We start from the raw sequence: 72,089 nt of genomic DNA on the forward strand, positions 1-72,089 counted from the left end.
TGCTCCAATTCCCATTAAATTATCAAGTCGCAGATCAAATCGTTTTAGTGTCTTCTTGATAGCAGAGAAAATACCTATAGCATCTAATCGTGTCGATCTGGATTCGATAGATTCATTTGATAAACGCTCGTGAATCAAACTGAGTCGTTGAGCATGACTTTTTGGACTTTCATTAAGCCTTGATAGGTTTGAGTATGCCAAAGTCTATACGCCCGCTGCTCATCACTCTCATTTGCAATTTTATTGCAAATCTTTCCCTACTCTTCTTTAGACGATCTTCCCTCTCGTCCCTACTTTCTTCCAAACGACGCTTTCTTATTCGAGAAGCGCGTTTAGTAGGCCTACCCATATTATACACAAACAAAATACACCACTTAAAATTTAAAAATAATGTTAATTTTTAGAAAAAAAAAACAAAAACCGACTTCGAGACTATACCTATATGTACAAATTTAAACTGAAAAGTAGTAAGTAAATAATATTAAATAATAATAATGATATTAATTTTTTATTTTAACACGTTGCCTGTCCGTGCATTATATATAATGCATTTTTGGCTGCTGCTGTGACGTCTGTGCTTTATCGATAATGCACGAGTCTATTCTTTTTGAATGGGGTTTTGTAGACTGGACGTGATAGCTACGTCTTTAATATTTTGCAGACGTATGAGCAGTGAATTGGGAAGAATAAAACACCAATGTCCCGCGAATTTTTTTTTTATTTGTTGGTAACATGAATTGGGTTATTGAAAAGCATTATTATTTGAATAAAGTCCACTGGCAATTAATGAGATTCGTTATAACATTGTAAGCAAAATGGTTTTTTACATGGAATGCACTCGGTTGTAACTTGTGAAGTCTTCTTCCTTGCATCAGTGGCTGTGAATCCGGATTCTTTCAGCTTTTTGTAGCAACTGGCACAACGTTTTTTATTGTTTGATTGTAAATCGTCTTCATCGTGTGAGTCCAAATCTTTTAGTTGGTGCGAGAATTCATCTTCGCCATCACTATCTTCCAAAATACGTCGCATTTGTTCATCAGATAGATGTTTTAGAGGCATTTTCACTTCAAAACAATAACAAGAACCAACGAAAAATTCGAATGATGTTTACCAACGAAAATATTCGTTTTAGCGGTAAAAATGACACATGACAATGAAAATTTTGAATGACAATGACAATGAAATGAACGAAAAGCAATAATAAGTTCATAAAAATGTATTTATTTGTCTATGGACATAACAAAAATTTACATTAAACGTCCGTGCATTTTATGTAATCCATAATATTCTAGCTACTACGTCTGTGCATTATTTGTAATGCACGGTATTCTAGTTGCCACGTCCGTGCATTAAAAATAATGCAATGCTGAAATTCAGTAAAATCAAAAGTTTTATTGAAAATCATTTGTAAATTCTTTGTAAGTACATAAAATGAAACAGTTTGGCCGAAAAAAAAAAATTGGACGTCACGACAACCTTATCCAAAGTACTCTGGACAGGCAACTTTAAACATTCAACGAAAAGGTTGCCTAAGTTATTTTTGAAGTCGGTGCCAAACAAAACAAAAATATCCTTAATAAAAAAATAACTTAATAATTAATTACACTATTTATTATATTAATTACCTTAACTTTTACTAGAGAACAGAAAATCGCACGTAAGCTTAGTTATAAATTGCAAAGAAGTGCATCAAAATTTTTATGATACTGCAGCTACTAATTTAAATATTAGTACATATGGAACTTATGTATCCTACGAAAGTACAGCAGATAAACCTATGATTCCGTCTAAAGTGACGGTTCCTAATATGGAGAATGCAATTAAAACGTAATAGACTATAAGTCTGTAGAGTACCGATGTCCTTCCATGTTACAGTTGATAAAGATATTGACATAATTTAAACAGAGAATAAAGTAAAAAAATATATATTATATAATGGTAAAGTTGTGTCTGTTTGTGTGTGCATGATTGGAGGAGTGTGGGTTCATGTACTGGTAGAAGAGTATGAGTAGAATGTGTTTACGTTTGTATAACTTATATAAACTCTCACGTTAACAGAGGGTTTTAGAGATAATTACATTTTCTGTGTAGTAGTAATCCTTTGAGAGCAGCCATTTAGTTATAGTTTTTTTTTACATTTATATCGAGATAAATTAAAAATTTTCAACTCCTTATTTATTACATTATATAAGTGTGGTCCCAAATATAGAAATTGCCTACGGAAAAAGGTCGTATTGAATGTTTGATATCTTACTACATCTCAGTTGAACGCTGCGTTAAGTTTATGATGGAAAAACTTACATTAATGTTTAAGATTATGGAATTTAAGGACAGTGCATATCTATTTAAAGTTATATGTAAAATAATATACATATTATAACTTTAAATAGATAATACATATTATTATTACACATGCCTATATTTGTATACATTCATTATTCCATGTAAAAGTATGTAATGATAATGCAGATCATAACTAGATTGCTTATAATTTTTTAAGATATAAAATAAAACTGTTTATTTTCGTAAGTATTAACAGATACACACATTATAAAATTGACTTGGACGGCTTGGACTTGACGAATAGCCGTAACTCCTGTAGGTACTAAGTTTTCATAAAATTATATTGTAAACAACCTGTGGTAAACAACAAAAAATATTATAGTTAAGTACCTACATATAATATTTTTAATTTAAAGTATCAAAACGGGTAAGTCCAGTTTACCAATAAAATATTCAAAATTGAAAATTGTGATGTGTTTGACCCTTCTTCATTCGAATGTTTTTCTATACACATTATAAACAACACCCCTTGCTTGTGATCGCAGCGGCTTTTTCGACATTTTCGAAGATTTTTTAGACAAAATCCTAAAAATTATTCATCATAATATATTATTTTATAAATGGCAGTGCTAGACCGGGAGATACTGACACAAAATTTCGAGTCATTTTTAACTGGATGGCGGTTCTACAGGGGTCTTAGTACGCAATGACAAAAAGAAAAACGATGGTGTGAACGCTGGTACCGGCGGCTTAGTCGCGTGGGCGTTAGTCGAACTCGTCGGAAAAATAGCGAAAGTTAGAAATAATAAATTTAGAGATAACATAAACAAATCGAGTACTAATTAATGAGAGGAGGGATTTCATGTTAGTAGGACGAGGAACGAGGAGGAAGGTTATCATATAGGGAAGAATTCTTTGTACAGTTAAAAAAGATATGGTCCAGGTCAGCTTCATCAATACCACATTCACAAATTGAGTTGTCCCTCAACCTGATTTTTGATAGATGCACTGGAGTACTTGCGTGGCCTAGTCGAATACGGCAGATCGTAGAGGTAACACATTTGGGGATGTCATTATATTTAAAAAACCATGGTTTTGGAGGAATATCATTTTGCATGGAGCGGTAGAATTTGCCCTTACTTCTACTTGACGTAGACCTAAACCCCTTCCATGTTTCAAAAAGTCTAGGGCGCGCAAGAGCAACAATGTCATGTGAGTATGTAAGTTCATGAGTCTCAGATTATATATTAATGGCTGCTTTAGCACACAAGTCGGCGGACTCATTACCTGTGATACCACTGTGTCCAGGAATCCAAGCCAAGGTAACATCTATATCATTTACTTTGCACTCTAACAGGGCTTCTTTTAATTTAATAATTACCGGATATTTCACCTTTGAACGAAATTGATTAGAAGTCAATGCCTGTAAACAACTTTTGGAGTCTGTGAAAATAATCGATTTAGTCAGCTTATGAGATAGGTTGTAGAGTACCGCTTCTAACAGAGCTAAAGCCTCGCCCACAAAGGTAGAAGTTACTGGAGGGCATTTACGACACAACATAATGGCAAATTTTGGCATCCAGACAGCTATACCCACGTTTTCATTATCAGAGGTTTTTGAAACATCAGTGAAAATTGGAGTCCATCCATTCCAATTCTCAGCTAAAATGCTGTTGAATTTATGATTAGCGTCGGGGGATTGTTTTGAAATTTTAAAAAATTCAATATTTGGGCGAAAATGCAAAGAAGACAAATAATTTGACAACCAATTTGATAGTTGTCAAATATTTTTTAAATATAAATATGCCATCAGATTCTGGTAGAACTATAGTCATGTTTATTCATATTCCAATATGCCTTCATTATTATAATAACGACAAAAATTATCTCTTATAATTTTTGCATTTCGACTTCCATTTTGATTTGTAGATCGCTGTAATTCTGGCAATGGTGTATTCTGCTGACCGTCAATATTTGGCGTGTCCACAGAACAGTAAGAACATAATAGAAGTGCTATAATGTCATAATTAGTATGAAAACCAGTGTCGCCAAACCCACACATTTAAACCGATAGTTATACAGTACACTACAAGTAAACTATGCCTTTGATTGGACAGCTTAATTTGAGTAAAAACTGACTTAGGTTATAAATTCAGCATTTCAATATGTACCCTAACGAACCAAGTTACGGTTTATTTTAGTATAACATCCCTAGGTATATTAGCTGTTTTGTTTCTCTTTGCTCAGAAATTCCAAATTCGAAAACATTCAGCAATTCCACAACAGAGGGCGTTGGTTTTCAATACATATAACTTTGAACCTCAACACATAAAGATAAGGTTGAAATTTGTGTCACTCTAAATTAATGACATTAACTTGACATTAACCTGATGCTATGCTCTAAGGGATGTCAGCCTTGTTATCGATAATTCACAAATAAATATATTTTTGTGCATTTTTTTTCTTTCTATTATATGAGTATAGGATAATGTGTCACATTTTGGAGTATGTTTATTACTACTAAGTACGTCTTTTCATATTATTATATTTAAATAAAAAACGGAATAGAATAGTATAAATCTATATTTACAAAACAAACAGAAAATATGCATTATTTTAAATCTTGGAACTGCCGTAGGTTTGATGTATCGGTGGCCTTTGTTAGACTGCTCATTGCTGTTCGGCATCCAGTTAACTCGTCACGTTGCATTTATTATCCATTTCTCTTTTAAATTAGGCTCTTTCGAAAATCTATAAATAAATAGGACAAATGAAAGCTAAGGAAAAATAGAATAAAATTTAATATTTAAAATGTTTGTCTTTTCTAAAGTATCGATACTGTCGATATGCGCCACATGCATCACTAATCCGACATTCGTTTGTTTATTGCAATAATATTCCAGAAAGTCTTGTTTGCTGTTCAATCTATATAAGTACTTATTTCTTATGGATTAAGGTTCATTTTGACTTAATATTTTTATAAATTTTTGACAAATTACGACAAGCGAAGTTGTTACATAAAATATATTTAAAATAAATTAAAATAAGACTTACCGATGGTATGAAATGCCTCGATTGCTGATATTATTTCGTCTGCTATCATTTTTCCACTCTAATACCGAACAACACGCTCTAAATAATGAATAAATATGGAAATAAGGTTTGACAGTTGACAACCGACTCGAATATTTTTCTGCGCACAACTGAGAGCGAGTTAGGTGATCTTACCTTACTAGTGACACGTGGGCCACGCCCACATCGCACTTCTATTATGTTCTTACTGTTCTGTGGGCGTGTCATAGACGTGTGGCACCTTTTTCATCAAATAATTGTGCAAATAACAGCATGCTGCTGTAATCTTTGCCTTCTCGGGACAGACACTCATAGGTTTTTGAAAAACTCCAAATTTTCTTGATAATATGCCGAAAGCACATTCAACCGTACCTCGGGCCCTGGACAATCGTTTGTTAAATATTTGTTGTTCTGCGGTGGCCGACTTTTGTGGATATGGTTTCATCAAATTAGGCTTTAGTGCAAAAGCTTCATCACCTACTATTATATATGGAAATGACTGAATGATGAATGATTGCTTCTGTATCAAAAATTGTGTGAAGGAGGCGCGCACCCGCGAGGACGTAAAAAAATGAAACGCAATAAGTATAATTTTCTGTATTTTTCTTATTTATCGTGTAATTTTAAAATAAAGGATAAAGGATGTTGCAGGCAAAGGGTCGCACGCCGCTGTGCACCTTCATGTGTTCCGAAAGGTAGTCGCTGCGGTGGAAGGACTTGCCACACTCGGGCACCTTGCACACGTACTTCTTACCCGTCTCGTGCTGGCGCTCGACGTTGTTGCAACATTTCTACAGATAATCTATTTCGAAGCTTATTGATAGTGGCATTGACAATACAGCCAAAGCAAATTTTGATATGGCAGCAAACCTCTTATTTCCTCCTGCATCTAAATCGGTATTAACCTCGGCCAAAATGAAACGCTGGACGACGTGTTCCTCCATTCTTTGTGATGCAAATTGTACCATTCAGATTCGGCTTCGGTCTTACTGCCATAAACCTCCTCTCTTTCGAACATTTGCAGAAAATTTGTCAGATCAGGTTTCACTTGCGAGGTGGCAATTTGTGGGTCAGCAGTGATACAGACTTCAATATATGAATGTGCTCAGGAGTTCTACTTTGCACCTCTGACCCTCTGAGCACAAAGTGACCATAAAGTTTCTGCATCGGTCACGTAGTTCGCACGCTTTGTTTTGATTTACTTCCCGCAATAGGACCTCAGTGTCATGTCCTAGGTTAATAGCACTTGTGTGCATCATATATTATTTGAAGTCAAATGTTATTAAATCTTTGTCACTCACTTTCTCAAGCTGTGCGGGTACAGCCAGTTTTTGTAGCAAACCTCTTAATAACAAATAAACGTCCTCCAGTAATTTCACAGATTCTACATTTTCACTCTGAAATAACATGTTCAGATTGGTAACGGGTTTCAGTCGTTCTTTCAAAAACATCAGGTAGCCTTTAAACACAGGACATTTCATTATGTCATGCAACTTTTCTGCCATGTAACATCTGTCTTCTCTCTTTGAGAGTAAAAACAACAGTTTCAACTCTTCCCATTGATCCAGGATTGTAGTAATGGCATTGTATCGTGCTAACCATCGAGTTCCGCAGAAACCTGTAATTTTCTTTGGATTCCTACTATTATTCATTACTTCGAATAGATCCCTGTATGCATCCAGACGTTTAGCACTGTAGGAAAACCAGTTGTGTGTTTCACGTAGTAAAAACTCAATTTGACGTGGTAGAGTTTCCGCCGCCTTTTCTGCACACAAATGCAAGGAGTGACTTGAACATTTTATTACTATCAGATCAGGTATTTTTTGCTTCAAAAGAGCAGCAAGGGAATGATTTCTTCCTATCATTTACATTAGTTCCATCTAAACCTATCCCAACCAGGGGCCACAATCATAGTACTAATCTACGGGTAAGGATGACAATGCTATACTACAAAATTAAGTGGTGCGTCAAAGTCTTTTTCCATGCAGATTGTCGGTGGGATTTTGAAATTGGTAGCATATAAATATGTAGTTCCAACCTTCATATTCAGAGGGCATACAGGTCAATAGTTTTTTTTAGTTCTCAATAGATGGCACTGCAAACGCGAAATCTATTATAACCAGCTCAAAAAATTATCCTATACAGTAGTTTTATTTACAGTAAAATTATTTTAATAAAAGTTTTGAATAAAACAAAAAAATAAAATTAGTCGAACTATAACAAGTGGCAAGCAAAATATTGGTAAGATTTAAAAAAAAGACAAGCAGGCTTGTATTTCTATCTTATTTCATTTAATAGCATTTGCTCATAAAGTAAGCTTTGGTAGATACAGATACTTTAAACTGGCAACACTCACAACACTAAATAAAAAGTAAAAACAACATGGCGTGGGCATTTTGTTTTTTTGCGTTTGCGCAAGAAAAGTGATTTTGTGCTTTGTGGTGTTTTATTATTCCGTCGAGTTGAGCTACTGTTCCTCCGGATGAGTTACTTTTATGTTTATTGAGATAGGACTCCTAAGTACCTTTTTATTTACCGACTCTGGTGTATTTTACTAGTGTCTAGCATATATAAGTACTTGCTAATTTTATTGTTTCGTTTTTATGTGTTTTTGTTTTATTTGAGAGTTTTAAGTTGTTTTTACACAATGGCATCGGATAAACACTGTTGCGTCACCGGCTGCGACGGAAGTAGACGTAAGTCCAGTTAATATATAACCTCATCTAAACAAACCACTTCTCAGAAACCACCCTCGCCCCGAAGATTAGCCTAATCTTAATATATGATTAGTAGTAGTAGTAGTCTGGGGGTTTCTTTAGTTAACTGCCGCACGTATTATAGGTTTTTTGTGGGAGGGGAGGGGGGAGGAGGAGGGGGGACCCTCCCCCCAAAAGGGGAAAGTTAGGAAACCAATAGTTTTGGAGAAAAATCAATTTTCCTATTCTAACCTCAAAATGTATGGAATTGGTGTTAAATCATTTTAACTAAGCATTAGACGATAATAACAAAAAATTTACGATACATAAATAAAATACAAACAAGTTGTGTAAGCCTACGCAGTTTTTTTATTTGAGTGGGAATCGCCCTAAAGTCGCTTCTGGCACTCGCCGGCCGCTGCCGCGGCACGCTCGCTTCGCTCGCTCGGCTCGTGCGGCAGTTCAAGGGTTAACCTAACACGCTCGTCGCTTCGCTCCTCGCTACCTATTTGGATATTAAAAATAAAAGTTTAATAGTTTTTTAACCTACTTACGTAGATTTTTTTTTTGTTTGAGTGGGAATCGCCCTAAAGTCGCTTTTGGCACTCGCCGGCCGCTGAGTAAAGTCACAGTACAGTGAAATGGAACGTCTTGGTCCGCTTTTTTTGCACAACAAAACGGATAAATGCGCTTTTTTCGCACAAAAAATTATTAACTTTAAAAATTAATAACTAAAAAACTACAAGTTTCCTAACGATAATATTTTGGAATTACAATCTTACATTACCTAGCTAACTAACAATATAAATATTTCCAACAAATTCGTGCGGCAGTTAACTAAAGCCAACCCGTAGTCTGAATCGCTTCTTCAGTTTTTGGTTTCTTTGTGACAAACACAAAAATACAAATATTTTCTTATTATACTATCACTAGATATCCGCCTTGGCTTCGCCGGCCGAATTTTCTACGCTTTGGGCTAAGGCTTTGGGTTACATTTTTTACATTTTTTTGTAACTTTTTTTTGAAAGTATAATATGGCCATACTTAATGCCATTACATAACCAACAAATATTACCTCTATATAATAATAGAGATCATCATCAGGATTACTAAATGGCTTCACGCCTACCGTAATAGACTTTTTACTACAGAAATAACTTCTAATATTTTTTTTGAGGTATAACTGACAAGTTCTCTATTATTTAAGGCACAAGTCAAGTCCTGCACCGATTTCCAAACCCAGAAAAAGAAAGACAGCGTTTCAACACTTGCCTGTATGCAGTTGGAGGTGATATCTTAGGCCTTGAAAATGATCATATATTCAAGTATCGTCGAGTGTGTTGCAAACATTTTGAACCAATATATCTTTGTCGAAATAATAAATTAAGCAATGTAGCAGTGCCAACACTGAATTTACCAGGTATGTATTATCATTGTAAAGTCACACTACACGGTACACAGTCAACCTCTTTGATTAATTTACATGTCATGTTAATAATCAACCTCTTGTTATAAAATGTATCCTATGACACTCCCGTGATCAAGATGAATCAAACGATACCTCATACATCAAAATCCATCAAGCCGATTATACTTTACCTGCTATTATAATCTTCTGTTTTCCAGATCCATTATCCTTACAAAAACATACACTTGGTGTGAGGACAGCAATGCGTAATATTGAGAATGTTAGCAGGAAACCAACAGGTAATTAGGCCATAAATTCTTTTGGTTTGTGATTTTAAAAATTCATCACCTAGCAAGTAGTGATGTTTCTTTCATTGAAAGTGAAAACTTTTGAGGAAGTGTATTGATAAAATCATCACCTACTGCAGCAAAGATCAAATCCAAAAATCAAAATCAAAATTCTATTTATTTCTTACATGTGTAACATACGATGATGTTTGTTTTTTAGGTCAGCAAGCTGAGCAATTTGCGTCTACTTCTTCAGCCCTGGACTTTGAAAAAGAAAATATTGATTGGTATCATTTAAACATAATGTAACCCTAAAAAATTGATTTTGTAAGTTATGATTTATACTAGCGGTTCGCCCCGGCTTCGCCCGTGGTACCTACATGTTTAAACTATCCTATCTCTCAAGTTGGATCGAACTGCACATGGTGTACGAATTTTATTATAATCGGTTAAGTGGTTTAGGAGTCCATTGAGGACAAACATTGTGACACGAGATTTATATATATTAAGATATAAGTAATTATGCTTCTTGTCATTTCCAGATTTAGTTGCTGCTCCACGTATAATCAACACGGCTCTTATAAATGAAAAAAACACTCTGTACAGATCCACACAAAATTCGTTTAGATGACTTTAATCTTGGTAAGTTGCCTTAGTCATTACTATTAGGGTATCATTTAAGCTATCACCAATTTAATTAGTTTTGTGTTTCTTAAATAATAGGGTTTGTCCTCAAAATAGTAGATCTGTCACCAAAATGTAGTCACCAAACAATGCAAAATCAGTTCCACAATAAATCACCTAAAATCCTGAGATATAAGGTCTAGTACCAAATAAATGTTTTTGTATGTATTATAATAGGTGTATCCTAATAAGTATTTAAGCAAACTAATTTAAAGAGATCACCAATAAATCATATTATGTTACTAGAAAATTGCATTAAGTTCAAATAAAAAATTTTGAGAAATTAACTAAAACAACAAATTATCCACAACGATAATAAAATGCACCTACAACAATGAACGTGAAATCGCGAATAAAGTAAACTTGCATCTCTCTCAATCAATCTTTAAAGTCAATTTTTAAAGCGCGCCAATTTGTCTCCGCCCCTTTGATCATTTTTTCATTAAAATTATAAATTGATGTATTAAATTGGTAACGAATACTATTAATTTAATATCTGAACGAAATAAAATGTTACTACTATATTGGTGACAAAATATCAAATAATCCATACTAATATTATAAATGCGAAAGTAACTCTGTCTGTCTGTCTGTCTGTTACTCAATCACGCCTAAACTACTGAACCAATTTTCATGAAATTTGGTATGGAGATAATTTGATACCCGAGAAAGGACATAGGCTACTTTTTATCCCGGGAAAATGACGCATTCCCGGAAATCCTACGGGAACGGGAACTGCGGAAACCTAGTATCAAATAAAAAGGAGTCGCAGTCAGGGATCGATAATCGATTTATTTGGTGACAGATCTACCATTCTGAGCACAGAGCTATTATTTAAGTAACAAAACTGTTATCATAAGAACAAAGTTTATATTCATGTAATGCAATATAATTTTATTGGTTATCGATCTCTTATTTTACACATAATATATTAACATTAATTTGATAATTCATACCTGGGAACAATTTTTGTTTAACTGAGAACGAAAATATTTCGTGGTGATAGATCTATTTATTAGGTGATACAACTTGATGACAAATATAAATTTTGGTGATAGAAAATATAGTTCCCTTACTATTATTGACAGCAGCGCTAGTAGCTAGGGAGGAGTATGGGGCAGCAAGATATATGTATAATATTTATTATATATCTTGCTGCCCATCTATGTATACCTACTGTAACAAGCAATAAAAAAATATATATATTATACCTACACAAACAAATTTTGTATATAGGTATTATTATATTTGCTATAACATTATGTAATGTACAAATCCTTTTGTCAAATAAAGTTATTATTATTGATTTAACAATGATTTTGAAAGTAAAAAATCACTAAAAATGATCAAAACACCTGTCAAATATAAAAAAAGTTACAAATATTAAAATAGCATGCTCCAAAAAGATAAATAAATAAATAAAAAGAGGTCTGTGTCGCCAACAACTACATTCATTGCGGTTGCATAATTGATTCATTTACAAACGATTCGACCAAGTGAATTTCGTGTTCTGATCTCAGATCAATTTAGTAATCTTAGATCTCAATTTAGTAGCTAATTGATCTGACGTTGTGATCGAAATAAAATCGTTATGTGTGTCATACATAAGTCATATTAGATTCATATTCATTGCAAGAGTTACATAAGGCACAAATTTTGAATGTAGGGCTTTAAAAAAAAACAGCAATTTTGTGTTAATAATTGAAATTTTCGATAGGTATGTTAAACATACCTATCGAAAGCTTCTCTATACACTATAGAAGCTATAAACATACTATGTTTATAGCTTCTAAGTATGTGATTGAAACCAAGGATCTCTAGAGAAAAAGCCGATGATTAAGGCCGCTCAATCACAGAAAGTCTTAGCTTAGTCTTATGTAAATAATACTTACACTTATTATACATATAATTTACTAATTTCCAGATCCAGTGGTTAAGGAGAGTGATTTAAATCAAAAGTCAGAGACATCCAAAAATGTATTGCCTTCGGATCTAACTCTACTCGCTGATAACAATAAACAAAGTCAAAGTAAGATTTTTATATGTTATTGTTAAAAGAGAATTTAATAAAATAAAACAGCTTTATAAAACTACTAGGTGATTCTATGTAGGTTGTCTTACCAAGAGTTTGCTTTTCTTTTGTACAGAGTTTAATAAAGAACCACTTCCTAATAATAATAAAAAAGTACAAGTGAATTATTTATACACGCCTAGGCTTTTAACCCCCGACGCAAAAACGACAAGGTGTTATAAGTTTGACATGTCTGTGTCTGTCTGTTCCACTCTAGTTTGATGGATGAACCGATTTTGATTTTGTTTTTTTTGTTTGATATTTAGTCGAGAGTATTGTTTTGTCAGTTTAATGAAAATCTATCCAAGATGGCCGCCGCCACAGAATGACAGATTGCATATTTTTACACAACTCCATCAATATGGGTTGGCTATCAAATGAAAGGGCTAGACTTTAACATCACTGTATAACAAATTTTAAAATCCAAGGTGGCCGGCGGTACAAAATGGCGAATGTCGGGGGTTTTTAAATTTTCAATTTGGTCAATTATTTAGACCTAGTTCTTAAATTGAATTTATAAAAAGGATCAGCTTTTTCATAAATTTCCATCGTAAGATTTTTATTTATTCGATTTTAAGTTTTCTTTTTTAAACAATACCTTTTCACGTTTTGGTTCTTTTGCGCTACCTGTGAAATATGACAAATATTATGCATAAGGCCGTCGCATTTACAATACATACTCATATGTAATATTATGATATAAAAATCTGTTTTCTTTTTACAGAAACAACGGCGAAGACGAAAATAATGACAGCAAAAAAATATACAAAAAGTCTCTTTATGACCTATGCAGAGAAAGAACTGCATAAGAAAATTATTTCTTTAAAAGTAAAGTTGTTCAAAATGAAAAATAAGGTTGTAAAACAAACAGAAGAAATAAAAGCTGCAAAAAAATTAGCAATGGATCCATTGGTTTTGAGAATGTTGGAAAATTTTTCCTATGCAGCAAGATTATTAATTGCTATGCAATTCCGGGAAAATAAAAAAAAAGAAAAAGGACGTCGTTTTCATGTACAAGAAAAAATTCTTGCTTTGTCTATTTTAAAACAAAGTGCTAAAGCGTACCGCTTTCTTAGAAAAATATTTGTTTTGCCATCCCCTCAAACTCTTATCAAACTAGTACAGAATTCGGATGTGCGACCTGGTATTAATAAAAAAATATTTACACAGCTCCAAAAGCAAACTGAAAACATGTCCAATGAAAATAAACTGTGCAGTGTGCGTTACCCAGGCAAAATGTTTTGCTTTAGAGAGATGAGACTTAAACAAATAATTAGTGTATCATGAGGAGCAATTTGTTTACTAATAGCAAAATTTGTTTGAATTGTAGTTTTTAAGTTATTTAAGAAAAACAAATTTTGCTGGAGTAACGTTTGAAACGTTACCCAGGCAAAATCGTCTTTCAAAAATTAGTTTCAGCACGGAACCAAATACATGAATAGATAGCTTTTGTTGCGTAGTAAATGTTTATAAATAGCAAAATTTGTGTGTGGTTAGTTCTTTAGTTATTTAAGATTTTGCTGCGGTAACGTTTTGGGATTTCCCAGATCTCGAAAACGGCTCAACGCAGAAGTTTGAAAAAAATACCAATAAAAGACCTCAATTTGTTTAAATTTGTTTAATCATTAGTTTTTGATTTGGTTGACGTAAACCAATGTAATTAAATGGTTTCAAAAATCAGAAGAAGCGGGTTTACATGTAAACCAATACACTTATAACCAAATAAACAGCTGTAAAAAATACCCGTGGTTCGACGCTTGTTTACATCAGAAATATTAGATTTCATACTTTACACATTAAGAAGATAAAAACAAATTTGATTTATTTTAGACTGGTCGTACTTTAGCGATCAAATACGCAGTTCCCATAACATTAAGAAACATGGCATACTTTAAACAAATTAAAATGATTCCTGAAAATTCCTTCCTGTTAATTGCAGCTTTGAATTACGGCTCTAATGAAAGTTATCTCAAAAACAAGATTATGTCAGCAATTCTCTAATGAGCCGACCAAATTGAAAAGGTCACATAAAAGCGACCGCACCATACATAAGCGCAACCATCTGAAATGAACAGGATAATATAGATGTTTTGTTAGTACAGTTGAATACAAAAGTTTTCTGGTCAGGTTAGTTAAAATAATAAAATGGTTAAGATTCATTATTTTTATTTAAAAAATCAGTCTCATACAAATTATATGTATTGCTTTGCCTTAGCATCAACATTTTTGAGTTTTGTTACGTGTTACTTAGAGTGAATATTTTAACATTACATGTGACTGCCACAGGTGGATAACCCGTGAACCAATCATTGTCAAAGCGTCGTAACCTTCTTTTAACTTAATGTTGAAATATCCACTCTAAGTAACACGACATAAAGCTCATATTTCAATACCACAGTGTGACTTGAGTTGGAATTGAGTCGGCGTTGTGTGTGTAATGTGCAAAGCACATTTAATGTTTTTTTTTACAAAATATGTATTATCGGCTTGCCTATATTTCTTGCCCTTATGAGGGACGGTTTCGAGCATATTCTATAAAAAATGTATATAATCACAAAACTTTTAAATGAGAAAACAACAATATAATAAAAATCTTCCAACAATTATATAAAAAATAAACAACTTTTACACTTATGTACCTATTTAAAAATATAGGAAACAGTACAGTTTTTATCATTAATAACTACTAATATCACTCATAATCACAGATTCGTACCTAATTCAATAAAATTTGTGTGGTCATTGGGACCGTATAAAATTATGTGTTTTATGCTTCCAGTCTCTAACGTTTTAATTACCTACACTAATGAATATATAATCAAATGTGGCATTATGGAGTTTTTGCATTTCTGTAGTTTACAGTACAGATCATCGTAACATTCATATTGTTGAGTTTTCATTCTGTAACAGTATGCTCTGTAATGTCCAATCAATGTGGAACTTGATGGTGGGTCAAAATCAATTACTGCCAAAATCATATACTGTTGGCCATTTAACTCTATATTAATGGGTATATCATTCAGGTTAACAGACATGTCATGTAGTTCGAAGAAAAGTAATGGTTTTAATTCATATGTAAAATATACATTTCCTGTCTCGCATACAGGACACAGTGAAACATTATCATTATTAATACACGATGTGGCAGATTCTTCCAAGAAGTCAATACCCTTTTGTGTTATAATATTTATATTTAAAGATATATATTTATAATCAATTTTCTTTGGTTGTAATGCATTTGAGCATGTGTCATTTGAGCAACACCTCTGTCTGGTGGCAGAAAAGTATATGTTGCTCATGAATACCTGTTCTAAAATCATTATTATATTACATTCACAACTGATAATATTTTGCTGTGACTTTGTTTTATCAAAAAGGTCAATCAATAGTTTGTCACGAAGTTCATATAATCTTTTGCAAGTTTTTCTCGTAGTAGATAATACTTTTATGAATGTTGTTAAATCATCGCTAGCACTATTTAACTTTTCTCTGAAAGCAGGCCTGTCTTGATAAGCTACACCGAATGCTTGCGCGAGGGAATCAAAAGCACAAGTGTTTATTATAAGTACCCTGTTTTGGTGTACATAAGAATATGCGACGTTACCATTCTGTAATATGTATATGGAGGTAGCTTTTTTTGATTTAGGAGTGGGTATGGTAAGTCCCCGCCAGTTTTCAACTTCTATAGGTTTATTTTGAAAAATTGATTGAATATCAAAATCTGACGTATCAGTTAGGTTCTCTTCTTCTTCTTCTTTTTCAACTGACTTCGGTGCAGAATCAGATATAATTAACTCTGCTGAGAATGAATCTCGTTTTTGTTCGTGTTTGTCTCTAATTTTTACTATTTTTCGTGAGAAATACTCATAATTTGTTTTGCGTTTTTCCTTTTTGTTTCTTAGTTTTAAGGCCTGTTCTTCTTTGTTCTTAGTATTCTCGTGTAAAATTTGACTAGAGCTTAATTTTATGGTTCCGTTAATAAAACTATAATGTTGTATAAGAAATTCGTCTAACCGGACGCGTTCAACTTTGGTCTCAAACTATATAGTTTTGATGTCCTTACAATGATTTTCTACATTTGAGCTGCTGGCATAGTCTTTGGCTCCAGGAAAATAATCAGTCATAATATTGCCCCACAAAGGTAATTTTTTCAAAAGTCTTTTAAGAGTGTTGTTAATTTCCGGCAAAAAAAAAACATTTTTCATTGGTGTAGATTCAATTAACTGTAAATATAATAGTTCTGTATTCATAATGTCATCATAATATTTTATCAAAGGCATAGGGCCACCGTGTTGCTCACTCTCTTCATCTTCTGTTACAAAATATATTTCTTCGGAACTGTCCTCTCTTTCATTCTTTTCAATTTCGTCTGTGTGTCTTAGATATGTTTTTATTTGGTCGCTCAATCGTTTCAATGCTTGTTCACATTTCGATGCCGTATAATCAAGATCGGTACTTATATATTCATGAAGAGAAAGTGTGATTACATCTTTAATAATTAGTTTTACTTCGTCATAGCTTCGTGATTGTAGTATCAATTTGATGCAATTGATATAAAAATATTTGCATGTTTCAGAAGTCTTGTCAAAACAACTTTGTGTATACAGTTTTTTTAAAAAATGAGACTTATCAAGTCTGATGTAACAAGCAGGTATCTTGCCTTTTTTTTCCTCAACTATTGCAAAACATTGTCTTAAATAGTTATTCAAGTCCGTTTTCAAAAAAGTTTTCGTTATGGCCGCTATTAAAGCAGAAGAATCATCACAAATTATTTCATTTGGAAGGACTCTTCTGTTTAACCATGTGCTTAGCCATGTGGCTATTGTTTCTGTTGTGTGTGAGTCAGAGCACATATAACAAATTGGAACACTAGCACCCAAGGTATATGCTACGATGGCATATAAGAAAACATGTTTGGGATTTTTATATTTTAAAAAATCGTTTGCTTCGGGTGGCTTTATTGGTTTAAATAAAGATCCAGTGGCATCAATAGACAGGATTTTATATTTGTCTTCCAAGATGTCATCGTAATATATACTTTGCTCAGTAGTCCAAAAATACAATATAAATGGAACAAGAGACATTTTTTTATGAAACTGTCATACGGTGGGCTACAGGTCATGGCATACAGTGATAAAATAATATTTTTATCAAACTGAAGAGCGCTTCTAGCTTCATGCCGGTATTTCCTCAAATTTAATAATTTAGGCAAAGTTGGCGGTTCTTTTGGATTATCCATGCTCATAACTTCATCGGCCGTTGAATTTCGTACCCTTAAAGCCTTAATGTTTTTAAGTTTTTCTTTGTGCAGATTAACCCGGTGTGAAGTTAATTTATTTTTAATTCGAGGGTCATGCCGAAAGCCTTTTTTCAAATTTGTAAGAATAAGCGTTACTTTATAAGAATTATCAGCTGTTTCGGGGGATATTGTCAAGAACAGACTAGCTTTGCATTGCGTACAACTTCCTGTACATGTGATGTCGTTATTTTTGAGATCAGTAGGCACGTAATTGTTTTTAAACGAGAATGTGCATTCTAAATCGGTTTTAAAAAATATATGATCTTGCATTTCGTTGGTCCACTTATTTTGTGCGAGATGGTGGGATTCAATAGGCGCAATTTTATAGTAGTCATATTTACTCATTTCAAAAGAAACTGTTAAATCAGAAGGAGCTTCTACAACTGCATGCAATTGTGTTCGATTATCTTCACAATCTCCGCGAGAATTAAAAAATAAAACTTTATTTCTCTTCGCAGATATTTGCAGGGCTGCTTTGCTGACTTCGTGATTAAACTGAATACGCAGTTCTTGTTGTATGTGGTCATAAACTTCATTTGAGATTGGGGGAATAGAAACATTAAATATATCTTTATATTTGGAGAACACAACTCTTAGGTCGTCAAGGGGCACTTTTACTTTTCGGCCTGCCATTTTATTGTACCTGCTGGTACTTCACTGGTATGTGTGATTTTCCGAATATAAAATGAACTAACATGAACAACGGTGTGAGTTGAGGCTTGCACATTCTGCTCCCGAAGCCATGAAGTGCAACTACCTGAAAAAAAAGCAAGGCACACATCACATTTACATTAATATTTTCATTACCTATCATTTTAAAAATCTAGTACACTTGTCTCGCCATTTGCGCAGAAAGACATTCGCACGAATGGATACTTGCGCATAAAGACATTTGCGAATGCACACTTCAGTAAAAACACTGTAGGTGTACAGTACCTTCAGTCTTCTCAAGATATTGCGCGAAAGGACATTTTAGCAGATTAAAAAGGGTGTCGTTTTTAAGGTTGGGATCGCCAATTACCAATATGCGATAAATGCCGTAAAAAATCCAAGATGGCTAAAGATAAACCGCTTAAGCGCTTGCGCAGTGATGAGCTGGGTTTTGTTAGGCGTGGCGCCATTCCTACGCTTTGTTGTACGTATACTGAATTTCGTGTGATCTGATTGCAATTAATGTGTATTTAACCGCTTAACTGTCACTGGTATAGAATCCATACCAAAAAAAAATGTGCTCTAACTGTCACTGGTATGGAATCTATACCAAGGAATATTTTTTATTTATGCTTCCAATTTTATCCCTAAAAGACTTAGTATCAAGTCGTACTTTATAGTTCCATGCATTTAGTCGAGTACGTTTTTAAATTCCCCGCATTTTGATATACGACAACATTATAAGCGGCTCGTGTCAAATTTACTATGAATGTTCTGAGGTCAGAGTTCTGTGGTCGTGCGCTCGCGAGTGACTAAAGTGCGTTTCACCGAATAGTACCTATGGCGTTACGTTGGTAGCAATGGTTTCCAGTGTTGCCACATTAACTATAATAACCTACCTCAAAGTAAGGGTGTTTTTTAAGTATGTTTTTAGTTAGATTCTTATATATTTTCAAATTCTTTAATTGTTATCATTTTAAAAATCAAGACAGTAATAAAAAGCATAAATAATTTATTATTTTTTATTATAATTATGATCAGACAAAAATGCACATTCAATTTGTGTCTGGAGTAGTTATGCTCATCCAACGGACTTAAACCCGAGAGATCGTCGTCATCTTCATCTTCCATTTCATGCTCGTCATCAGAAGTGTCGCTATCGTCTCCCACTTCAATAATGAACTTGTGTTCTCACTATCAATAACTGGGCCATCGGCGTAATATTTTTATTATTTATTTTAGACACGGTTTGTTCGGATACACCTAAAATAAATATTTGAGTTTATTTGTCTATTGTCACAGTCATACATAAAACAATAATAGTCAGTAAAAATGGCAGTTTATGTGACGAAATTATTATCTGCTACTGGTAACCCTATTTGACTAAACTGTAATGGCGGCGACACGAGCCTGAACACATCTTAACGGAATTAATGGGGCATCATTACGTTTTTCTAGTTCACAAAAGTTTTTCACCTTTAACACCATCATTCTTTCACCACTTTTCAAAGTTTTGGGCATGATTTCAGTCAAAAATCAAATGAAAATAAACAAAATCTGCAGGAACGTCTTCTCGTGCAAATGACTTTGACAGACAGGGAAGCCAACATAACGCCATAGGTACTATTCGGTGAAACGCACTATACGTCATGGCGTCGGAAGTGAATCAAAATTATCTTTGTTTGTGTGTATTGTGATGCTAAAACCATGTCAAAACTGTTTGTGTGTATTAAATATAATACCATTAATGAGGATGTATGTAAAGATTCAAGTCGGTAAGTGAAAATATTACGTAATTTCTGTATTTTTTCTCTAGCGGCACGGTTCAAACATGTAAACAAAGCGTGTTGAAAATATTTTTTGTTATTCTGGTATAAATAAGTTTATTAACTCAATGGTTCCTGCACAATAATCGAGCAAATATTATCTTAATGATTATTATGCCCATTGGATATGAAAAGAATAAAGATTCACTTCAAAAACAATAACAATATTATAGTGATCGACACAAAATGGCCGCCATTTGTTTACTTGTTTACGACTTGCTTGAAAAAATATTTATTTTTTCCGATTATCTCGTATTATTAAGTGTAATACTTAATAGAAAAGGGTAAGGGTAAAAGGTCTAATTGGAATATAACGTTTCCTATGGTCTAACTTGAATATTTTAATTTATTTTAATTTTGAAAATAAATCGTTTATTTTTTAATGATTTTTAATTATTTTTACTTCATACTGAAACACAACTGTACTGTAAAATAAAAACATTTAATACTCACATCGTTCAAAGACGTCGTCGTACACACACACATAAACCACAAGCACTTCTCTCCAAAACACTTGGTTCACGACTGATTGTTTCATTGGTTCGGTCGGAGCTAGCGTACCCATAGATAGAGCGTACTCAACTACTCACAGCTACTACCCGGTTACATTATCTCTGGACCTCGCTGGAATGTGAAGCCCCTCCCCGTTCCCCTTTCACCACCTCGCGCTCGCCCCGGCGCGTCAGTACGGTTAGCAATTTCGTTGCCGATACGCGTCTTGATATTTTCGTGCTATCATTGCTTTATTTTTGAACATTTTTGTGTTACGTTTGGACTTATTGTTATATTTGAACTGTTGTTGTTGTTACGTTTGGACATTTACGGTTAAGTTTGGACTTTATTTAGTTATTAGTTTGACGTGCACTTCTACTCCAAAAATATGGGAAAAACTATTCACAGTGAAGCAAGGAATTTAATCCTTAAGGTGATGAAATTTTTCGAATTAGAGAAAGCTAACAAGCAATTCGCCATACCTGTAGATCAAGTTGTCAAACGAACCTGTGCTGCAACTGGAATATCAAAATCAACTTTGATGAATATAAAAAAGGAGGTAAAAGAATCACGTCATGCACCGCCGACTGCTTCATCGAGTACTAGCCCAAGTACGAGCAACGACAATCCAAGCAGGGAGATAAAATTGTCAACACCGGGTAAGAAGCGAAAGCGATACAACAAGAAAATTGAAATTGATAATTTCGACATCTGTGCTATAAGGAATATTATTATCAGTTTTTATACTGTCCGAAAAGAAATCCCTACATTAAAGAAAATCCTGGCAGTCGCTAAAAGAGATTTAAATTTTAAGGGCGAAAAATCTTTCTTAAGAAAAATATTAATAGACCAGTTGGGATATAAATTCAAAAAATGCAAAAATGCCCGTACGGTGCTTATTCAAAAGCCAGATATTGCCGCTTGGAGGGCTCGCTACCTGCGCCGAATGAAAGAAAATAATAATCTTGGTGCAGATAAAAAACCTGTTACCTACCTTGACGAAACGTGGATCCATTCACACTATACGGTAAATAAATGTTGGCAAAACAGTACCGACAGCAGCGTGAAAAAAAATTTTAATCCCGGACAAAGATGGATTCTTGTGCTTGCTGGGGGAGAAAACGGCTTCATTCCGGGTGCAGAGTTGCTATATAAATGCAAACAAACAACTGGCGACTATCATCATGAGATGGATACAGATAACTTTGTAAAATGGCTGAAAGAAAAGTTAATACCTAACTTACCGCCGAACGGTATAGTTGTCATTGACAATGCGCCTTACCACTCAAGGCAATCAATAAAGGCACCCACAAGCGCGTCTCTAAAAGCTGATATGCAAAACTGGTTGCGTGATAATAACATTCCTTTCGACGAAAAGATGACGAAAAAGGAATTGTATCCTATTATCTTAAGGACAAAGCCGCCAAAAAAATATGTTGTCGATGAACTGATGCAAGAGCATGGTCAAGAAATAGTACGTCTGCCACCCTATCACTGTGATTTAAATCCTATAGAATACATTTGGAATCTAGTGAAACAAAGGGTGGCAGACAAAAATGTTAATCAATCAGAGAAAGAAATAGAAAAACTGACAAGAGATGCACTTAGTTCTATTACACCTTCCGACTGGAAAAAGGAAGTAAAACACATTGAACGACTTCAGCGAGAGTATTGGGAAAAAGACCATCTCGAAGAAAATAATGTACGAGAAATTATTATATCCCTAGGGGAAGAAAGTTCGGACAGTGACATAAGTGATGGGGATAGCGACAATGAAGAAGAAGATTCAATGACTGGCATAGAACCAATCGTATATTCTGACGATGATTTATAATATTTCTGTCAGATAAATAAATACTTTTTGTACTTAAACAACATTCTTTCATTTATTGTCATCATTCTATAATCATCATCACAACACAACACAACACAAGTTATAAAAAAAAATGTAATTTATAATTATTAAAATAATATTGTGATGCTTATTTTGCACACTGTACCAGAACGCCGTTGCAACGTGACGTCATCGACGCCAGGTCCAGAGATAATGTAACCGAGTAGTACAGTCTAATCAGTAGATAATATTTTTAACTTGTTGCTAAGAAAATTGAACATTTTAAAACATTGAAAAGTTATTTAAAATATAAAATTTATTTATTACGTTACTGTTTGAAAAAATTGTAATTTATATTAGTGAAAGCCATTCTATGTATTGTAAGACATTAAATTTTATTTAAATAAGAACTATTTGTACCTGATAATAAAGAATTATTAACTTCAGACTCTTCGTTGTTAAACACTTGCTTTTCATGGTTTTCTTTATTTTCATTATCGTAATTATGAACAAATAAGATTGAGTTGTCTTCTCCATCTTGATAAATATATTCTTTTCCACGAAAACATTGATGATTGCCTGCTTCATTAAATGATTCGATCAAGCCATTGCAATGTTTACAAAAGTATATTCCTGTAAACAAATTTGTTTGTAGATTCGAATTCTAAAATGAAATTGTATTCACATTTTAAATATGAAATATAAAAAAAAAGTCAATGTTTGTACCTTCATCCATACTTAAATTTTTTTTCCAACAATTAAATAATATTTACTAACGTTAATAATGAACAAAACATTTCGATCAATGCCAACCTAAAGGGGAAAACACTTGTTAATTTTCTGTCACAGTTGGCATCGATTGCACGCATCAATTCACGCGCATTACTTTTATTTGTGCTCGATTGTGCGAAGCGTTGCTGTAGTTGGAACATTCAACGTTAGCATTATGCCGCATAATGCGCTTTAGTGCTGTAATTGGAAAAAGGGGTAAATTGTACAGAGATGTAGCGTCGCAATCTGTAACTTTGACGATTCTATAAAAGGTTGTTAACAAATCATCCTTCTTATATTGAAAAAAAGCGAATCATCATACATAACACCTTTATGTTAGTTATGTCGGTAGTCTCATCTACAATTATAGAATAAGGAGAGTTTCCAATTTCTTCCAGTAGGTCTTGAAACATACATGGACCCAGAACATTTTTTATTAACATAGTGCATTTAGTTCTATGCAGTTTTATATTATTTAAGATTTCGGACTTGGGGTCAAGTTTGGGGAGCATTTCACCCAAATGGTCAACATTTGTTGTTGAAGAATGTTCGATAATGTATGCAGCTATCTTCAATTCAGCAATTTTCCTTTCATCTGGTACTAATTTTTTAAATGTTATTTGTTTACAAGATTTTGCTGTTTTACTAAAAGAAACAGTTCTTTAATGTTTTTTACTCTGAGCGTGATATAGAAAGCTCTTTTTATGCGGGACTAAGGATACATGACAGTATTTGCAGTATGCATTAATTTCTCCAGCAGGATCCGGAGCAATCCAATCTAAAAAAAAAAACTGGTTTAATATAAACTAGCAAATTTTCCCCATATTTGGGTAAATGTCATTTACTTGGTAACACTGAGCCGAGACCGAATGTGAAATTATGGCCGCGGTCCGAATCACGATTATAGTGCTCACAGCACGCTCAAATGTAGGCACTGTGAGCGTCGTGAGCACTATAATCGTGATTCGGACCGCGGCCTATGGTTGATGTAAATTATGTCGTTTTATTTGTGTATGTGTGAGAGATTACCTACTAAATAGTTTAGATTACGAAACAGTCTGCTGTACCTTCTTCTAGTTCTTATTTTTAACATGATATAACAATGCAATACGACACTTATTGGAATCTATTACACGATTACTAGGTAATAATGAAATAATGAATGAGAATAAAGATGACATGAATTGCACCTCTAATAGCACATACCTTTCAATAAAGGGTCCGTTTCCCATTGGTAGCAATATTTTTGTTTATATTTAACGGTTTCAGGAGGCATATTTTCACAATAAAACTTCTTTTGTTTCGGTCAAACAAAACAACAGAACGACGACGACGCGTACAAAGCAAAGATGGCGGCATGTATAAACCGATTTTTCTGTGTGCGCACACGATATCTCGCTTCCGCGTACACAAACCTTCGAGTGTGAAAAAGAAAACAGATTCTTTTGCCAGCGGAAGAGAACAACGCAACAAGTTAGGTGCGTTAAGAAACACGTATTCAATCAATCACCGAAACTTGCATGGATTTTTAAACTTTCTCTAAAAATTCCCTATAATATATTTTTTGCCCTGAAAAATGCCCTAAACACGTAAAATTGTCCTAAATTTAGGGTAAAATACCCTAAGGTGGGGACACTGGCGCTCGTGCCGCAGGGCGCGGGTGAACTGGCAGCCGCAGTGGTTGCATGTGTAAAGGCGCACCTTCTTGTGCGCGATCATGTGCACCTCGTACTCTGCCTGCCACCTAAATGCGCCCTTGCACAGCGCGCACTTGTAGGGCTTCGCCGAGCGGCTCGTCGAAGATTTCGTCAAGCGGGATTTCGTCTTCGGAATCGGAGTCTGTGTAGAAATCCTCGACGTGAAGTTTTGCCACTTCGTGGTTACAGTAGCTAGCCTATCTTTTATTTATTCACGAGGACTAACCGTAATTTTCTTTTTCACATATTTTGTTATAGGTCGTACTTTATTTAACTTTGGATCTTTGTAATCTTGTTTCTCAGCTATCCATTTTTTATACAACTCTTGGTAATCAGGATTCTTATTAAAACAACGCCGACATTCCCGAGATAAACATTGCTCATCATAACGATTACAGCAAATTTTTTCAAGCAATTTATTATGATTGTCGTAGCGCAAAATCTTCCGGCAGTACAAGGCAGAAAATTTCATATCAATGTTTGCGTGTCTGATACAAAAGCATGTATCCCGTTCATTTATTTTGGGTGTTACCACCCAGAATAGACGCAAACGACAGAATTTCTGATAATTAATTAGATCTGAGTGACTACTCTTAAATTTCTGGAATTGATCAAAGAAATACTTGCTAGATACATATCTAGCAAGTATCTCTTTTGCTTTTTGAATCCGTTCCTGGTTACACATTCTTTCATAAAAATTTTGTACTGTCTTCATATGTTCGGATGCAATAAGTGGTAGTCGAGTCCGTGTTGTGGGTAATAATTCATCATCATCATCATCATCATCATCAGCCCATATTATACGTTCCCACTGTTGGGACACGGGCCTCCTATGAGGGTACAGGCCATAATCCACCACGCTGGCCAAGTGCGTGTTGGTGGATGACACATGTCGTCGAACTTTTTAATTCTTCGACATGTCGGTTTCCTCACGATGTTTTCCTTCACCGTTCGAGCAGTGGTGATGTTACAACATGCGCAGATAAATTGAAAAATCAATTTATTTCCTGCCGCTCGCCTGGTCTCGAACCTCGGACTTATCGATTCGAAGTCCGAGGTCTCACCACTGAGCCACCACTGCTCTGTATGTACTCTGCTGGGTAATAATTGTGCCTACCAATATACTTTACTTATGTCAGCAATATTTGTGTTACCATATTAGGATTCGAAACCGGACTGCGAATCTTAATATGGTATCCAGCGGCCAGTCGCTATCCAACCTAGCTCTGTACTCACGTCACGTCATATTTATATATTATAAATATATATTATTCCTCTAATTGCCTTTCATTCCAACAACTATCAACCAGATAGGCAAATTGGTGACCCCGACGTGATTTGAACACGCAACATTCTGATTAGTACATCTGACGACAACCTAGAAGCTCCTAACATCGAGATAGGCAAATCACAGAGCAGGGAAGAAGTGATAATTGCCCAAAACGGGCAAGGCAATCAAGCCACCTCCAACCTACTACATGAGATAACTCATGATAAACTAAACATAATAGTAATGCTCATCCTCGCCATTATTATCATCGCTACAATAATCATATGTTGGCGATTTTGTAAAAAAAAGTACAGTAAGTACTTAAGACGGGAAATCCAGGGTTTGCGCGAGTTATAGCCGTCGCTACCCACCCCATCAGGCGCATCCACCCCACGCAGTGCCTACATACTCCGTGGTGTAAAAAAGTGAAGTGTTAAAGTGAAGTGCATAGGTATTTTATATTATAAGTAATCTTTAATTTTGTAATAATTATGCACTTAATATGATAAATTTATATTTCAGTATCCTTAATTGCGGTATTTGAATATTGTATAATAATAACTTTTTTATGTTTAAATTATACATTATATTTTGTTTGTGATATACTTATACATTAGGATATTTTATACTCTTCATATATACGTCTTATACACATTTTTTAATGTTAGTATTTTGTTTTATATACCTACCTAATTGATTTTATTGTATATAACTTTTATTATTTTTGTATGTCTTAATTTTTTTTTAAAAAGGAAGGATTTTTAAAAAGGAAACCTACGAAAAAGAACGATAATTATATTATTTATTTATTTATTTGGTACATTTTATTAACGCTGAGGAAGATTGATGCGCTATCCAGCAATGAAGTCTTTACAAAACGGTTGAAATTTTTTGGCCCATAACCTAAGTGATTTTCGCGCCGTTTTCAAATGTTACCAGGGCCGGGTAGTGTTTTAAAAATTTAAGGAAAAACTTCGTAAAATTTTTTTTCGATATTTTTTTATTATAGACATGTAATTTGTAATTTAAAATATGACACAGTCTTCTGCAATTACATATTATTATTATTTAGTAACGAATTTAATAATATAACACTATACAGTATACAATCTTTGTTTTTATGAAACTGGTACCAGAAATTGCTCTTGTTATACGTCCCCACGTAGAAATCGAAGAGAAAAAAAGAGTCAATGAAATAGCTACAATCTTACAAAAGTATATTGCTGAAGTCTATTCACGTGGTTCTATTACAAATTTAATTCTTCATTCAGACTCGTTCCCTGGGCAGAATAAAAAAAAAACAGTTTTAGCCGCCATACATAATTAAAAAGAAAGAAAGATCATTTATTACATTTACATTAATTACATAGCGCACTGCTTGAAACAAAACACATTGAAACCATACAAATGAACTATCTTCTCCCAGGGCATACGGAAATGACTAGATAGCATCCATGCCACAATTGAGAATTCTGTAAATCTTTTCACTCTCGTCGAGGTTAGGCGAGGGAGCGCGAGCACAACAGTGTAGTCAGAACTCTCGCGTCACATCGCCGTGCCTTGTCTCGCCTCGTCTGGTCTCCGTCTGGGGTCGGTTTTTTGGGCGCGAGTCAAAGGACGCGAGGCGCGAGAGCAGATGAGGCGAGGTGCGGCGTCCACATTCTCGCGTTCAGTCAATCAGTATACCACCAGACATTGTTGGAAGAGGTTGTCAAATTTTATAGCGGAATAATGACGTACGAGTGGACCCAGGACGATTTAGTTAATTTTATGGAGTTATATCAAGCGCAACCAATTATATAGGATCCGAAAAACCCTAACCACAAAGACAAAATCAAAGCAAATGCATGGAAAAGAATAAGCGAAATCATGAAAATTCCAATTGGGGAATTAAAATAAAATAAAAAAAACTCAATAAGTTCGCCTAATAGGGACCAGGTTTTTGTTGGTGATGATCAAAATTGGTCTTGGTCTTGGTCTTGCGAAAAAGCAAGACCAAGACCAAGACCAAAACCATCCTTAGGCTGACAAGACCAATACCAAGACAGAGGGAACAAGACCAACTCTAATACCAAGACCAAATACGCAAGACTCAACCGAAAATTCTTACTCACAGTGAATTGTCAGTTTTTCAGTTTGTCAGTCAGTTTACTTTACTACATAAGGATCTATTAATATCAACAAGTTGTGTTTGTTCCAACGTCTGGATAACACATGGTTAAAATACAACGTTCTCAGTCATCGAAGAAAGAACTTGAGCAGTTATACTTGAAAGCACCTAGAGCTGCGAGTAACGAAGATCCTTTGCACTGGTGAAAACGTCACGAGTTACAATTTCCAATTTTGGCAAAAATGGCTCGCGATTTTTTGTCGATTTCGGCTACATCAGTCCCTGCTGAAAGGTTATTCTCCAAAGCATCGCTTGTAAACATCGCAATCGATTAAACAACGAGTCAGCACGATGGCTGCTATGTATAAATTCATGGGCATCAATAAAAAAATAAATAATTGTAATTAAATAATAAGCTGATGTGATTTTAATATTTTCAAAGTGCAATAAAGTGTTTTAAAAAATAAAAAATAAGAAATCTACATATGCATATTAAATATACGATGTAACAATTATCATTTAAGGTCAAAAAAAATATTTTTTGCTATAAAAACAATTAATGATCAGCCATTTCTTTAACTTATAAGCTGGTATGCTGCTAGTGTTGTGGACTTGCCTTTTTGAAAACCGTTTTGTTCATATTTTAGTATCGAGAATTTACTCAAATAATAATCTATTAGTCTTTTATGCATTATTTATATAATAAATATTTTAGAGATTATTGGAATAAGTGTTAAAGGTCTATAATTATGAATGTCATTTTTATCGCCTGAATCGGTTTTACAATTGAGAATTAAACTGTAAAACCTCTTCGTCCCAAAAGTGCTCGAAGGACTTGTTGATAGATTTGTCGAATGGTTGCAGCACGTGGGTGGTGTTCGAAGGTAAGCAATAAAGGGCTATGTCCTATTTTTCCGCTGCATCAACAATGTCGCAATCTAAATGTGATGTAGCTCTGTCAAAAACAAGAAGGCACTTGCCTGGAGATTTATATTTTGCCAAGTGGTTGATAAAATTCACGAAAAGTTCAGTGGTCATAGAGCCTTTTGGGGTTATTTTGACCAAGGTCTCCGGGGGTAAAGGATCATGGGCATTTTTGTATGAGAGCTGGGCGTAAAACCAACAGAAATAAAATGTGTTGTAATTTACTTTATTGTACTTCTAAATACCCCCTAAATACTTGTTAACCCCAATATCGACCGGGTATCACTGCAAAAAAGTCCCAAAGATTGGTTAAATAAAACACACATATTTGTAATAAAATAATAAATATTGATACCTTTTATTTAAATATCAATGGTTATCATCAACTATAACATCTAATAAATGTTCTGCGGGTGCAATGAAAGGCTCGTGCCGTCCTAACCCCAAAAACCACAAAACTGAAACTATGTGGGCACAACTTCCTACTGTTCTTCTGCCTGTTAAGCAAGTACAGTAATGCTCAACTATCGCATTTCTACCGATTTGGTCTCTATCGATCAAAATGTAAGTGTTATATGTGCGCGATCTGACATGCCGCGACTGTATTTTAATTCGAAGCAACCACACATTAGTTTGCAGAATATTACATCTGTTTAAATCATCTAATGACTCCTCTCTATATAATTCAATTAAATAAACACCATCGCGGAAATGTTCTGCGACATACGATTTTGCCAGTTTTATATGATAAGTTCCCAAAGCGTGAAGCACTATACATTCCTCTGTTAAACGTGGAAAATCATTTAGGAATGGTAGATTTGCTTCCATTCTTACAAAGTCTCGACGTTGTCGATTCAGATTTTTAAGTTCGACGTAATCGAATAAACGATTCGGGTTGTTTATTTTTTCATCAATAATGTTTATTATATCTGAAGCTAGTCGATGGTTTTCAAAAACTGGGCGAAAAGCATTTAAAAGGCTAGCACCAATTTTGAAATCTACAAACATGTGGGGAAGAGCTCTATTAATATATGTTTGTCGCAGCAGTCTAAAACACTGTTTTATTTTGCCATTCATGGCTTCCACTACCCAGCGGCTAATGGTAATCGTTCGCGATTTATTGGCTTGGTCCGTTGTTAATTGGGTTTCGTTTCTGTCTTTTGTGGGTGGTATGTGTACCTCATAACCCCACTCTTCAATACTAGCTAAGCTATCCCTAAAACCCCGATCAACCAAAATAACGTCGTTTTGTTGAAAAATCCAATGCCAAGCACTATTTTCATCACGCATAATGTCTTGCATGATTGTTGCATCAGATGTAGTGGCGGCATACGGACCTAGGACATCCAAAATGTAGCCATCAGTGCTGACAATCATAAAGGGTTTTAGTAAATTCTCATACTTATGCAAGCTGTAAGACAATCTTTGAAACAAAAAATTAGAACTTTTTTCTATATAAATATAAGTACCATCGCAAATAACTATTGCTTTGCTGTTTTCACTGTTACCGAATATGTGTTTTGGTATCAACAAATTCCTCTCTAAGATATTATTCCTTGTGATATGGTCAAACCCTAGATGTAAAGGGGTAAATTCTGCCTCTATACATTCTCTAGCGATTTTCAATTTTCTTTCTAGAGTTCGACGAGACATACCAAACAATGATGCCAATCGTTCATTACTTTCACCTGTGCGAAGTTTTGTTAAATATACTCCAAGTACTGTCCGGGGACGACTTTGATTTGCGAGTGAGGGTGTTTGATTTAAAATAATGTTAAATTGTTCGTAATTAAATCCTACCCAAAAAAACAAGTCTTCGTTGTCTAATTCAGTCATTGAATCAAAATCGAATCTTGTACCACGCGAAGCAGCGTTTTTAAAAATATTACAAATATCTGTAAACTGAGCAGCATTAAAATCGTGATATGTGCGACAGTTGTTAATTAAATCATTCCAGTTATTGCTTTCAAGGTGCTGTCGACACGCTCTAGCTTCTCCAGGTATATACAAATTATGTTCACATAACATGTGTATTTTTATAGACATAGGAATTCGTAACCGTGTTTCGTTATGACAGTTATTAAAAATACAACAATCTGCTCTGTTTGGAGCTCTCATAAAATCATCTACTTCTAAAGTTCGTTCCTGAGGTTGTATAGCTGCATTAGGCTGCACTGCTTCATTGGGATGTACTTCTTCAATCCTTGGAACATCATTAGTTAATCGTTGCCAGCATCTATGACACGTTGAATAGACGTTATTGAATTCAACCTGAAAAATAAAAACACAAATAACTATCGTGATGTAGGTACTTCAAGGTAAAATCACAAATGCAACGGAGATAAAACGACATATGTCGGTATAGTACTTATAATAATAAATATAATTATTTTTATATAAGAAATATTTAAAAATGTAACTATAAGTTAAAAAAATGAATAAACAAAATATAATTAGTCGCTTGCTTTGTCTTTTGCGATATTTTGTTGAGTGAGCCATAACAATACTTTTCACAGAACAAAAGTAACTAAAGATCTTTACGTTTTACACGCAATTATGCTGCTTATTGCTAAAACCTTATACACTTGAATGGCATTAGTAAACATTTTGTTCATTTTGTTTATGGGTCATCTTAGCACTGGATTCGTCATCGGGACAGGTAGCAGATAGGTAAAGAGTTCGAATTGTGCACTGCGGTGTATGTAAATATGATTATATCATAGGTAATGCGTAATACTTACATGTATCACGGCATGTTCTCGTATATATGCTGCCATTTGTGGATCGCGCTGAGGAATATCTTCATGCAAAACATGACGTCTTTGTCGATAAACAGAGCGTCGACACATAACACACTGTCTTTCTTCCATTGTACTTAACAAAAACAGCAGAACACAAGTTGAACACACCTACTTTCCGAGCATGAGTAATGAAAAATATGAATAACGACTGACGCGCATTGCCCGGCCTGCTCGCACCCTTGTTTTTTGGTCGGCGCCTGATTAAGAGAGAAGTTAGAAAGGGATGGAATGTAGTAATTCCGTTAGGTTACCAACCAATAGATTGGTTTCTTTGGCCTAGCTTTGCACAACATCGTGTCGTGTTATCTCCGGTTTTTTTTTGGATTCTATAACAAATACGTTTGAACATCACTGAATATCTCTGCTCACCGATTGTTTGGGTGATTGCCGTCATAGTATAAATTTAAGTAATGGTCATTAGCTTTCACATAAAATATATTTTAAAGCTGTTGGTTTTACGCCCATTTTGACCGTGACTCTTTTCTTTAAACTCGTCACGCATTATCTTGCCCTTGAATAGGATCATTGCAGCATTTACGCAGATATCAACAGTCACATATTCAGCATGCTCTTGAGATGGACCCTGCGTGAACCTTTCTCAGCCAATACCTGTGGCTGCCGATGAACTGTGAGCCTGCATCCCTTTTCATCAATGTTATATAGACGTTCCGGATGTTCGTCTATGTTAAGGTCGTCATATATTTCCCGGATTGCTTTGAAGTGCTGTTCAACTATAGGCTTTTCAGCTTTTGAGCCCTAGCTGGATTTTTAAACTGTGCTTTACGTTTATACATATCTTTATTTCTCGCTAAGAAGTTTTTGAAAGAAACTAAAAAAAAAATGACAATATAGTTCGTCACAAGGCCCAGGATCGACCTTGGTCACTTCGAATCTTCTCTTCGAATCTAAGCCGAGATACACCATGCACTATGCCAATTAAGTTTTACTGATTAGTTTGAAATTAAAAGCTCAGATGTTGATCACTACTTAGTTCTCATAAATTAGCATGAGGGTAAAAGTTATTTCAAATTACACACAATTTATCACGCCAGATTGTCTATATAGTCAATGTTTGCATTTATTTCACACTGTTCCGGATCAATGAAGTTAAAAGTTTAAAAGTTTTATTGTTATTACTAACTAAAATACATTGATTGTTTATGTTAACACTGAGTTTTATCGTGAGTATTATTTCGTTAAAAGCTGAATAATTCCATTGATTTGATTTGTGATAACACTTTCAGAGGAAAATCACACAGTTATAAACAATATCCAATAAAAATATCTCACTTTTGTGCACTAAAACTATTTTTACTTGGCTAAGTTCATATGACCGCGCGGAGCCGCGCGGATCTTTCGACCGCGCGGTACAAGATCGAAGTAAACAGCTAGTATTGTTTACATCACCGCGCGGTACCGCGCGGTACCGCGCGTCGCGCTCCGACCCGCGCGCTGGTTCTTGAACCGCGAGAAACCGCGCGGCACCGCGCGTTTCAAGTTCTACAAACTTGTACCGACCTGTTCAGTTGATCCGCGCGTGTTGAGACGGATAGTCGCATAGATTGCAGAAAATATGATCACCGACGAAGACGACATATCTATCGATTTGCTTATCGACGAGATTGAAAAAAGAGAAGCTCTCTGGAATATCAACTCCAAGGAATATTCGAATAAAATAATAAAAAGAAGATCTTGGGAAGAATTAGTTTTAATTTTCTGCAATAATAATGATTCTGAAGAAAAAAAGAAAAACTTGGGTAAGTTACAATCGTACGCACCTTTAAAGTAAAACCGTTATGAAATCTCATACAGTCCACTCCACAACAATAGATCTCTGTTTACATTATGACACGTGATTTACGAAAGTAATTTTTTTTCATTTACAGTATTATTTATTTTGATTTATATTATTATAGTAACACCAGTAACACTTTACCATAAATTGAAACACTTTTCCTTTTCTGTGACATACAGCCGTGTTTATCCAAATAGGTAATAACACTGTTACTTTAAACTTCCGTTATGACTCTTCTACGAACATGTTCCTTCTTATTGATATAGACACAATATTGTATTTCGCGAGCCGATCATAACTCGGTTTAGTAGGTAACGCTTTAATTTACCGCTAGATGGCGTAAAATACAATATTTTACAAAAATGACAAGTTTATGTTGTAGTTTACGTATATTTTACATAGATGGCATTGATAACTCAATTCATGAAAATTTTCGTTTAGTAACGGTTTTACTTTAAAGGTGCGGTATGTATAATATTATATAAGAGTTATATATATTTTTCTTGCCAATCTAATTTACCTTCACTTACAAAGTAATTCGTTAATTTAGTTCGAACATTATCTGCTTCATGAATTGGACGTCCAGTGTTAGTGGGATTTATGTCAGGTAATGGCGCTGGACAATTCATGTCCTCGGATTTTATACCATCTCTTGTCCTAACAAAGTTATGTAAAACACAAATGGCTTTGACGATATCATTGGCAAAATCTATCTTGACGTCTATTGGCCGGTGCAAAATTCGCCATTTGTTACACATTATTCCAAATGTGCATTCAACATACCTTCGTGCTAAAGAAAGACGGTAGTTAAATATTTTTTTTTCTTTTGACAACATTTTACCTCCATATGGTCTCATCAGATTTTTAGTCATACCGAAGGCTTCGTCAGCTACAATTACGTATGGTAATTTAAATGCATTGTTCTCATTATCGGTGATAGATCTGGGCTCAGGAATGTTTAACAAATTTTCTGATAGTTTTTTGTAAAATGACGTTTCCTTAAAAACACCCGAGTCACTGTCTTTTCCGTAAGCTCCAATGTCTACCCATATAAAGCAATAGTTAGAATCGCACAAAGCCATTAAAACTAACGAGAAAAAGTGTTTGTAATTGTAATACATTGATCCTGAGTGTGGTGGCTGAATTAAACGAACATGTTTGCCATCCAAAGCGCCAATACAATTTGGAAAATGGGCTTTATTGGCAAATTGTTTAGATATTTCTATCCACATATCTGTAGTTGGTGGGCTCATGACCATAGCTCTTAAGTTTCTCCATAAAACTTGGCACACTTGCTGAATTATAGCTGATAACGTAGATTTGCCAATTTTATAACCATACTGCAGCTCTGCTAATGAACAACCACTGGCTAAGTACCTGCAACATAAATATTTTTTTGTTGTTTTAGGATCATTTTTGCAGAAAAAGTGGAAAAATTTAAGAGATGCCTACGTTAAAGAATTTAAAAAAAATAAAAATTTGAAATCTGGTTCTGGAGCTTCAACAACTTCATATGGATATTTTAAAAGATTAGGATTCCTTAAACAAGTTGTCCAAAAAAAAGTAACTGATAATAGCCTTGACTTAGTGGAAACTTCAGAAAATGTTGATTCGAACAACGTTAAATCATCTTCAATTGAACATTTGCCCAGAAAGAAATATAAACTGAACCCAGCCGATGAGCATTTCGCAAATATTTTAGAAAGGAGTATAGATGCTCGTAATAAAAATGTAACAGAAAAAAAAGAAGAAGATGATGAAGATAAGTTATTTTGTCTTTCATTGGTTAAGGAAATAAAAAAAGTTTCCGAAAACCGGCGCTTGAAGTTGAAAATTGAAATGTATAATTTATTAGAGCGCTACCAATCCGCAGAAGCACAGTCATTTGGAGACATTAACTACCCGTCTACTTCATATAATTCACAACAGCAGCCAAGAAACTATTCAACTTCATTCAGAAGTCCTCAATATAGAGACTCGATGCAGTATTCTGATAGAGAAGCTTCATCACAATATGGTTATACAACTAGTTCCTACACTTCACCTCCCACAAATTTTTCACAAGTAACATCACCCGGGTCATACGAAGATTCTCAAGAACTGGATTTATTCAATAATAATAATTAAAATATAATTTGCTGGAAAGTCTCATTTCTTAAATTATCTATTTGATTTCTCGTTTTAAAGATTTTTGTTTAGTGGTTGTTTCTTTTAAGTAATAAAGAATTAACTTACCGTAATGTTACTATGAGTTTTTCTTTTGGTGATATGCAATATCTAATAGCATCTTCACTGGGTTTTAAATCGTTCTCAACACAATCATATAAAAAATCAAAAGATGCAACAGACATCCTGAAGTAGTTAAAAAATTTTTCTTCATGTAGTCTCAGGTCGGGATATAAAGTAATGTACAGGCTTGAAGAAAGTCTTTCACTTAAAATGGGATGCACCCAGTATCGTCTTTGTCTTCTTCTGCGACGTCTCAGCCTTCGGTATAAAATCCATAAGCAAATTGCCTCCTCCACGTCCATTCTTAAGCAATGTTGATGCCAGACTGCCGCGCATACATTTGCCGTCATGTGAATGCTCTTACCGCGCGGCTCCGCGCGGCTCCGCGCGGTCATATGAACTTAGCCTTAGATTTTTGCGCATCCAGTGTTTACTTTTGTGACGTTGACATGTCATATAATGCCTGACGTAACTATTTACAAAATATTTTTACATCTAAGCAAAGAAGTTAAAAAAACTGCCTGAAGGGGAACGTGAACTTTTCATGTACGAGATCGATGGAATGTTCATAAGACGTTGGAACTGTCTTAACAATATTCCTAATTCGCCGTCTGTACATTTGCCTTCTCCTACTTTTAATTTCTCAAGATCTCCGTATGGAAATTCATCCAGACGCGCTCAATGCTATGTGTCAATCATTAAGTCGACCTACAAGTTACAACTTCTCTATCATCACATTCAGAACCCACACAAACTTCGTATATTCGCGTTTTAACACCAGCACTTAATATTGATACATCACGTCAATCGCCGATAAATATATTGGAGCAAAGTAATTTATTGACACACCCGCTGACTAAGACAATGGCTCACATTATAACGTCAGAAAGTGTTCCAGAACCACTTTTACACATTTTGGACGATGAAACATATCAGAATGTACCTAACACAGACAGCCTAAATCAACTTACAGGGTTTTAAAACCAAGTTTGCTTCATATTTTGAGCTATGGAAGTATTACCCAAAGTCAGCCAAATACAACGCAATTTCAACGTTCTGCGTCTAATAGAGATTTAAATTGAAACCACATACAATGCTTCATCCTTCCCAGACTCGTTGGCTATCAGTCGTCCTTCCCAGACTTGTTGCAGTTGTGGATAGAATTCTCGAACAGTGGGATGCATTGAAACTTTTCTTTACAAACACGTGGCTCAGTGAAAAGCTTGTTTCAACAGAACTCATACTTACATAATACATTAAATGATCCATTTATCAAAATGTATTACAGTTCTCTCGCATGGATCTTGCCTAAATTCACAGAGTTCAACAAATTTTTTCAATCCGAAAGTGATATGATAACTTCGCTAATTAAGTAATCAAACACTAGAATTATGAACACACAAACCTTCTAAATTTGTACATAGTTATCACACATAAAGGGTAGTCTCTACCCAGGCAATGGGATTATGTTTTCCCACTTTTTTTTTCAGAGTGTGTTGATAATGAATCATACAGGCCGCTATTCAAAGCCTAAATCTATATTATATAACACTATTTCTTACAGCAGTTCTTCGGGGCCTGTTTAAGGGTTAACTGAAGAAACAATTGCTACTCAACGAAATATAATAGACGAAGCACTTTATAATTCTGGATATTCTTAAAATCATATTCGCAAAATGATTAATGATTCTATTTTCACATATGTGTTATGTGGTCACTGAAATTTTTTGAAAAAATTAAAATATCATCGATAAAATTTACTGCAAAATCTGATAGTTTGTATTTTCTTATTATGTTTGTCAATATTCTTTGGAAAATCGCCGGAGCTGTCTTTAAACCAAATGGGAGACATGTCCACTGGAAATGGCCTTCTTGCGTGACAAATGAAAAAAAACAAAAAGCAAAAGGGTGAAGTATGAATAAGAGACAGATAGAGTTACCTTCGCATTTATAATATTAGACAGACAGGGTTTAACTTTAAGTGCGGGTTCTCTTTAATCTGGTTTTGTCGTATATGATTCCTCGATTAAATTGTTTTTCAATAGTTTTGATATTTGATTTTCAAGTTCTTTTCTATCTTCCATTGAGCATCTGTATGGGCGCTTGTAGCAATATTTATCTACTGTCAAGTCAATCTGAGCTTCATAATCTCGTACTGTACCAACGTCGTATTTGTCCTTGGCAAAGACTGATTTGTATTTCTCTATAAGTTTATCAATTTCAGTTTGTTTACATAAGTCGAGGTGGTTTACTGAAATTTCAAATTCACTGAAGTTTATATGTTCATTGAAATTAATTTCGCATCTGTTTTTATGGTTCATTTTTTTTTGGGTACCTCAGAGCATAGAGAAATATCTTGTTGGTTTTTGTCACCTAGTACATCAGGAATTTCGTCATTCATTGAATTGAAAATATCCATTATTTTTGCCTTCATTTTTGTCATCCTCTTTATTTTGAACATTATTCTCGTTTTTTTTTTCAAAATTACGTTGTATGATATTCAATTTTTCATCTTGGAGTAATCTAAATTTTTTTATACAATCCAAACCAATGAGAAAATCATAGTGAAAATTTTCATTATCTATAACAAAAACATTCATTTTACTTTCAATATTATATATTTTTATTTTTAGTGTTACCATACCTTTTGTTTTCTTCTCACCATTAATAGTTTTCAAGTTTGCAGTTTGCTTTTTCTTTTTCATGTATTTTCAATAATTTTGCATTAATTAAAGATACATTTGAACCAGAATCATAAATTGCGGTAACCTTAAAGTATCATTTAATAACAACTTTTACTTAACTTTTTTTTTTATTAATGGTGGTATTTCTAGTTTTTTGGATTCTCCTTATTAAGTTCAATTTCTAATTCCGAGTTGTTTACACTTTTCACCATTGCCTTTTGGTTTTTAACATTGAACCAGCAGGTTTACTCGGGGTGAAAACGTTTCACTTTTTTCTCAGTAGCACAAAGGACTATGCAAAAAATCGTCCCATATCATCAACAGATGCCAAACATATCTCATTAAATACATCTCGACATTATGATTATTTTTTACTATGGCGACATCACTGTAGGATATGGGGTTATCGTGCAATAAAAAAAATATGTTATACTTATACAGTTTTAAAAAAATCGTCCCATATCATCAACAGATGCCAAACATATCTCATTAAATACATCTCGACATTATGATTATTTTTTACTATGGCGACATCACTGTAGGATATGGGGTTATCGTGCAATAAAAAAAATATGTTATACTTATACAGTTTTATTAAGTATTAAGAACTGAATTAAAAATGTACTATTTAACTCAAAAAAAACTCGAGAGAGAACAGCCGTAAGACGTACTTTACCTTTACTCCTTGCTCCGTTACCCCGACCGCACCCTTTCGACGCCTGCGCCCGCGCACCTCCCTCAGTCGTGGCTAGTACGTTCTGCTGTGTTCGCGTTGTTTATTTGTGCGTTATCGGCTTGTTTGCGACTATTACTAACCTCTGCTTGTTTATTGGACCTTTTGATTGCTACTCGATGACCCCGGCACGTTTAATGGACTGTGATTTATAAATATGGAGACTGGACGCCAATGTGTAATGTGTCCTAGATCTGTTTTAAGACAGAGACGACATATATTACAAGAAACATTGCTTCATAGTAGTCCTGAGTTAGCCATCCATTTTGCAAAATGGATTGACACAAGTAAGTCACAGTCATTGTATTTATTTACTGATTTATTGTACATATATCGATAACTTTTAGATATTATGTAGAATACGTATAATGAATAAGAATAAGTGTCATGTAGTTAGAATATATAAGCAGATAGAACATTGCTACGATACTATATGATACATTTTAGAATTGCTTGAATAGAAATATAGCACTTAAAGTATAGCTTACGTTAGGAACGACTCAATCGTCCGGCCATAATTCCTATGAGGAATGAGATATTTTTACCTGCATAGTTATTTAATCTCACCTTAATATTTTTATAGTCTAGTCCAAAAGTGAGTGTAGATTGTGTTCCGAGTTGTAGACAACTGACAAGCACACATATAACACCGATATAATCAATATAACACAGAAAAAATACTTCTGCTTATTACAAAAACACACATATGCTGATATCTTCATTTTTTCCCTTTTCAGGTAGTATTCAATAACGTAATGGCAGTATGCCATAGATGCTGGCAGAGAGCCAATAATAATGACGGTGGACAACTACGTCTTGAGAACGCTCCCATTGTAGAAGGTAATTACATCTGTGCTATTAATCCTTATCAAAATAAATTATTTCATCACTAAGTACAGTCTAGCTTCGCCGGGACAGCTAGTAATAAATAAATAAATAATTTTAGATGCTGACAATCAAGAACCCCCCAATGTTGCTGAAGCCCGCAATGTTGCTGAAGCCCCCAATGTTGCTGAAGCTCCCAATGTTGCTGAAGCTCCCAATGTTGCTGAAGCCCCCAATGTTGCTGAAGCCCCCAATGATCCTCAGGACAATCCAGAGGATGATGCTCGTTTCTATGTTCGCGATTACGTACGTGCACCGAACACTTCACGGCTCTGTATGTATAGGCAATGTAGACATGAAAATCTACGACGAGTTCCTGTGTCTATCAAGCTACATTTGGTATGTCATTATCGATTATATATTCCACCGAGTTCGCGAATATGTGAAGAACATTTAAATAACTATGATTTTGAAGAGTTACTGGATAATGTAAATGTTACACATTATTTTAATGCTTCATTTTTTAGTAACATGACAAACATGTTAATTGAAGCAATCAACAATAGGACAAGATTCGATTTTGAAACATTATCTTCACTGAATAATAGTGAACTTATGTTTTGGACTGGATTCACTTTAGAGCAGTTCAACGTCATTTTGGAAGAAACGCCATCGCTCGTAGAAAAATGCAGACATCCCCGATCAGTTCTCGGAGCTTATTTAACGAAAATACGAACTGGAGAACCTAACGAGCGACTAGCTACGCTTTTCGGCGTAACACGTCAAGTGTTTGAATATCGCCTAAAAATAGCGCGACAATGCTTGACAAGTCAATATGTACCAAGACATCTTGGTATAGGTCATATTTCTAGAGAGAAATCTATTTTTGCCCAAACATATTTTTGGAAATGAAAACAACACCAAGTTAATTATTATCGCAGATGGCACATATGTATATATTGAAAAAAGCACGAATTATTTATTTCAAAGAAAAACTTATAGCCTCCACAAGTTTCGCAATTTATTGAAACCATTTATTTTAGTAAGCAGCGATGGATATATCATAGATGTCATAGGCCCTTTTCCTGCAACAACATCAGATGCAACTATTATGCAGAACATAATGAATGACGATGAGCACTTACTACATTGGTTACTACACAGAGAGGACGTCTTTATTTTGGACAGGGGCTTCAGGGACAGTATTAATGATATTGAGTCCCTTGGCTATGAACCTCACATGCCACCTACCAAGGACAGGAACGCGACCCAGCTATCAACAGAAAAGGCAAATGATTCTCGGTTGGTGACTGTGTGTAGATGGATTGTGGAGGCGGTTAACGGCAAATTCAAAAACCGTTTTAAGTTATTAAAACAAACTTATTTTAACCGAGCTTTGCCAAACATGTTTGTCGATTTCCGCATAGCAGCATCATTAATAAATGCTAATTACCGTGTTGCTACAGACCACAGGCTTGCGCCGGAATTCTTTGAAATAATTCAAACTAAGGTTCATCAACCTAACCTTTTGAAAAATTATGTCGAAGGCAAAAATCTGAACAGACAAAGAGTTAACTTTGTGACGATGGAGGCCACCATGCCACATCTTGAGGACTTTCCAGAACTGACTGATGATGATATCATTTTATTCGCCTTGGGGACCTACCATATAAAACTTGCAAAATCCTACTGTGCGGAACATATTCGGAATGGAATTTATTATATTGAATTATTTCGAGAAAACCAGCTAACTGATTTGCCAAGGTATAATATTCGAGAAGATAATGTCTGGTTAATTAGAGGACGAATACAATCTCGACACGTTAGATCGCGCGTTTATTATTGTTACATATTAATAAACCGAAGTGAAACTGGCAGACGTGCTATTGAACAGTGGTATTGCACATGCCTAACAGGGGCGCGTACGGTTGGAAGTTGTGCCCATATAATATCAATTATATGGTATATGGGCAAAGGTCGACATATCAACTTTAATCTACCAGCGGCAATGTTATCGACTATTATAATAGATGAATAATATAACGTTATTTTTGTCTGGATAATAGTTCTGTTGTTATTAAGTGTCTACTTGCACAATTGTTTTTGTGTTATTAATACTTAAAATGTCTAGTTGAACAATTGCTTTTTGTAATTATCGTCTAAAATGTAATTTTTTATTTTAAAATAAAAATACTTTATTTTTGTCAAGTCTTTTTAAAAAAAAAACCCCGTCGAATTCCGAACTAAAAATTGGTACTGACTTTTCATGGGATGTAATAATGATATTGAAACTTGTCCCATGTCTGTTGATGGGATGGGACACTGCCCATACATTTTTTTGCATGGTCCTTTGGCAGGGTTTCTTTTCTTCATATTTTTTTGTTTTTGTGTTAGAGTATGTGTGGTATTTTTTTTCATATTTGTTCCTCGCAACAAGATGTTCTAATTTCCCTATCTCGTTGTAGAGGTCTTCGGTTTCTTGTAATGTCTCTCGGTCAATTTTATCACTTAGGCTATTAGGCAGGCCTGCGGCTATAAGGTCTATGAAGTACAGAACGATTCACCCGATGGAGATCTTTTATTAGGTGATTTCCGAAACAGAGCATGTATATCGAACATGATATTATCCCTTTCATGTTCCGGTAACCTCTTCAGTTTTTTGGCAATTAGTTTGCCGAATACGTCGCACTCGTCATAATCATCCTTTGAAGGATTATTTATCACTTTATTTAAGTTATTGAAGGCTTCTGTCATCTGCCTACTGGCAACTTGCAATTCCGGCGGGTTATCACGCCGTCGGATGGTGTGTTTATTTTTTCGGGGCTCTGGTTCTTTTGGAGTTGGAGAAGCAATTGGTACATCCTCTGAAGCGTTGGTTGTTTCTTCCTCAATCGAATCAGTTCCATGATCCTGAAATAAAAATAGCAAAGATTTATAGGTATATATCATGACCTATTTAATAATATATCTTTATTTAATCCAATCCAACTTTTGTGAGTGTATATGGGTTCTGTATACTATATGCATATGAGTGAGCGTTTAAGCAGGAGTACTGTATGTGTATATAGGAGTGTGAGTGTATGTCTCTGTATTTTATGAAAAATACATGAGTGCTATAATTAATCGGCTTTTTATTATTTTATTTATTTATTTATTTAAATACTTTATTGTACTGCCAACAAAAAAATTACAAAAAAGGAGGTGGGTAAAAAGTATACGCAAGAATTATGTAATATAATACTAATAAATATACTGTAAATAATACATAGATATAATAATAGATATCATATATTTATACATAGGTATATTTACCTTTCATTATATTAATATAATATAATGATAGGTATCATATCATTATATTAATATATAATGTAGGATGTATAATTACATACCATAAGTAAAATAAATACATACAATACATATCATATGCATGTACATAATATTGAATTATTTTAGAATATCTTTTTTAATTATTTATATACAATTTGAGTGTCGGTCATGAAATTGACCGTGCCTTTTTACATATTATTTGATGATAATATTTTTTATATTATATACTTTTTATTTACAGATGCCGTGCAATGAGCAGCAGTGGTTGGAAGTTGAAAACGGATTCAAGGAGAATTTTCCACATGCCCTTGGCGCAATGGATGGAAAGCATATTGTTATACAATGTCCGGGCAACACTGGTTCTGAGTACTTTAATTATAAGAAGACGTTTAGTTTAGTACTTTTAGCTTTAGTCGACAGTAACTATAACATTATGTACGCTGACATTGGTAGTCAAGGTAGGATCAGTGATGGAGGTGTACTTAAAAATTCTTTGTTATGGCAAAAAATTGCATCTAACGGGCTTAATCTTCCTAAGCCAAGTCCATTATCCGGAACAGATCATGTCGAAATTCCCTACGTTTTTTTAACTGATGGAGCATTTGCTTTACATAATAATATAATGAAACCATATCCTGGCAACCATGATATCAATTCACCAAAAAGGATTTTCAATATGCGCTTGTCAAAATCTCGAGTAGTAGTTGAGAATGTGTTTGGTATTTTAGCATCCAGGTTTAGAATATTCAGAAAGCCAATTGATTTGGATATTCATAATATCCCAATTATTACAATGACATGTCTCTTATTGCATAACTTTCTCAGAAAAAGTAATAAATCATACCTTATATATATGCCTCCTGGTACTGTCGATATGTATGATGATAATGGAGTTTTTATTCAACCCGGGTCTTGGCGGGCAGACTTTGATAACTGTGCTTTGAGAGATATTACACAAGTACCACGCAGATCACCATTATCTGCCATTCAGATAAGGGATTACTTTACAAATTATTTTCAAAGTTTTTAAATAAACACAAGGAGTGTAGGGTCATATATTTTTTAATAATTTTGTAATGTGTTTTTTTGCAATAAATTTATTTACTTTCTTTCTTTCTTTCTTTCTTTCTTTTCATTTCGCCTGTTCGTTACCACATTAACTACATACTTTTTATATTGAAACTAATGCAGACATTATTATGTTCTCCCTAAAGTAAGCAACTGCACTAAATGGACGCAAACTGGCGAATCGACCTTGCTGTAATCTGTACTTTAGTAATAATAAAACAAATTATTGATAATAAAAAACTTACCGTGGTTATTGTTTGTTTACATTTATACACGCACCCCAAAAAGCTGTTCATGAACTCAAATGCGAACCAAACTGGACGATAAACATCATCTGCGCCGGCACCACTTTTTAAGGAAGCTTCTATTTTTCTGTAGTAGCCCCTGTATGTCGCAAAAAGTGAATCCTTTTTTTTCTTCAATTCTTCTACTGGTATTTCAAAAACGTCCCGAATTATACGCACCCAAGCATCATTTACTTTTTTCTTGTCCTTATGACTTTTCTCACTGGGGTCCCAAATAAAAGGCTCTGCTTGAAGTGTTTCAAGAAACAACATAGTTTGCTCCTGTGACCACTGTATGCCGCTCATAATAGTCTCGCATATCAACGAAAAACACGTGAATTCAAAACGACCGCGACGTCTTGACGCGTAGTCGTACTGAAGTCGGCCGAGTAGTGTAGAGAGGCACTTCGAGAACGCACTTCGGGTAACTTCGCGCCCTTTGACTCGGGCGCAAAAACCGACAACAAATGGAAGTCGACCGAGGCGAGGTAAAGTTGGACGAAGTAAGCCGAAGTGCCCCTCTACACTATTCTATTCATCTAACCTCGTTCAACTTCGCGAGTAGTGTGGAGGACGCATTATATTTCAGTCTAAGTTAAGTACGTGTATAAAGCTTACGAAAAGATCTCTATTGTCGGAGATATCTAAGATCTTCGACCCACTAGATTGGCTTTCTTCCCTCACAACAAAGCTTAAGATATTGTTTCAAGATATTTGGAGAGAAAAACTAGCATGGGATCAACTCGTACCACAACCAATCTCTGAAAAATGGTGTAAGATAAAACAAGATATCGACACCATCAGCCAGTTTCAAGACATTACCGAGGTGGCTGCAAACTCAAGAGAACGATATGATAGAACTGCATGGCTTTTGTGACGCAAGCACGAAAGCTTACGGTTCGGTTGTAATTTGTATATTGTAAGATAACGCGTAATAATAATTCAACTGTAGTTTTAGTGGCGGGAAAGACAAAATTAGTTCCGCTAAGAAAAAAATGCCTCGTCAACTACGACCCTATTCTTACTACATATGACACCAAAACAGACCTTAGAACTATCTCAATCAAAAAATATTTAATGATATATGGAATAGGTGGCGTGAGGAATATTTAACTTTATTAACAGCTCGTAAATGGAGGGAGACTAAGTCGAATATAAAATTAGGCGACATTGTCATCATTAAGGATGACAATCTCCCGCCGGGGAAGTGGGCCTTAGGTCGCGTAGTAGAGCTGCACCCGGCAGCGACGGCTATGTAAGAGTCGTGACACTTAAAACTAAAAATGGTTTCATGAAACGGCCCGTTGTTAAGTTATGCAGGTTACCCGTGAATGAAAACGTAAATCAAATCCCTAGTACGGATATAAACAAGTAACTAAATTATTCATTAAACCCGTGCGAAAATTTAAAACGTTTAGTTCGCATCCGTTGCAATTTCTTTATAATTATTTTTTATTATGATCCCTGTAGATCATGGTTTGTATAACATAAGTAACTTACCTAGCAACAATAGTATTTATTTTGATCGTATTAAAGACATGAAAATAATTAGAGACGACTGGCGGTTAGTTGTATATTACAATACTCAACCCTAATTAGAACGCAATAAGGCCATGGAAAAATATATGAAGTACCATCGCGAAGAATACAATCGCGATCATATTGCGACGGAGTCGTGCAACATACGGCACGAGGCAAGCGAATAATAGCCTGTTAATGACTCAATGTACACAATAACATTAAACATACACAATAAATCATATACAATCAAGTAACATTACGCTGCGATATAGTTTAGTGTTCCCGACGAATACCTCACTCGCACTACCAATTCCCCCGGATAAGTTATAGTTTAAGAAATTGCACTTTTTTATTAAATACTATTTTATATTATTGTAAGAAGTTATATATTGTATTGGTATCATGGGGTTCACTATAATTAATAAAAATTGTTATCACCTTGTATCATGGGGTCACCTCATCTCATACTAACCCTCATCTTTCCCGCCCGGAAATATGTACGAGCAAGCACGTACAAAGTGCAATAAGGCGCTTTGCTTGCACATTCCGTAACCCAAATTGTATCCAATATTTCACACTTTATAATAATATTATATATTAAATTCAGTTCATCGCCGACGGTCATTAAGAGTACCTCGCGTGACTCATTCATTTTATAGTTAATAATACATTGCCGTTCATTACAAATCAAATAATTATAATAATAAGACTAGACGAGCAACTTTCGAATTTACTGATTACGAAACGGCATATACAAAATTATTAGAAAAAAATATATCTGTACTTTTGTTAAACGAAAATCCGGACATTGTTATAGAAAAACTAACTACGCAGATAAGGCATTCTCTGACCGAGAGTAAAATAATTAAACATGTACCAAGATCAAAGCGCTGCATTAAACCCTGGATAACACCTGGAATTCTTCGATGTATTAGGAACAGAAATAAATTGCAAGCTAAATCAAAATCGGCTCCTTTTGATGAAATTTTAAAAATTTCGTATATAAGATATCGCAACTTCTGTAACAAGTTAATTAAAAAACTGAAACGTAAATATGAAATAAAACAGCTGTCTCTTAACAAAAATAATCCTAAAGCACTTTGGAACACAATAAAAAATATAACTTACATTAATAATAATAAATCTACTAACGATCACCTACTTAAAATTAAACCAACCCCAAATGAAGCAGTCGAATACATAAATGACTATTTTGCGACCATAGGAAAAAATCTAGCGAACAATATAATTAATAATGAGCCCCAGATTATGTTACACAACAATAGCCCCGTTCAAAATCGTCACTCGTCTTCCTTTGTACTGTTAGATACAAACCCAGCGGAAGTAGAGAGTATCATCTCGAGATTAAAGTCGGAGAGCGCACCTGGATGGGACAATATTCCAACAAAATTTCTAAAAATTTCTAAAAATATAATTTCACCTATAATTAGTCATCTCGCAAACCTTTGTTTTAAAACTGGCTCATTTCCCGACATGCTTAAAAGATCTTTAGTAACACCTATTTATAAGGGAGGTGCGAGAGACGATGTCAACAATTATAGGCCCATTTCTGTTTTATCTGCAATCTCAAAAGTAATTGAAAAATTAATTAACACTCGTCTAATAAATTATCTCACTAAATTCAAACTTTTATCACCTAGACAATTTGGTTTCAGGAAAGGGGTCTCAACCGAAAATGCCATTGATTCACTTACAACATTAGTCTCAAAACAACTTGATCGTGGTAAAAAGTGTTTATCTGTCTTTTTAGACCTTAAAAAGGCATTTGATACCGTCTCTTTACCCACCCTTATAACCAAACTTGAAAATATAGGTATCAGAGGGACTCCACTTAAACTTTTTAAGAGCTACCTACTAGGCCGTAGTCAAAGTGTTAAAATTGAAAATCTAACAAGTAATTATTCAGACATAACATTTGGAGTTCCACAAGGAAGCGTATTGGGTCCAACACTGTTTTTAATTTATATTGATAGTTTATTGAATCTAAATATTGAAGGAGGTCAAGTCTTCTCATATGCTGACGACACTGCTATAGTTTTTACAGGTTCATGTTGGGAGACTGTTTTTAATTTAGCTGAAAAAGGACTTTTGGTAGTAGCCAAATGGTTAAAAATAAATCTCTTAACATTGAATGTTAAAAAGACCAATTACGTATGTTTTTCATTAAATAAGAGAACTCAACCAAAAAGTAGCCTAACTTTAAAAATACACCAAGATTGTACAGGAAACTCAATGAGCTGCAGATGCGATACTCTTGAGCGATTACGTTCCGTTAAGTATCTGGGAGTCGTTATCGATGACAGGCTTTCGTGGCATGATCAAATTGATTTTGTTAACGGAAGGCTCCGCAAACTTATATGGGTTTTTAAATTACTGCGTGATGTGGCTACAGTAAAACTATTAAATCAAGTATATTTTGCTCTGGCTCAATCTATACTCAACTATTGTATTTCAATATGGGGCGGTGCCAATAAATCTAAAATAATATCTCTTGAGAGGGGCCAGCGATGCTTATTGAAGGTCATGTTCCACAAACCAACTAGATTTCCTACAGAAGATTTATATAAACATTGCGGTCTCTTGTCTGTTAGAAAATTATATATTTTAAACTCTGTCTTAAAAACTCACAAAAACCTGCTATTTAATCCTACGCTTGATTTTGGAAGAAGAAATGATATTATTAAAATTCCGCATACTAAAACATCCTTTGCTAAAACACAATTCGCTGCTCAATCTTCAAACTTGTATAATAAAATAAATAAAAAATTAAATGTAGGTAAATTGCTCAATAAAAACTGTAAAAAAGTATTAACGGAATGGTTGAAACCCTTAAGCTACTCAGATACCGAAGCTTTGCTCCAATATAAAAAATAAACGTGCTGTCAAACACACACACACACACACACACACACACACACACACACACACACACACACACACACATGCACACACACACTCATACAGATATTTTATTAAATTCTTTCTTTTCTTTTGTGTTTTTGCATTGAATTCATTCATATTGTTTTATTTCTGTTTCTGTGTCTAATAGTGTTAAGGAAGAGCGGAACCTCCTGACACAAGCATTTATTTGCTTACTAGGAGTGTTCCAATCACAAATAAGTTAAGGACCTATTGTAAAAGGAAGAAATAAATAATTTGAATTTAATTTGAAATACAAGTTTTTTATATTTCAATAATTCTTTTATTTCTTATTAATTAATTATACACACGTACGGGATAGGCCCGTACAGCTATTAATTCGGTGTTAACACGTTAGCTGCCAGAACAAAATCGCAATGACGTCCAATTTCAGAATTTTGTATATCGAATCAGAATGTCTTAAAATACAAAAAATATAAATTTAGAGTTATTTTACGTGTTTATTTACATGAAAAATCGTTATAAAAATATATGTCAGGCATATGTGACTGACGTGTAGGCACAGCGCCATGTCAAGCACTTTGTAAGGCACCATGCTTCAAAACAATAAGTTGCGTAGTAGGTAACAATAAATGCGTTTGCGCGGGAACTTGCGTGGCAACTTGCGCACGGGCCCGCCAAAACGCAATTGTGCGATACTGCTTGACCCGCTTGACCAATCGCGTGAGCCCTGCACCCCGTTCCCCTTCCCCGTTGTTGATTCGTTGTACAAAAGAGAAACAAAAGAGAAGCTAATTTCAAAAAATGAAATCAAAAAAGGATCGAGGTTACTGGCTTGGACGGACACAAACAAAGATGAAATCAAAAAATTTTTGGGCCTGGTTTTATGGATGGGAATTGTCAAACTACCAAAGTTAGCTGATTATTGGTCAACTGATCCTATGATAGCTCAATCTTTCCCACGGACGGTTATGCCACGTAACAGATTCGAAATTTTGTTACGGATGGTGCACTTTTCTAACAATGAAAACCAAAAACCTGGTGACCGTTTGTTCAAAATCCGTGAATTGGTTGATACTTTGAACCATAACTTTGAAATACATTACCAGCCTCAATAAAATCTCTGCATTGATGAGTCTCTGATGCCGTTCCGAGGGTGAATTATTTTTCGTCAGTACATAAAATTAAAAAGGCACAAATACAAAACCTAAACCTAATAAATGCACCAAACTATGTTTTCGGAAATCACAAGTTATGCAAACCTTACTTTTGCAAAAACATTGATCAAAATGAACAAGATTTTGTAGATGAAATGAAGTCTAGCAATATTTTTACTGCAATCTTTAAAATTATGACCAGATTAGTAAATAATGCCAAAAGCCTAATATATGATGTAAATAGTAACAATGCAGAAGTTTTTACAGTGTAATCGCGAAGTTTGTGGGCGGTAAAATAATTAATTATTTAAGTCGCAGGTCTTATACTGCTCGCTGTGATGGGTCAGTTGTATCATTTAACTTTTAAAGAACCGCAATCGTATATTTGCAAAAAGATTTTGATGCGAAGCCCTTACTCTTATTGTTAAATGCTTAGAGATTACACTCAATAAAAAAAGAATCGCAGGTTTAGACGAGATTATCAAAATCTTTTGTACCAAAAAAGTGTTCAAATAGTAGCACAGAAAAACATTATGGCGACTCCTGTCAAAAGCCAGATCTAGAACAAGCTGGCTTCGATTTTGCTAAATCAGAACATATGAAAAAAACTTAATCTTTCTAATGAAGATGGCGATCTTCATTAGAAAGATTAAGTCGCCAGTCTCTTAAAAAAATAATCTGTTTTGCAAGCAGATTCGATTGAGTGGCATCAACAAAGACAATTACGCCTCACTGCGTCTGCCTTCGGTAAGGTATGTAAAAGAGGCCTTATAAAATGTGCACCTCTTGTAAAAAGTCTTCTTAATGTAACTAGTGATCTGAGCCACGTAAAATCTATTCGTCATTTACAATATCTCGGTAATGTGACGCTTTAGGGTACTATGTTATGAGACATTTTTTGTTCGTCTATGTGTCCTCTATCCATACATACCACTTTAATCGTGCGCCGCGATTTTGAAAAAAAATAAAAATGGCGGCGGGTCGATATGCCAGCGTCCATACAAAAAGTTTCAAACCCCTTACTCCGCTGATAATATGTCAGGGAAAGTTTCTCTGGTTTTATGCCGAGGAGCAAGTTAAAACCGCTTACGCGGTTAGTGAAAAGCGCTGGATGGAGACTTCTATTTTTGAGAAGTATATAAGAGATGTTTTTGTTCAGAGAGACCAGGGGCCTTAGACAAACGTACATAACGCCATGGAATAGAAACTGCTAACGCTAATTATTGACATAAGTTCATGACATTTTGGTAATGGTTCGGTCACACTACCAACGACGAAGACGACCACGACCAAAATTCCAATCTTACCGAAATTTGTTCAAAATCAATATTTAAATCTCTCATCATTCTAGTACTCGGAAATAAAAAATTTCGAGGTCAATTAATAAAAAAATAGGGTTTTTTTTTGCGATTTTCGCTGAGACGATAAGTTTATCATACAATCACCTGAACCAAAATTGTAGATCATCTAATTATCTATAAAAAATGTTAAATACATTTTTTTCCAGGAGCCTCCGTTTCTATGAAAAACCTGTTTATTTATTCATTGATCTCAAAAAAAATGTTTCCAAACACCAATTGGTAACGCCAATATAATTAAAATAGTAAATGTAGAAATTAAATGTTTATTATTTGTGGTGTATTCCTTCATCCTTCCCTACATACGAGCACAACCAATCACCGCGCGCTATTTAGCGCTCGTCACGTGACCTACCTATGTCACGAACGACAGCCAGTAGTTCTCTCCGATCTTTAGCGAGGATCGGGACTCACCGCCGGAGAGCTTCCACGAGGCTCTCTAGATCATCAGGCATTGTGCTTTTGTAACACCCCCGGGGCATCCCGTGCCCCGGCCCTTGGTCGCGCTCACCGCCGCGTGTGTGTTTGTGTGGAGTGTTGGACTGGACCCGTTCTTGCCCGCCGCGAGCTGGAGGACCCTGACCGCGTGGCGGCCGCGTGTGTTCTGGACGCTACTCCCTCCGACGAGGTATGTGCCGTGTGTTCCCGTCTTTCCCCTCTTTGCTAACACCACGTTGATCTAAATACAGTCCACTTTATATCGAGAATATATTTACTTATATTTTTTATATTGGCGCGACCATTGATTGGTACCTTCGATCCGGATAGTAACCATTGATTGGTACCTTCGATCCGGATAGTAACCATTATTAGTCCTTACGAATCGTACATTACCTGATGATTCCACCGCCCTTATTAGGATACTCATTGTGTAGGCCCTAATAAGCGTATTAGTAGTATCTTCAATGCGAAATACTATTTAATTTACCGCGTAGAACGACAATGCGTCTTCTACTATTCATATAAAATATATTTTAAACCCGCCCTTATTAGGATACTCATCGTAGGCCCTAATAAGTGATTTAATAGTACATTCATTGTGAAATAACTAACCGCATAGATCGACATTGCGTCATCTATTATTTTCCGCTTAAAATATATTTTATTCCGCCCGTGACATTAAGTTACGCGTATATTATTATTAAAATAGTTAATTAAAACTATATTCATATCGTTTATCCGCAGTTATAACGCTAAAATCATTATAAATCGAACATATTACATCATATTTATCTACGGTCTACCCGCACTCGAAATTTATCGAGTACCTACATTCCGCGATCCGCTGTTATAATCCGACCATATTGTAATTGCATAGTGCATACTCGGTTCTTATTACGCTTGCGTCACTGACCTACTTTATTTGGTCGTATTACTTGTTATTGTAACTTTTATTGTAACATTCTCTGTTTGAATATTTACTTTTGTTATTAAAAATGCCGCCTAAGAAAATGACTAAGTTAGCTGATAGTGACGCTTCGGATGTTAATGATTCGGAAGATATAAATGATTCGCAGTTATCCATGTTGTTAGCTAAACGCGAAATTATATTCGAAATGGTGCAAAGAATTTATGATTTGTCTTTGAACGTTCATAACAACGCTGCGCTTATGGAAAGTTTCCTTGACGAGTCCGCGCAGATAGAATCATTACGCGATGATTATAAGAAATGTTTAGATGAATATAATATTCGTTTGTTATCATTAATTCCCGCCGCGAAACCTGATTATAAAAGCCTCGTTGCATTCGAGTCTTTGTATAGCAGGATTAAAAGAATTAAATCGCAATATTCGCAACCATGTCCGTCACACGGAGATATTAATAATTTGCATAAAAATAGGCCTAAATTACCGCCTATCGAATTAGTACCATTTTCGGGTGATATTCGCTCATTTCCGCTGTTTCTTTCGAATTTTGAATCAATTGTTCATAACAATCCCGGCCTTACAGATGCCGAGCGCTTATATTATTTACTAGGTAAATTAACGGGGAAGGCCACAACTGTTATAGCTGGTATAACCCCCTCCGCTGAAAATTATAATTTAATTTTACAAACTTTAAAAGATAAATATGATGATAAACGTATGTTAGTATCCGCGTATTTAAATCAAATGTTTGATTTTAAACCTTTGCATTGTGCGTCCGCAACAAACTTTGATTTATTTACAGATAACTTTATTAGCGCAGTGCGCGCCTTACAAAATATAAAGTTAGATAATATTACAGATTTAATGATTGTTCATATCGCGCTGAAGAAGTTAGACTCAGATACTGTTCGCGCTTTCGAGACTGAGTTTGGTAGTGAAATGCCTACTTTTGATAACTTAGTTCAATTTATTCAAACTCGTGCGAAGGTATTAGAACGCATTCATCCTTCCACAAATTCGGGAATAAATAAACCGCCTCAAAAGAATAATAATTATAACCGCAGTTCAAATAATACTTCTTCCGCACCGCCTAAGACGTATCAGTCTTACGTAACAACAGCTGATTCCGCTTATAGTTGTCTTTGTAAAAATATTACGCATCAACATTTATATAAATGTTCGAGTTTTCATAAAATGAGTCCGCAGGAACGTTTGAAATACGTAAAGGATAGAAACGCGTGTATAAATTGTCTCAGTATAAAACATCGAGTTTCTAGTTGTTCGTCGTATTCTAATTGTCGCGTTTGTAAATTAAAACATCATACAATGTTACATTTGAAACGCGAATCTTCCATACCCGCGCCTGCGTCTCATCCCCCGCCGCGCAGCACACCGCCGTTGCCTGCGCCGTCGCCGCCGTCGGGCGAGTGCGTCCGCTCTGACGTAGCGCTATTTACCGCTAGCTGTACAGCTGATACAGATAACGCATTTCTATGCAACCCGCCCGCGAATAAACAACATACTATTTTGTTATCAACCGCTGAAGTCGTAGCTTATAATTGTAAAGGCGAACGGCTTATTATTCGCGCGCTTTTAGATTCCGCTTCGCAAAGTCACTTCATTACAAATGAATGTTGTGAACGCTTAGGTATTAAACCGCAGAAAACCGAACGTACTATTATTAAGGGGTTCGGTGGTTCGGAAAAAATTATAAATAGTAATTCTATAAATATAAAATTTTATTCGCGTCTTGACAACAACATATCTTTTAATATTTCACCGCTAGTTGTTGATCATGTTACGGATTTATTACCTACCGCTGTTATAGACACTTCTGTCTTATCGCATATTTCGCATTTACCGCTCGCAGATGAGAGTTTTGGTACGCCAAATAAAATCGATTTATTAATCGGTGCTTCTCTGTTCCCTCATCTGCTTCTCCCCGACGTAGTTCATGCAGCTCGTGACTCGTCGGCGCCCGCTGCATTGCGCACGGTGTTAGGCTATGTAATAATGGGTTCAGTACCCACCATACCTAACATACATAAACCGCCCTTGACGTGTTGTCACGTTCAAGAGACCGCCGCTATTGACTCATTAGTCAGGCGTTTCTGGGAGCTCGAGGAGCTTCCTACCGCACCGCCCGTTCAACATCCCGATGATGTTGAATGTGAAGAATATTATAAATTAACTACAACCCGCGACCCCGTGAGTGGCAGATATATTGTTTCGCTTCCATTTAAGGATGATTTCTACACTCTCGGTGACTCATTTAATATTGCCCGCAAGCGTTTCATGTGCCTTGAAAGAAAGCTACAGGCTTCACCTAAATTAAGGTTGGCATATGATGACGTCATAAAAGATTATCTAACGAAGAATTATATTTCACCCGCGCCTCCGTATGATCCGCGTGACCCTACACCTATTTATATTATACCGCATCACGCTGTTCTGCGCGAGGATAAATCGTCGACTAAGCTGCGCATGGTTTTAGATGCTAGCATGCCAACTTCTGGAAGCCAGCGTTCATTGAATGACCTTCTGCATGTTGGGCCGAATTTACAAGGCAATTTGTTTACAATAATTTTAGGTTTTCGTCTCCACGCGATTGCCATGACCGCCGATTGCCGCCAACAATTTCTGCAGATTTTCGTGCGTGAGTTTGATCGTCGTTTTCAATGTTTTTTATATCGTTTCAGCCCGCAGGATCCGCTGCTTCTTTATCAATTTAATCGAGTTTGCTTTGGCATCAAGTCTAGTCCTTATCATGCACTGCGCACGGTAAGACAGCTCGTAGAAGATGACGGCGCGAAATATCCGCTCGCGAGTAGCATTGCGTCTTCCTCGTTGTATATGGATGATATCGCCTTCTCTATTCCCACGGAATGTGAAGCAGTTTCCGCGTCGCAGCAGCTCATCGATTTGTTTAAGGGAGCTCAGTGGGATCTAGTTAAATGGAATAGTAATAGTAGAAATGTGTTAGATAATCTTCCCGCTTCGCACAAACTTTTACCCTCCGCGGTGGAGTTTGATAAGACCGTGCAACATAAATTACTTGGTCTGCATTGGTCTACTGTTGATGATTGTTTTTATTTTAAAATTACCGCACCCGCCGATGTGATGTGCACTAAGCGCTCCATCTTGTCAACTATCGCCCGTCTGTGGGACATAATGGGCTTCGTTGCTCCCACAGTCGTGTATGCCAAACTGTTAATAAAACAACTTTGGCAACTTAATCTTGATTGGGATGATTCTCCGCCTCCACACGTTATTAAAATGTGGAAACAGTTCTGTGATGAATTACCAGCTCTTAATGATATTCGCATACCACGTCATATAGGTTTTACTTGTGATTGTATTCTCACTCTTATGGCTTTCTCTGACGCTAGTGAACTTGCCTACGGAGCAGTCGTGTACGCTCATGTCAGCACTGTCTCTGGTAACGTCATTCGTCTTATTTGTTCTAAATCTAAAGTCGCTCCATCTAAACCGCTAACAATCGCTCGCTTAGAACTTTGTGGTGCACTCCTAATGTCAAAGCTGCTTCGCACTGTCCTTGACAGTTATTCACAACACTACAAAATTAATGCATACGCATTTACCGACTCTAAAGTCGCGCTCTATTGGATTAAAGGTTCGCCGCACCAGTGGCAGACGTTTGTCGCAAACCGCGTTGTGAAGATCACAGATAACATCCCATCAGATAATTTCTACCATGTTTCTGGTATTGAAAATCCCGCTGACGTTCTTTCGCGTGGCATTACGCCACTAAATCTCGTCTCGCACCCTCTGTGGTTCCAAGGACCCCAGTGGGCTCGTTCGGACCCATCTGATTGGCCTCTTAGGAGTCTCGATGGTGAGTCTATTGCAGACATTCCCGAACGAAAATTATTAGCGCACACTGTGTGCTCGCCTATAAAGCATTGCGCTTTATATGATACCGCCCTTCGCGTATCCTCATGGAGTAGGCTTTTACGCGTTGTTGTTTATATTTATAGGTTCCTTAAATTGTTACCCCGCCGCGGTGTTATGATGACCGCAGAGGACCTTCATTTCTCTGAGAATAAACTTCTCGCCGCCCTGCAAAATAAATATTTTGCAGAGGAGTATTCTAATATACTCAATAATAAATCTTGTTCGCAGGCTTTTAATCGCTTGAGGCCTTTTATTCGCAACGGACTTATCCTCGTTGGAGGACGTCTGAGTAATTCCGCCCTGGAATATGCACATAAGCATCCAGTGATATTACCGCGCAATGATCATATCGTTAACATGATCATTGATTATTATCATATTAAATATATGCACGCCGGACCGGAACTTTTAATGTCGTTGCTTCGCCAAAAGTATTGGATTCTTTCCGCACGTCGTATTGTTAGACAAAGAATTCACTCATGTAATACTTGCTTCCGCATGAAACCGCGTCCAACTTACCCGCTGATGGCTGATTTGCCTGAATGTCGTACACGCCAAGCCGTTAAAGCATTCAGCGTAACAGCTTCTGATTACGCAGGGCCTATCGCTTACACTCCTGTGCGCCGCCGTGGTGTTCACAGCGAGAAAGCATACCTGTGTATTTTTACGTGCCTCACTACGCGTGCAGTGCACATCGAAGTTGCGACCGACCTCAGCACTCCTAGTTTTCTTGCCGCGCTCAAAAGGTTTCTCTCGCGTCGAGGACCCGTTGATACTATGTATACGGATAACGGTACTAATTACAAAGGAGCCGATTCCTATCTCCGCGATTTATATAAATTTCTTAATAACGAATATCGTTCGAACCTGGAGCACGAGTTCGCTGAGAGTCGTATAAATTGGAAGTTTATTTGTCCCAACTCTCCACATTTTGGAGGTGCTTGGGAAAGTATGGTGAAAGTAATTAAAACGCATTTGTTTCGAGTTATCGGTCAACAAATATTATCGTATGAAGAACTTTGTACTGTTCTCACTCAAATTGAGTGTTTACTTAACTCGCGACCGCTGACAGTACTGAGTTCAGACCCCGCAGAACCCTCGGCTTTAACACCGAGTCATTTTTTAAATACCGCTCCTTTATTATCATTACCCGCGCCGCAAGTCAAATCTGATCACGTCAGTTTGCTTGATAGGCATTCGCTACTGGACAAGTTAGTCCAGTCGTTTTGGAAACGTTGGAGAATGGAATACTTACACGGTCTGCAGGTTAGGCAGAAATGGAATACGCCTTCCACACCTATTACTCCTGGAACGGTCGTGGTTGTGATAAATGATAATGCACCGCCCCTAACCTGGCCTTTAGCCGTCGTAGAGAAAGTACATCCTTCAAAGGACGACGTCGCGCGCGTTTGTACAGTTAGAACCGCCAAGGGAACTTACCTTCGCCCGGTCGTTCGTTTATGTCCGCTTCCAAGACAATAGTTAAACCGCATTAGTATATTACCGCAGTTAGTTAAGTTTAATCTTAAGTTTTTCGCACCGCTTTAGTTATAATTTGTTAGTTATAAATACCGCCGTGACTTTAGGAATTTTTATACCCCGCTCGCATTACGCGATCCTAGAGTCATAGAATTTGTTAGTTATATTCCGCCGTGACTTTTAGGATTTTTTATTATCCCGCTCGCATTATGCGCTCCTGGAGCCATAGAATTTGTTATTTATATTACCGCCGTGGCTCTTAGGACTTTATTAACCCGCGCGCATTATGCGATCCTAGAGTCATAGTTTTTCGCTGTATCTTATGATTGGTTTTAAATGGTGACCCATTTAGGGCGGGTGGATATGGTAACGCCAATATAATTAAAATAGTAAATGTAGAAATTAAATGTTTATTATTTGTGGTGTATTCCTTCATCCTTCCCTACATACGAGCACAACCAATCACCGCGCGCTATTTAGCGCTCGTCACGTGACCTACCTATGTCACGAACGACAGCCAGTAGTTCTCTCCGATCTTTAGCGAGGATCGGGACTCACCGCCGGAGAGTTTCCACGAGGCTCTCTAGATCATCAGGCATTGTGCTTTTGTAACACCACGGGGGTATCCCGTGCCCCGGCCCTTGGTCGCGCTCACCGCCGCGTGTGTGTTTGTGTGGAGTGTTGGACTGGACCCGTTCTTGCCCGCCGCGAGCTGGAGGACCCTGACCGCGTGGCGGCCGCGCGTGTTCTGGACGCTACTCCCTCCGACGAGGTATGTGCCGTGTGTTCCCGTCTTTCCCCTCTTTGCTAACACCACGTTGATCTAAATACAGTCCACTTTATATCGAGAATATATTTACGTATATTTTTTATATTGGCGCGACCACCAATACGACAGGAAATTCTTAAATGTCATTTTAATTATGTTTTGCACAATTTTATTTAATTGCGACTGGTTGAAAATTTTGTTCGTGGTTGTCATTGTCGTTGGTAGGGTGACCGAATCCTTAGGCAAAACATCGTACGCTTATGTCAATTTCTATCGATAGCGTATTCTATTCCTTGGCGTTTTGACATTTGTCTCGGCCTGCTGTAATCTTAATTTTTGACGGACACAAAACACATGTAAGTTTGGGTGTGATAGAATACGCGGCGTCTCAAGATAAAACAATAATAAACATCAACCACATACCTCGCACGTATTGCAGCTGCTGGATTTAAGCACCATGAAGCCCTTAAAGTACACATGGGAAGCTAAAATATTGAAGTCAATGTTCGATGATTCTAGTATTACTCGGAATATTGCTCTCTAGGAAGCTAAATATCTCTACGTTTAGAGAGTTGAACTAATTGAACGCGTGAAAACTGTCACATATCTGGGCATGAGGGTGGATGAACATTTTTCTTGGTCTACACATATAGACTACTAGGTTTCCGCCCGCGGCTTCGCCCGCGCAGTCAAAGAAAAACCCGCATAGTTCCCGTTCCCGTGGGATTTCCGGGATTGCGCCATTTTCCCGGGATAAAAAGTAGCCTATGTCCTTTTTCGTGTTTCAAAATATCTCCATACCAAATTTCATGCAAATTGGTTCAGTGGTTAAGGCGTGATTGGGTAACAGACAGACAGACAGAGTTACTTTCGCATTTATAATATTAGTATGGATATATATGTGGGAATAGGATAAATTAAGATGTATTTCATAACTAGTTTTTTTATTTTTAGTATGTGTCTTTCTATTAAGAATATGTTAATATGTTATCTGTAGATCGATGATTATCTATGACGTGTCTATGACAGATTACTTTGTGTCTCGATAAAGAAATGGAGAATTGTATTTTTATAACCGGTGTCTAATAAATTGATTGGGCTAATTTAGCGTTTTTATTTACACCATCCCCACATATATGATAAATTAAAATTATTCGGTAAATTCCTACATTTAAGTTACAAAGTTCCTATAAAAACTTTAAAATGTCTCTACATGGCTCTTGTGGTACTTAGCTATTCTTTTGATTGTTATGGATTTACAAAACTAACTGAAACAAATTAGAAAATATGCAAATTAGATTTTTAAAACTCTTGGTCAGCAAAAAGATAAAACATAAATGTAAACCTAACTATAAGATGCTATTTAAATTTTGTTATAATCTTCCAGTCAGCCTTAAGCACTATATTCTTGCCATACCATTTTTTTTTTTTTTATAGTGGGGAAATCTTCCAAAGATACCCACGGCCCCCGGGGAAGGAGCCAAGAGTTATGTCGGATTCTTACCGACTAAAACCCCACTGTGTTCCGTCGAGCCGCGCAGTTAGCCGGGGTCGCGGGTACTCTTAGAAATCGTCCACGACTCCGGCAGCGGACGCCCGGTTACGGGCCCACCTCCGTTACCACCTATGGCTGCACACATTCCTCCATCAAACGCTCGCGAGCCGAAGCCCTCCAGCGCGACACTTCTTCGGGGTTTGGTTCCAGCCCCGAAGACCTGGACCCAGCGATTCGCCGGTACACGTCCGCGTGTACCGCAGCGTCAAGTTCCCAAGGGGGGGTTCCGGCTAGCACGCAGGCTGCTTCAAAAGAGACAGTCCGATATGCCCGCGATATTCTTAGCGCCATGACCCGTTGCGGACGACGCAGAAGGGGTCTAGTCCTGGCGCTAAGAGAATCAGCCCAGATGGGCGCTCCGTACAGGGCCATTGAGCGGATGGCACCGGTGTAAAGCCGGCGACAGCCATCTCCAGGCCCCCGTAGATTGGGAAGCAAGCTTCCCAGTGCCCCGGCCGCCCCGGTGAGCCGGGGGGCGAGGCGACGGAAGTGCTCCGCAAACGACCAACGATCGTCTAGGAAAATTCCCAGATAGCGCATTGTCTGACTGATCTCTATGGACACGCCCCCCACCTGTACACAGGAACCAGCCCCTGGTGCCCTACGGGGGCCATGGAAGCACAGCGCCTCCGTCTTTTCCAAGGCCACTTTCAGACCTAGCCGGCGGATACGATTCACAACTAGGTCAATGCCAGCTGTCGCCAATTGGGCTGCCTCACTTAGACAATTTCCACGAGCAGTCACCAACGTGTCGTCGGCGTAACATAACACACCGACCCCTGGGAGATGCTCACCACGCAGAACCCAGTCATAGCCGATGTTCCACAGGAGCGGTCCTAGCACCGAACCCTGTGGAACACCGCACGACATAGGCCTCTGCCTCCACCCATCCCGAGAGAGGTACGATACGGACCTATCTGACAAGTATGATTGTATCATCCGAAGTAAATATGTGGGCACGCGATGGTAGCGGAGTGCCTCCAAAATGCACGTCCAGGGCAAGGTATTAAAAGCATTGGCGATATCCAAAGATACCGCCAAGAGTACTCCGCCTCTGGAGACCACATCCACTGCAACGGTCTTCAAACATAATATTGCATCTAGGGTAGATCGCTTCCGCCGAAAGCCATACTGGCAGTTGCTGAGGTTCAGCCCGACTCTTTCAAGATGGTCAACGAGGCGAGCCGCCAGAATACGCTCAAGAAGCTTGCCCACCTCATCTAGTAACACCACCGGCCTATAAGCCGACGGCGAATCCCCTGGGGGGCCTGGCTTTTTGATCAATACCAAGTTACCAGATTTCCATCTTCCAGGAAACTGGCCTTGTTGTACGCACGCTGAAAACAGGCGCTCGACTCTGGACCCAAGAGCCGGTAGCGCAAGTGCCCAAGCTCGACTAGGTATACCGTCAGGACCAGGCGAAACATTCTTTCTCTTAAGCCTGTCTGCAGCCAATTCCAGCTCTTCTCTCGCGACCGAAGGAACAACAACGGCGTCATCTGACTCTTCCTGTGGCGCAACATTCCTCGACGCCATCGATGGCGGAGGATGTCTCTCCCGGATATTATGACGATCCCGATTTTATGACGACAGATATTGCCGCACTTAAGATCATTTAGTATGAACACTATTTCAGAAACTAATAATACCGACGATGGAGGGGCTGATTTCAAAAAGTCCAAGCATAAGACTGGAAAAGGAGCACAGCAGCGTCGCACCGAGGCTTTCAGAAGAAAGAAGAACTTGGAGACTGATGCAGCTATCCAGGCAGGAATATTTGCTAGACTCAAGATTAAGGACCCAACCGCCGTCTCTTCCATTCCTCTTGCTAGTGAAGTCCACCCAGCAATAGTGCCTATCACCTTTAGCACTTTGCCATCTTATGTAGATAGGGTATGGGACACAATGGAGGCAACAGGAACTCGACCCTTCAGTGCTTTGAACACTGTAGAGAATAAAAACACGTTTAAGAAAGGGATGCAGATATTAGCAGAAGTAAAATTATGCTATGCCCAACGCGCGCATCAAGACAAACCCGATGAAGATTTACCTTCAAGGAAGCTTTATACAACAGAAGAGCTCCATGACTTCAACAATATGGCTGAGCACCTTCCATATCCACTCGCCATCTATTTGGAGTGTATTGGAAACACCGCTGATCGTAAACAAGTGATTACACCTGTCTTGGCCGAAATACAAGGCGAATTTGCAAGCGTTTCAGGTGCTATAACTTACGCACCACGCAATCTTCTGCCCCTACTACGTGTTCTACGTGAAGGTGTGTGCGCAAACAATGAAGTTCACACAATAGCCCTCGCGTTAGACAATCTACCTGGGATTGAGTGGGAAGAATTTACAGGGCCAGCTGTTCCACCAGCAGTGCCGCCTGCGATGGTAAGATTAACTAGAAGAGCTTTTGATTTCTGGACCAAACCAGATGGTCAGAATTTTAAAATCAAATGGACTGATCAAGAATACAGGACGTTTGTGAAGATCGTGCAATCTATGGCTTCTCGCCGTGGATTTAACGTCACTACCGATCTTTCTCACGGCTCTGGATCCTTAGCTCAAATAGTCCAGACCCCAGACTGGGATGTTGCAAGTGCCATAGACTGGTTTTCAATGACTGACATATTCTTGCCATACCAACCACAACAACCATAGCTCTATTTCTTCTCTAATTCTGTTAAATACCAATCATACAACGAGGTCAGTGACCTCAGGAAAATACGAAGTACCTAGAGTCAATAATTATTTTGGAGATCGAACCCTAGATAACCGTTTTATATATTTTCTCAATAGTTTACCAGAGTACATACGAACAGAAGCAAATATTCACAAATTTAAAAGATTATTAAGAAAACACCTTCTTCAGTCAATAGAATGTTAAAGCACGAGCTTCTAAATAGGTATAAGTACTTACTTAAATAAATATACTTGATACTATATTTTATAAGAGATAATAATATTAGGTATATATGTTTAGTTATAGATATATAAGAGGCTTGATAACACAGACAAACTGCATGTGCAGTTTTGTGGGACTTAGACTTAAGTTATTTTTAAGTAAATTTGTTATAATAATTTCAATAAAATTCAATAAATAATAATAAAAAAGCTTGTGGAAACTGTTCAACGATTAGATTTTTAGATAAACGATGAATAGATTGGTTCGCTGTTGCTGGCAGGACTTCCAGAAAGATTTAGTCCTATGATAATGGCAATAGAACATACAGGAATGAAGATAAGTGCTGATGTTATAAAAAACAAAATTACTAGATATATAATAGTTCGGCTTTTTAGGTTAAGTCAGAAGGCGCGCTAGACACGAGGATTGTTTTGAACATGCACAGAAACGCCACCTACAGGCGCAAGTGCAAATGAATAGTGGTAGCACGCATCCAGTAACGGTCAAAGAAAATGTCAATGCAACACAGAAATCAACTTCAAATGTTGAGTGCAGTTTTTATGAAGCGAGAGGTCCATCAATACGACTGGTACGTTCAATCTCACATGGTTTCAAATAAGAACTTGTTATCAAACATATCGTATACACCGAAAGTCAAAGAAATTATAACCGCTGATCAAACAAACGTTTTTTTTTTTTTTTTTTAATTGACGATAGGGAAGAGCTTGACCACAATCTCGCCTGATGTTAAGCTGAGATGTGGTCTAAGATGGTACGCGCTTCCCTAGAAGGTACCTGTTCACTCTACGCTTGAAGACCCCCATATTGTACTCGTCGGGGAACACAGATTCAGGAAGCATGTTCCAGTCCCTTGCGGTTCGGATAAAGAATGTGGAATCGAACCGCTTAGTCCGGGTACATGGAACGTCCACCATATGGCGATGCCTAGAATCTGTGCGCCTCGACGATCGATGGAAGAACGGGGATGGCGGAACAAGATCGTGCAGTTCCGCAGCGCACTCACCAAAGTGTATCCGATAGAAGACCGATAAGCTAGCCACTCTACAGCGGTGACCGAGGCTCTGGAGTTTTCTGCCTACAAGATCATCGTCGTTAATGAGCCTCTTGGCACGCCTCTCTATCGCCTCAAGCGCCTCCAGCTGGTACTTGGCGGAACCATCCCAGAGGTGAGAGCAGTATTCCATACACGATCGGACTTGTGCCTGATAAAGATTGAGCAACTGTCCCGGGCTGAAATACTGTCTCACCTTCGCCAGAATTCCAAGCTTTTTTGAGGCAACTTGGGCTTTTGATTCTATGAAGGAACCAAAGTTCAGAGTAGGCATTAAGGTGATACCAAGAAGCTCGAGGTGGTTAGTTATCGGCACGGACACACCTTGGAAGGTCGGAGTCAGATGGAATGGACTCCGTTTAGCGGAGAATAGACACGCCTGGGTCTTAGACGCATTGAACTTGACCAGATTGGCATCGCCCCAATCGGAGACCGCCTGTAAGGACAAGTTCATGCGATCGATAGTCGACGTTCGACGTTGACTGCGACCTGTTGTAAACTGCGATGTTGCACTTAATTTTAACCTAACCTAAGGCATAAGATTTTGAGATTGCAATTTCAAATTGTAAGCAATATAAACAAATTTTCCAGCTCTTTCATTCGTAAGTCTGTTACGTTTTTTTTGATTGTACATCACTGTGTGTACTAAATGTTCTCTCAAATGCAGCTGATGTAGTTGGCAGGGTCAGAAATAGGACTACTACTTTTGATAAAGCAGTTGATTTACAAAGCCCTGCCCACCAAGATAAAGGAGTAAGTTTACTTACAGCAGAACATATAAACGCTTTGTAAAAAGTCTTCTTTGGCTATATAATTAGCGAGTTCCGCCAGAACTCTGTCCTCATCAATATCAGGGATTTTGACTGCAGCATTTTTTTTTCTGTCGCCAAATTTTCTTCATTCGGTGATAAATCACACCCTTTTAACTGCTGATCCAACAAGTTAGAAATTGCATGAACGTTATAAATCGCGAACTTCTTTCTGTGTTTTAATATTTCCTTGACCTTTTTAACTTCAGTTACTGAAAGAGGGCTTTTTCGTCCATCTAGTTTTTTTTTTGTATAAACGTAAAACATGAGATATCTGAGGAGTGTTACTCCACAGTTTTAATAGTTTCAGCTAGATATTTGTTTTCAGTAAATCACTGAACCCATTCGCTTTATCTCAAAGGTCGTCGCTCGTCGTAAATTAATTGTGTTGGAAAATAAAGAATTGCTCCCGTTCTTCATGATAAATACTCTCTTTGACAGAAGTAGTGGTATGATAAAATATCTCAATGTTTGTGGAATGAATTTGTTTATAGGAATGAATTACGCTTAAACAGTTTATTACGACACAACACGGAAGCGGAATTAGGGGGGCTTACATAAAGTAACTGGTTTTCAGTACATACTAATCTGTTCAGGTCTTTTTTTAAGGCATCTTCAACCGTCATCACAGGTTGTTCGTGCAACCTCTGGATTATTGTCTAGTGACATTAAGCGCGTCACACACGGTGAAGATACTATAATATTTTATGTTAAGATTCTCTAATATAAAACGTTATAGTATCTTAAAGGTATCCGGTATCAGCGTTCTGACCATCATTTTTCTTTTTGTCATTGCGTACTAAGACCCCTGTAGAACCGCCATCCTATTACAAATGACCCACAAAATTTCGGGTCATTTGTAACTTATTTATATCCTATCTCTAATAGGCAGATTTCTGGGCAAATGGGGATCTATTAATTCGGGTAATATGCATTTAAAATAAAATTCTTGTTCCAGAATTCATTATCTTTTTCAATTTTTTCACATGCTAAACCTTCCGGCGTCCCCACAATAATAATACAGTAGTATTCGCGGTTTGCTATATGCAGCTGACCCTGTACCTGATAATAATAATTATGATTTCTTTTTAGTTTTATTTTATTAAACATGTTGTCTTTAGTGCAAAAGGTATTTTTTTTCGTCAATTGCTTCAAATGGCTCAAAGTTTGCTGCGCTTGCAGGGCAGGGTGGTTGTTGAGATTGTGGATGGGTTGTAGACATTATTGGCTGAGGAAGTATACGAGTTGGTGCTGGCTGGGCTGGGAATATTATTTTTTGCGAAATTATACGAGGTTTTTGTGGTTGAGGAAGAATTTATGTTGCAGCAGGAGAATTATAATTATTATGGTTACTAGAAGATGCTGTATAATATTTTAGGGTGTTCAAAATCGCAATCTGTGTATCAATTTTCTGATCTGGTGGAATTGACTTTAATAATAGAACCAAAGATAACCAAAGATGACTTTAATAATGGAACGAAATAATTGTCTGGGTCTGGCGGTGTCGCGATGTTTTGGTGATTGGTTTTATCTCTTAATATTTCTAATAAAGATTCTTCGTAACTTTTATTCTTCTTCTTTTCTTTTGTTGGTCGTGTTATTGCTGGTGTAGAATAATCGTTGTCACTAATTGCTTCTTCGTCAAGCGATGTCACGTCACTTGAGGTTTTTCTCCCTGGCTAGAAGGTACCAAAAACAGTAACTTATCAAAGTACACGTATTGTTTTGTTTAGGTGCAGTGTTGGCATTAGTCTATAATGGACAATGTAATATTAATTAAGTTGGTAACACTCCATCTTGAAACAATATGTCTATGTCCGTCCATTACTACTGTACTGTCATATTGTAAAAGTCGGTTAAAATAAAACTCCACATCTAAAAGTATTTGCTGTTTATTATTTCAACTACAGGTTATGGGCCCGCACACAACTTTGAAGAAGAAAGCAAACCATTTGGATCTAAAACTGTTTTCGTCGAAGAAAAACAATTGTCGACACCGGCGAGTGGCGCGGGAAATTGTTTTGAGGTTACCACTTGGGTAAAATAAAACTTGCAACGCAAGGACGGGACGAGCAGGCAGTCAAAATTATACAATATGGAAGAAAACAAGCACACGAGCATAAAATTGGAGGGTGCATCTAATTGGAATGTATGGAAATTACAATCCACCATTTTACTACGCAGTCATGGTCTATTGGATGTCAGGGAATCTCGGTGAAGCCGAGGGATGCAACTGAAATAGCAGAATGGGAAAAACGTGACGCTAAAGCTCAAATATGGATTGTTACCAGGACGTCAGAAAATGCAATGATGCATATAATTACTTGCACTTCGGCGGCGCAAATGTAGAACAAACTGGCGAGCGTTTATGAGCAAAAATCTGATACAAGTATACATTTAATATAGCAAAGATTTTTTAAATATAAGTTCGAAGATGGAACAGAGATGTCTTCATTTTTGTCAAAAATAGAAGAAATGAAAATTTAGTTAAAACAAATGGGAGAGGGAATATATCTCAGAATACATATAGTTTGAAAAACTAAAAAACACGCTTTCAAGATAGATACTTACAACTAAAAAGTAGAAAATAATTCTTAATCTAGGAATCAAGCAATAACCAATACATAGTATATTTGTGAAAATAGCGTGGGGCGCTTTTCATGAGCTGATTGTATAATAGATCTGTATCTTCATTCTACACCTCACCTTCAAGTTATTTTTCATTTCTAAAAGTCGCACGACGCTCTAACACTCTTGCAAAATTCGCGCGCCTTTCTAGTACATGTTTCAAGCCTCTGAAGATAGCAATCGTCAAGCTTTCTCTTCTTTGATGGGTTATGTACTTATGTAAAGCAGTCTCATACTTATCGTTATTTTGTCCCGCTTCAGTCTTTATTTTTTTTAACTTTAGAAATTTCGGTCTTATTAATTCTTCCAGTTTCCCTGTAAATACCATTCAACTCCCCCGGTTTATTTGTATTCACCAATCTTTCACTTGCATTTCGATTTGGGGTTTCTTTGTTGAATTCGGCAGTATTATTTGCTTTAGTCTTTATGAAAATCGTATCCTGAGGTTTCTTTATTATCAAAGATGTGTTAGTCTTTTTTAGATCTGGTTAAAGTAAGGCCAACGAGAAGCGATACGAAAAGTCATTCACCTTAAAAACAACTGTGGCGTTGACAAACTAATATCTATCTCTTTCCATCTTGTGCCGTTGCCATAATGTCTCGTTCTCCCGGTTGTTCACACGACAATTCAAGACGGGTTCGCCAACATTCGACCGGCCATTTTCAAAAGATTTATTCTGTTTCGGAACGCGCTCGTGGTGATACAAATTATTCGTTAAAGTTATGTTATTGTTTGTTGTTTATTTAATTATTTCTTGTTTAAGTTAAGTTAATTCCTTGTTTTAGTTAAGTTGTTGATCATTGTATGTTTTTATTAAGAGTGGTTAATGAAGGAGCCACAACCAAGTACGTCGAGAGATAAATCAACAGATATTATTTCTCCAAAAAAGAAACGTCCAAAGGTATGTATAAGAAACCTTTTAGCGTTTGCATTGATATTTGGGTTTTAGCTGATCGATAAGAATATAGTTTAGTAGTTTTGGTTGGGAGTGTACTTTAATGTTATCTTAAAGTTATAAAATCATAACTGAAATAATAAAAGTTTTTAAATTTTAATTTGGTTTTTTAACTTTAGGTGACTAGTTTTACTATGAATGAAAAAAATATGATTATTAATAACAAATATATTAAAGAAACTTGGCCTCAAGATGAATACCCATACAGAAAAGATATGGCGAGGAAAGTAGCAAGTATTTTAGGTATCGGCGTTGCATCTGTATATAGAATCCTCAAGAACTATAAAGAATACGGCCAAATTTCATCTCCTGTCACCACCAAACCTAGACCAACGTTTAGTGACAAAATTGATGATTTTACTAAATCAGCCATACGCAAAAAAGTACATGCTTTCTTTATTAAAGGAGAACTTCCTACACCGAAATAAAATCAAACCGGCAAGCGTTTTTAGAAGGTCTGAGTACAGGTGCGAAGAATCCTACTTCAAAGGGCCGGCGACTAATCGTAGTCCACATTGATAACGAAATGTTTTTGTGGAAGACGGTAGCTGGGTGTTCAAATCAAAAGGCACTGGTGACTATCACGAATTAATGGATGCTGCACATTTGGAAAGCTGATTTGAGAAAGTATTGCCCAAATTAGGTGAGAATGCAGTTGTCGCCTTACCACTCAAGGCGACAGGAAAAACACCCAGCTCAACATAGTTGAAGGCTAACATACAACAGTGGCTTCGTGGCAAAAACATTAGTTTCGATGAAAAAGAAATAAAAACACATTTATTAAACAAAGTAAAGATGGTGAAGAATCAATACCAGTTATACGCCGTAGACGAATTATTAGCGAAAAATTATGGGGTCGAGGTACTAAGACTCCTCCCTTATCATTGTGAATTAAACCCCATTGAATTGATTTGGGCTGATGTAAAAGGACACATAGCCAGAAATAATACTACATTAATTCAATTTGAAAAAGTTAAGGCACTCCTAGGTGAGGGTATAGCGAAAGTCACGTCTGATCGGTGGAAGAAATGTGTGGAGCACGTTCGTAAAGAAGAGGAGAAGTTTTATAAATTTGATTATATTGTAGATGACGTGACTGATAAATTTATAATAAGTGTTACAGACTCTGATTCTGACTCTACAGACTTAGAAGAATCGGCGTCTGACTAAATAAAAAAGAATTTCTTTAAAAAAATTTGTTTTCCTATTTCCATAAACATAAAATAATATCATCACGCTTGTATTCCATAAGGGGCAGGCAGAGGTTACACACTCACATTTCAACTGATTTGTTTTAAATCCAGGGTATCCATATAACAGGGAGCAAGTGTGTTGCCATACACAGATTCAGAAAATTATTATTATTCGCGTTATTTAATTTACATGTATTATACAATAATTCAAATTATGATAAAATTTATAAAAATACACTATCCTTTTTTGTATTATTACAATTTGCCGGATATTTTATAAAACTATATATATCGCTGGTTTCACTTCGCCTTGGCCGTACTTTAGAGGTATTTTTTTTGCCGCAGCACCAATTTCGGTTTGACATACAATAACATTTATATCATTAATGTCAAACCAAGTATCTTGAACAAGTAATTGTTCCTGGGATTTGATTTTATTTTTTAAGTCAACGTCTCTAGCAGGCGATCGGACATGTCGTTGTTGTGGCTCCGTAATCGATATATTATTATCATTGTCGGTACTACTATCATCCTTCAAGAATTTGAAAATATTACTTAAGCCTCTGTGAAAACTATTTTCTGGTTCTGGAATCTCATTTTCAAATCTGCTTAAAGTATTTGAGTCCACCAGTTTATGGAAATCTGCAATTGTTAGGAATTTCCCAAGTACTGGAACTGGAACAGCATTTTCATTGGTGGCTGAGATCAGATTTCTGGCTGTGAAGGTGAAAAAATTGTATGGGAAAATCCAACACCTTCTCAACGATTTTGCCGCCCTATAAGATTCCGTTTTGTTATAGAAAATACAGAAGAAATCCGGTAAACCTACTAAGCGCCCAAATTTGGCATCTGACATAACAGGCATAAATTAGGGATAGATTTAGGGTCATACTAGAAACTATTTCGAGCGGCCATATAATTGATCCGGAAAAATACGACAAATACGCTTTAAATCGGTTGCTTTTGATATCAGACCCTCTTATAAGTTGCATGAGAAGCTTAAAAAGAAGAAAAACGAAGTATTTTTTACAAGAAACTATAGCGCTTCTCATGCCTTGAGAACCCAATGTTGATTCTTCAGAAAACGAGGAAGAAAACTGATAATAATAAAATACCTATGTCTATGTCTATGACAAAAACATTAGTTTCGATGAAAAAGAAATAAAAACCCATTTATTAAACAAAGTAAAGATGGTGAAGAATCAATACCAGTTATACGCCGTAGACGAATTATTATTAGAGAAAAATTATGGGGTCGAGGTACTAAGACTCCTCCCTTATCATTGTGAATTAAACCCCATTGAATTGATTTGGGCTGATGTAAAAGGACACATAGCCAGAAATAATACATTTCAATTTGTCCCTTATCTCCTTGTT

General features: G+C 36.3%; 8 protein-coding genes and 2 long non-coding RNA genes across 10 annotated transcripts; 5 read left to right on the forward strand and 5 right to left on the reverse strand.

Annotated features, from left to right (window-relative positions):
• Positions 1-5,978: 5,978 nt before the first annotated feature.
• LOC123701171 (transcription factor Sp5-like) lies at positions 5,979-6,836 on the reverse strand. Its single transcript, XM_045648567.1, has 2 exons — positions 6,657-6,836; positions 5,979-6,146 (listed from the first exon to the last, which is right to left on the reverse strand). Exons 1-2 carry the CDS (start codon positions 6,834-6,836, stop codon positions 5,979-5,981), a joined length of 348 nt encoding a protein of 115 aa, XP_045504523.1.
• Positions 6,837-10,345: 3,509 nt separating this feature from the next.
• On the forward strand, positions 10,346-13,291 carry LOC123701206. The gene is made up of 3 exons (XR_006752697.1): positions 10,346-10,388; positions 12,355-12,459; positions 13,226-13,291. It is a non-coding gene; the product is annotated as an uncharacterized LOC123701206 (long non-coding RNA).
• Positions 13,292-14,104: 813 nt separating this feature from the next.
• LOC123701205 lies at positions 14,105-21,869 on the reverse strand. The gene is made up of 2 exons (XR_006752696.1): positions 20,731-21,869; positions 14,105-14,563 (listed from the first exon to the last, which is right to left on the reverse strand). It is a non-coding gene; the product is annotated as an uncharacterized LOC123701205 (long non-coding RNA).
• An 89-nt stretch (positions 21,870-21,958) lies between these two features.
• On the forward strand, positions 21,959-22,603 carry LOC123701172. The gene has a single exon (XM_045648568.1). It carries the CDS (start codon positions 21,959-21,961, stop codon positions 22,601-22,603), a length of 645 nt encoding a protein of 214 aa, XP_045504524.1.
• An 11,263-nt stretch (positions 22,604-33,866) lies between these two features.
• Positions 33,867-36,605, reverse strand: LOC123701207 (protein ALP1-like). The gene is made up of 2 exons (XM_045648603.1): positions 36,207-36,605; positions 33,867-35,348 (listed from the first exon to the last, which is right to left on the reverse strand). The coding sequence occupies exons 1-2, from the start codon at positions 36,593-36,595 to the stop codon at positions 34,460-34,462; spliced, it is 1,278 nt and encodes a 425-aa protein (XP_045504559.1). The 5' UTR covers positions 36,596-36,605; the 3' UTR covers positions 33,867-34,459.
• Positions 36,606-40,284: 3,679 nt separating this feature from the next.
• LOC123701173 lies at positions 40,285-42,476 on the forward strand. The gene is made up of 4 exons (XM_045648569.1): positions 40,285-40,457; positions 40,564-41,295; positions 41,486-41,744; positions 42,446-42,476. Exons 1-4 carry the CDS (start codon positions 40,373-40,375, stop codon positions 42,474-42,476), a joined length of 1,107 nt encoding a protein of 368 aa, XP_045504525.1. The 5' UTR covers positions 40,285-40,372.
• A 507-nt stretch (positions 42,477-42,983) lies between these two features.
• LOC123701174 lies at positions 42,984-45,699 on the reverse strand. The gene is made up of 2 exons (XM_045648570.1): positions 45,305-45,699; positions 42,984-43,352 (listed from the first exon to the last, which is right to left on the reverse strand). The coding sequence occupies exons 1-2, from the start codon at positions 45,428-45,430 to the stop codon at positions 42,984-42,986; spliced, it is 495 nt and encodes a 164-aa protein (XP_045504526.1). The 5' UTR covers positions 45,431-45,699.
• A 7,916-nt stretch (positions 45,700-53,615) lies between these two features.
• Positions 53,616-58,825, forward strand: LOC123701175. Its single transcript, XM_045648571.1, has one exon. It carries the CDS (start codon positions 53,618-53,620, stop codon positions 58,823-58,825), a length of 5,208 nt encoding a protein of 1,735 aa, XP_045504527.1. The 5' UTR covers positions 53,616-53,617.
• A 4,987-nt stretch (positions 58,826-63,812) lies between these two features.
• LOC123701176 lies at positions 63,813-65,580 on the reverse strand. Its single transcript, XM_045648572.1, has 2 exons — positions 65,079-65,580; positions 63,813-63,829 (listed from the first exon to the last, which is right to left on the reverse strand). Exons 1-2 carry the CDS (start codon positions 65,578-65,580, stop codon positions 63,813-63,815), a joined length of 519 nt encoding a protein of 172 aa, XP_045504528.1.
• A 4,734-nt stretch (positions 65,581-70,314) lies between these two features.
• LOC123701177 lies at positions 70,315-70,689 on the forward strand. Its single transcript, XM_045648574.1, has one exon. The coding sequence runs from the start codon at positions 70,315-70,317 to the stop codon at positions 70,687-70,689; it is 375 nt and encodes a 124-aa protein (XP_045504530.1).
• The last annotated feature ends 1,400 nt before the right edge of the window (positions 70,690-72,089 follow it).

This window comes from Colias croceus, chromosome 21, assembly GCF_905220415.1.
Source record: "Colias croceus chromosome 21, ilColCroc2.1".
NCBI lineage: Eukaryota > Metazoa > Arthropoda > Insecta > Lepidoptera > Pieridae > Colias > Colias croceus.

Excerpts from the sequence above, each read along its gene's own strand:
- LOC123701171 (XM_045648567.1), bottom strand. The coding sequence starts at position 6,836 with ATGAAATGTCCTGTGTTTAAAGGCTACCTGATGTTTTTGAAAGAACGA. Across the intron at positions 6,147-6,656 it reads TACCCGCACAGCTTGAGAAA|AAATGTTGCAACAACGTCGA; the intron begins GTGAGTGACAAA and ends GATTATCTGTAG.
- LOC123701172 (XM_045648568.1), top strand. The coding sequence starts at position 21,959 with ATGGATACAGATAACTTTGTAAAATGGCTGAAAGAAAAGTTAATACCT.
- LOC123701207 (XM_045648603.1), bottom strand. The coding sequence starts at position 36,595 with ATGACCGCGCGGAGCCGCGCGGAGCCGCGCGGTAAGAGCATTCACATG. Across the intron at positions 35,349-36,206 it reads AAACTCATAGTAACATTACG|GTACTTAGCCAGTGGTTGTT; the intron begins GTAAGTTAATTC and ends TTTATGTTGCAG.
- LOC123701173 (XM_045648569.1), top strand. The coding sequence starts at position 40,373 with ATGGCAGTATGCCATAGATGCTGGCAGAGAGCCAATAATAATGACGGT. Across the intron at positions 40,458-40,563 it reads GAACGCTCCCATTGTAGAAG|ATGCTGACAATCAAGAACCC; the intron begins GTAATTACATCT and ends AAATAATTTTAG. Across the intron at positions 41,745-42,445 it reads GAAAAGGCAAATGATTCTCG|CGGCAATGTTATCGACTATT; the intron begins GTTGGTGACTGT and ends TTAATCTACCAG.
- LOC123701174 (XM_045648570.1), bottom strand. The coding sequence starts at position 45,430 with ATGAGCGGCATACAGTGGTCACAGGAGCAAACTATGTTGTTTCTTGAA. Across the intron at positions 43,353-45,304 it reads AAAAAGTAAATGATGCTTGG|GATCATGGAACTGATTCGAT; the intron begins GTGCGTATAATT and ends TTTTTATTTCAG.
- LOC123701175 (XM_045648571.1), top strand. The coding sequence starts at position 53,618 with ATGGTGCAAAGAATTTATGATTTGTCTTTGAACGTTCATAACAACGCT.
- LOC123701176 (XM_045648572.1), bottom strand. The coding sequence starts at position 65,580 with ATGAACTTGTCCTTACAGGCGGTCTCCGATTGGGGCGATGCCAATCTG.
- LOC123701177 (XM_045648574.1), top strand. The coding sequence starts at position 70,315 with ATGGTGAAGAATCAATACCAGTTATACGCCGTAGACGAATTATTAGCG.